Here is a 72,089-nt window from a genome sequence, read left to right as displayed (position 1 = left end):
TTTTTTACAAGAGCTCGGTTTAAGTCATTGTGATAAGAAATCGAATGATTTCTCATTTAGAAATGAAATTATCTAAAAAGATGTTCAAAAGGGTTCAAATCTAGACCGAATACTGATGTTTCGGTAGCTCTAGGACAATTGTATGGTGCCTATCGCTTACAATTATCGACAGTATGTTTAGATTCAACATCCCGGTACAATATGTATGTACCGCACAATTACAATTTTGCTTTAATTTCACCTAAAATTGTTCAGATAATTGAGTTTACACTTAGTTCTATCCAAAAATATGTATCTTTGCTACCTCGGAGCTTTCCATTATAGTTACTATATATTGTCAATTGCAACACTGAGAAAAAAACCATGGTAATGCGAAACATGTATGCATGGTCATCTTAACTATATTGCAATATTGTAGCGCTTACCATGATTATTGTCAACTTGAGAAGTTTCGTGGTTAAAACTACTATGACAACAAGCAAATCGCTGACTATTTCCGTGGTTAAATTGACTTTTCTCTCATACTTCTAATGACAATATTTTTGCAGCTTGATATAACAATATTGAATTGTCAACAGGACCATAAAATTAGTAACTTACTAACTGTAAGAATATCATGGTAGTTTTAACATTTTTATGGGTTATCGAAACAGTATAAGTTTAGTGCTTTTCAACCGACTATGGAAACGCGTTTCTTGATGACAATTTTATGTTTATTTTGCCCTTTTTCTTTCTGTCATTTGAAACCGCACCGCCATTACGAAAAATTTGAGTCACGAGTGATGTGCTTAGTTGTGAGTTTTTTTGTTTTTATTAAAAATTTTTTGATATTATGAACAGTTTGTTAGTGCAAAACAAATAATAAAAAAAAATTTAATCTTTAAGTGACAAATTGTATTAAATTATTTTCTGTGTACGTGAAAACAGGTTGAATTATTTCACTGTGTAGTGTACTAACAAAAACAAACTGCTAAACTGTTATGGTGTAATCGGTGTTATTTATAGCTTGTCTGTTTTATTTTTTTAATTGCGGATGGTGCTGGACTTCCGCTCTAAACAGTTCAATCGGTGGTTTAGACGTGTCCGTGAAGTGTTTTTGGATAAAACGCGAAATGATGTCCGAATATTTCCATTTAACTTGACTGCGGCGAGGGAGCTGCGGGATAGACTGTTGGAAACGTATATTTGGAACTGTAATAAAGGCAATTTATATATCCTATCTGCATGCAGACCATCATCTATAGGTAGTATTCGATATTTTTTGATTGTATGAATTATTGGTATTATCTTTTCTTTAATATTCGTCAGGTATATTTGGATTACTACACATGAGACGCAAACTACTAGGAGCAAATTGTGATAAATAACTTTTTTAGGAAATGTACTGGCTAAGCTATGGCTTTACGATTGCCAATTGCAATCCTTGAGCGTAAAATATACCCTTGTGAATTAGTCAATGACCTGGTGAGTAACGGTTGAAAATTTAATAGTCATAATTTAATTGAAATGTTTTATACAGATCGAGTAATCCTTAAGCGACAAACATGCTCTTGAGTTAGGCCTTAGAGAGATCGCAATATGTGGAGGCGCGAGTGGAAAAGCACTATCGCAAGCGATTGAGCAGAGAATCATTACTGAACATAGATTGCAAATTGCATCAAAAGTTGCGAAACACAAGAATCTTGCAGACAGGTATGCATTTAATGTTTTTATTGTATTAGCTATTAATATGCTTTGATTTCAAATTCTCTTTTATAAAAATTACTCAATCTAAGCAATTACTTTAGATACATTAATTTCTCTTCCATGAGTAGGTGGTTTGTTGAGTCCTTCAGCAACCGCCAGTTTTAGTTTCATGTATAGCATGTAACCTAACCCAATAACCCAATAACCAACACTCTCTACTTTTAAAAGCCGCAATTACCGTCACCGAGAAAAATTGGAATAATGCGAACGATTGCCATGTCCCCATTATACTATATCTGCTCGATTTTTCGTACTTCTGAGCGATAACACTGATCTTGAATAACTGTCAAGAATTGCGTTATGAAACTCCCTCTTCTGTTGAGTACTCTTACCACTGCGTCCATTATTTTGAACTATTGTGCTATGCCCCGTTTATTTCTTTTACTGTACGCTTCAAGCTTACCTATCACTTGTTAAGTAAGTAATAGGCTCGTAGCTGGAGCGAGACAGGTACCAATCAGGGATGACTTGGTTTTTGAACGTTGGTACCTTGATCGGCGACGCAAAGCAGATCTCCCTTGGCTCTGGTAGACCATTTTTGGGATACTGCACTCTACGTCCTATTAGTGCTCCACAATTGCAGAGCAAGTGTTCCGAGGTATCACGCTCGGCATTACACAAGCGACAAATGTTATCTTGTACGAAACCGAGATTCCGAAGATGGTATTTACTCGCACAATGTCCTGTCACAAGACCGGTAAGCGTGCTGAGATTTCTTGATGTCAACTTTTGAGTAACCCTAATACACGGCGTTATAATTTTTTTGATTGTTTGAGGGATTGTACGGCCATCCAATTGGCCATGCCTGTTCGGCTCTCCCGTTGTGTCAGCTCACTTTTCAGCACACAGTCAGGGATGCAGCGAAATGGATTTGGAACCGTGAATGGAGGGTTAGATCCACATCTGGCTGGTTCGTCTGAAAGTTCATTCCACTCTATAGCGCAATGACCAGGAACCTAGTACAATTTTACCGAGTTCACTTGGCTTAGTTGCCGTAAGAAGCAATTGCAATCCCAGACAATTTTTGAGGAGCACTTAAAAATTTTAAAGGCTTTTAGTGCCGCTCCCATACCAATGAAACACAAATTTCCTCGTAACTCGTGAACTAATCAAGCAAGTGGAACAAAATATGACATATGAGTGTTTTTGGAGACAAGAATGTTTTCTATGATGAATTGAAACCTTTCCCCGCTTCAGGAGAGGGGGCTCCTATACAAATGAAATACAAATTTCCTTATAACTCGAGAACTAGTTAATCAAATGGAACCATATTTGGCATGTGGGTGTTTTTGGAGGCATGAATTTTTTCTATGATGAAATTGGACCCCTCTCGGTTTTTAGGAGGGGGGGGGGGCTCCCATGCAAATGAAATACAAATTTCCTTATAACTCGAGAAGTAATCAAGCAAATGGAACCAAATTTGGCATGTGGGGGGGGGGGGTTTGGAGCCAGCATTCTTTTAATGATGGTTTGAGACCCCTCACCCCTGTGGTAGGGGGATAAGGACTCTCATACAAATAAAACAGAAATTTTTGCGTAACTCAAAAACTAATCGAATTCGAGCAATTTTAGATTCTTTCATAAAACATTAATCTTGTTATTGATTAACCACCAAAAACTATCAATAGTAACATTAGATAATTCAGCGTGCGACGGCCACACGCCGCGTGTTGCCGGCGACCTGCAGTCGGAAGCGCCGGCCACTGTGAGGGGCAGCCCCCCGTAGAAATTACCTCTATCTAGGTTTATTTATTTTCCTAGATCTACTGACCTCTATTACTTTCCTTCAGTTGGGTCACCCCTGCGAAATGGTACTTTCTACGAAAAGATTTTCCGTGAAATGGTACATCCCGCGTAAGGTTTTTCGCGAAATAGTATTTTGCGAAACTCTATATTCCGCGTTATAGTCAACCGAGAATTGGTGTTCCGCAAAATGGTATTCGGCTAAATGGTTTGCAATGATGGCGAATATCTAAATGCTATCCGCTTTATTTTATCAGGCTAAGCAATGGGGGAAGTTTGTCGGGTCAGCTAGTTTGTTATATACTACAAAGTTTTAAATAAACATTTATTTTGTTCTACCAGCTCAATAGGGGCAAGATGGGTTAGACTGAAAAAGACTTGTGTGGCACTCTATGTTTGTCCATATATCTATATTTTTGAGTTTATTTATTGTTGTTATTAAATAAGTTTTTAGCTGGCCCGGCATATATTTTATCCACAAAACAGTTCTTGCGGCAAAAGGGTAGTTTTCCGACATTTCACTTTTTGTCTTTTTGTGTTTTCACATTTCCGCAGCTGGACCGACAAACAGGTAGAAGATTCAGGATACTCAAGTGACCGGTTTTATCTCCGTCGAGTATTGTCTTCAATCGTTTAAGTGTTAGGACACTTTTCTTAGCCTCTAACTGAACATGTTGGTTCAGGGGTAGTAAGTGGAGGATAGCTTCTAGAACCTTTGAAAGTGTGCTTTTCATTGCTCCAGTTACGGCCATGCATGATAATCGTTGAAGTTTGTTCAAATTTTCAATAGCTGTGGCTTTTATTAGTTTTTGGCCACCATACCTACGAGGCATAAGCTATCTTAGGTCTCACAACGGCGGTATAGACCCACATCACCATTTTTGGTTTGAGGACCCATTTTTTCCTACCAGTCTAGAACATACCCATAAGGCAGTCTGTCTTGCTAATTATTAAATCTAAGTGTGCGTGCCAAGATAGTTTAGCGTATAGGATTACTCCTGAGACGAGACTCTACATTTAATTTCTTCCTTAAGGTGTAGAGATTGTAATTTCAGTTTCTTCTTCCTAATGAAACAACACAAACAATTGTTGTTATAGAGGGATTGATGCCCAGGCCTTCTTTACTACACCAAGGCCCTCTGCATTCTATCCGATATCACGTCGTCGAATTTTCAAAGAACCATGATGACCAAATCATCAGCAAAACCCACAAATTCGAAACCTTTTGCCTCTTAGCTTCTCACAAGATCAGGTCCAAGACTTCCTGCCTCATAGCATTCATGAATGTAGGTTCATTGTTTTTATTAGCAATGTCGATATTGTTTAACGAGAGAAATTCTAAAAGGCACTCATCTCGATTGTTGATGTCGGTGCCAGCGAGGTGGTGTGGCTGTCAAATCACATACATTGTCCATGTCCCACTCATTGGTTTTAATACCTTTGGTGCTGGGACCTACTTAAAGGTTGATTCGTTTTAAAACAACTGAAATTAATTAGAAAGCAGTTAAACGTAGCCTTTTAGTTATAATTTAACTATTATTAGCTGTTATTTTCGATACGCTGGCTGGTTCCAAATTGTCGCCATTCATGGATGTTTAGTCCGCAAAATTTTGACAATTTCACACCCCTGGTCGGTGCTTCCCCACAAAATGCGATAGAGTTGGCATCGCAGCCGATAATACAGTCTTTGTTGACTTCTATGCAGAATTTGACGAACGCCGCAACCTCTTGAGTTGCAACCTTAGGAACGTCTCCAGGAAAATGGGGCGATGCTACGATAATATCGGATTTCCCTTGGCGATTGACACCTCAACTCTGATCGCCACTATGTCTCGTTTGATGAACTCTGTAATGGGCAAACAATTAATGTTTGCGTTGGCCAAGACAGCAGCTCTCGGAGGATCATATTTGTCATCATAGAAGAACTTACATGTTCTTGTTTGAATACCTTGTATTCTTCCTTTGTAGACCCAGGGCTCTTGAATCAGGGGTGGTATTGCGATTTTCGTTTCGAGTGATTTTAGTTCGTTTCGCACATTCATTTAACGTGGTCGAAACGAACCAAAATCACTCGAAACGAGAATCGCAATGTCACCCCAGGGCCAGGTCCACACCGTGTTCGATAAACCTCCTGAAAATTACGCCCGAAACAGCTTTCGCAAGTGGAAGGTTTATCTGCACTGTATTTTTGTGATTTTACCGCTCACTGGCATTTAGGAGAGACGGAATTACCGGAGGTTTGGCCTCATGGAGGCCGTAGTTTTCTTACTACCAGTAGCCGAACACACTTTGGATCGAGGGGGAGCTGGCTTCGTGTGGTCTCGCCTTTCCCACGTATATTACCGGAGTTTCCTAGAGACCACTTTTTTAGTTCCGCTCGAGGTTTCCACTCCTAGCGCCGAGGTTGCGACCCCGTTGACGGCCGAGCGTATCATACTCCACCCGTTTTCGAGGGTCGAAGCATCTAGCTTTAAGCGCACGTGTACTGCTATTAGGTAATTGTCCGAGTCGGTATCCGTACCCCGTAGGGAGTGTACGTTGGTGATATTCGAGAAAAACCGGCCCTCGATGTGAATATGGTCGATTTGGTTCGAAGTTCATTGGTCAGGTGATCTCCAGGTGGCTTTTTGGATTCTTTGTGGGAAAAGAAAGTGCTTCTGATCACCATCGCTGGTGATCATGCATCGCTGGCCGTTGTCGTTCGTATCGGTGTGCAGGCTATGGGACCCGATCACCGGTCTATACATTGCTTCCCTGCCGACCTGGGCGTTCATATCGCCGATGACGATCTTGATGTCCTGTCGTGTGCAGCTGTCGTACGTTGCCTGCAGCTGCACATAGAACGCTTCCTTCTCGTCGTCGGGTCTACCTTCGTATGGACAATGCTCGTTTATGATGGTGTAGTTGAAGAAACGGCCTTTTATCCTCAACACACACATCCTCTCGTTGATCGCTTTCCAGTCCATTACGTGATCCTGCATTTTTCCCAATACTACGAAGCCCGTTCCCAGCTCGTCGATCGCTCCACCGCTCTGGAAAAATTTGACTTTACCGCCACGGATCCTCCACACCTTCTCGCCTTTGCGACAGATCTCTTGCAGTGCCGCGATAAAAATGTGAGCCAAAATATTTCGGGGGATGGGCCAAGGCCGCCAGGCCCCCCTGGCTACGTGGCTGCTCCCACCATTATTATTACGGCAGATAAAATAAAGCTAATAGTATTTAAATATTCACCGTGATTATATAACATTTCGCCGAATTTTCGCGGAAACCAATTCTCAGTTGACCATAATGCGGAATATAGTGTTAGCGGAATACCATTTCGCGAAAACCCTTTTAGCGAAAAGTACTATTTCGCGGGTGCGATCCTCACTTACCCGCCGTCGCTCGTTCGGACCCAACTGAAGGAAAGTAATAGAGGGCAGTAGACCTAGGAAACTGGGGACTGCCCCCCCTCGTAGTGGTCAGCGCTTCCGCCGGCAGTACTCGCGACCTGCGGCCGTCTCGCCCTGAATCATCTAGTGTATATAAGCAGTTTTTAGTGATCTTGATATTGACTAATGTTTATGGAAGAATTTTTCTCGAGTTCAATTAGTTTTTGAGTTTTGCAAAAATATCCGCTTTATTTGTGTGAGTACAACCCCTTCCAGAGAAGGGAAAACCCCACCTCATCCAAAATTTGGTTCAATTTGCTTGATTGGTTCTCGAGATATGTAAAATTTGGGTTTTATTTGTATGGGAGCCACCCTGTGTAGTATAGTAAAATATTTATAAACTCTATTATCCGTTGATCTAGTAAACATAGATTCTTGGATATGCTATTTAATATACATACTGGGAAGTACAAACTTTACAACTGGGCGGCACAGACGTATTTTCATTAGCAGCACTAGCTAGTACAATAAGAACCTTCCCTGGCCCTAAAAACCGCATACAAATTTTCACTCCGATCGGTTTAGTAGTTTCCTAGTCTATAAGGCACATGCAGAACAGACAAAATTCATTTTTCTGTATACCCAACAAACATTTTTGTTTAATAGTATACCTTATTAAAACCATTGTATAGCTAATACCGAGTAGCAAACGCCTGATAAGTTGTTATATAACAAAAATATTTGTTGGGTACAATATTTTCTTTTTCTTTATATTTTCCGCAACATATTTTTAAGAAAATTTGCATCTGTTACTTGCTTCCGAAATATCGAACATAACCGGATTGCAGCTCTTTACAAAAACTAGGAATGAGCCAACACCATCCAGCAATCACAACATTTAGCCTTAGAGTGACTATATACAGAGTGGCGACAAGTCATCCCAAATGTATGCAATGCGGTTTTTCCAAGGGTTTTCTTTCTCTTTCCTGCATACGCATTGGATAGGTCGTCTGCTCGATTGGAATGACACTGACAGATAATTATCATTCCAATTTTGACATTGTCGCCACTCTGTATATAGTCACTCTATTTAGCCTCTATTGTGCGAACGGTATTGTTGCCGGGTCCAAGATCCACGTCATAGATCTTCTTGATTCGTCGTAAATACAATACAATGATCACGGTTTGCTCACCAACAGATGTTTTATATCGGAATCCACAGGCCAGTGAAACTTTTTATTTTATTAGGCCAGTGAAAAAAAAGAATCAATCCAAAGTTTTAATCGCCTCATAACTCCATACCGTACGGACTACAGGAAGCACCATTTGTGCTTTAGGTAAAGAAATAGAAAAATCATCTTTTATTATCTTCAAATACACCATAATAACTCTTTTTAGGACCAGCAATGAACTCGATTAGGACTGTTTCAAACGGTTGAGGCTAATATGTTGTTTTCCAGGTACAGTGTTTTACTGGATATTTCAGCAAAAAACAGAAGTAAATACGTTTCGACAGAGGAAAGCGGCAATATAGTAGACCGACAGGAATCAAAAGTTAGTACATATTTTTCCTGACCGGTAGAGTGGCAGGTGCGGAACAAGCGTAGCATCCAGATGATCAGACAAACCAGTTCGAACATCCTGCCACACGTACAAACAAAAAGCAGGTTCTGGAACTGCCAACGATGGCTGATTCGTGTCGGGAATTGAGGATTACACTTTTGGTACCTTCAGTCGAATAATTCAAAATGACATCCTATGTAACACCAGCTAGACCAGTGATGGCCAAACTGCGGCTCTTGAATTTGGCCTTTGCGGCCCGCGAACTGGTTTGATAGATGGCGGACGGACACTATAGGTTGAATTTATTAATGTCAGAAGTCATTTAGGGCCGCGGATCTATTGGGGAGATCTGATTTAGCCCGCAATATGCTTGTACCGTGGCCACCACTGAGCTAGACCATCGTCAAACTATTTCCGTCAGCAGACACTGGAGCACAATAGACTTCTAAAACCGATCAGAGTCACAATTAGCAACTCCGAGACTTTGAAATATTTCAATCGTAAAATCTACTTCTACCAGCAGTTATGACGTCCTACTTGATCGGAAGATTTCGGCCGGCCTTTAAACTACCCCGAAACTACGGCATATCCAACGAACGAATGAAGTGAGTATTTAATTTTTGTCGTATTTCAATGTTTATTCAATTTTGTTCATTTCAGTCGTCTGTTATTCAAGTTGCTGACACACTACGAACGGACATAACGAAAACATCGCTCACAGTCGATGGTATTTATTATGTGGTTAATCCAGGATTTGTTGAGCAAAAAGTCTTCATCTCAAAAACTAGAATGGAACGTAAAACGCTTCCGATGCTGGTTCCAAAAATTTAGCGTACCGATTTGACCACAATGATATTTCAGCTGGGAATTAACGATTTCCTGCAGTTTGATTTTATGGATGCTCCGCTAGTTGAATTACTGTTGCCTGCTTCAGACCTATTGCACTCTTTATCTGCATTAGACAACGAAAGACAGCCGGCATGATTAGATTGCCGTATGACAGACTTTCCCTTAGAACCGAACATATATAAAATGCTAATTATGTCGGTTGTACCAACCTGTTCTGATGAAATTGATCAGAAACCAATTGTTAAATCACTTGATGGAGATCACCTTTGCTTGCCGTTTATAACAGTTGAAATAACAATATTTTCAATGCATGGTGCACGGTGGAGAATCTTATCCTGTAGTTAATTGGCATCATGGATAGGCTTAAGTTAGACGTGTTGTCTGCAGTCAAGAATACGGCATATGTCCAGAAAACTATTTCCAGGATTATCGATTTTCCCATCCGTACAGGATTCTGCTGCATAATGCCCCCGGGAGATGTTTCCAATTTATTCGAAGTCCCAATAACCGATGATCGTCATTGGATGTGTCATCATGATAAGGATTTTTAGAGTAGTAGCTACACGGGCTCGACAACTTTGAGGTAAATATTGGTATGTGTTAGTTTAGCACACGTCTAAAACCGCTTCTCATCCCAAATAGGATAACGTGAAGTCTATGCCACATTCGATTAATGTTCAGGCAGTTCAAACTAATAGGTAGCCAGTGGTTTCACTTCAGTATATTCCAGCTAAATATGTCAGATCTGACAGGCTCTGCTGCAGGCTGAACATCGCAAATTGTGGTTTTAGCCGCGGATGAATCTATACTCGGAATGCAGGTAACCACAGTCAGCAAACCTACACTGCAGAGCCACACCAAAAACGTACGTAAAATTCCTGTTAAAATTATAGTAATCTACGATATATATGTATAGACATAACCGATTGTTTGTTATTTGGATTGTGAAATAATGAGAAATCCGTCTAATTTATTTATATATTACCGTTCACATTATGCTTACTTCGAAAGAATCATATGAATCTTTTGCAATAATTGAATGTGGTGCATCTGCAAGTATACTTGAAAGTTTCTCTGTAAGTATACCTGCAGGTGCACCACATTCATTTATTGCAAAAGATTCGTTTGATTCATTCGGAGTAAGTATAACGTGAATGATCATAAAAACTATAAAATTTATAGTTGAGATGACTACGTTCATGGTTATTTCAACAATAGTTAATAACGTCATTTTTACCACGAAATTGTCACGACAACCAACTCGTCCCGTTCATTGCGTGTTTAAGATGACTATTTTCTTGTCAGCAATATCATACAAAACCTGGTCATGATAACAAAACCATTGTCATGATGACAATTGTATAGTTTTAAATTATAGTTGTCCCAACCATACATGGTCATTTTTACCATAAAATTGTCACTGCAACCAGCTAGTTCCGTTTATTTTTTTGTCCAAGATGACTATTTTCTTGTCAGTAAAACTATACAAAAAGTGGTTAAGATAACTAAAGCATTGTAATGATGACAATTTTATGGTATACAGATTATAGTTATGCCTACTATGCGTGGTCAACCGTACCATGCGTCCATTGTTCAAGCTTATAGTCGAAATAACCATGAAAATGTTGTCTAGACCAGTTTTCCCAGTCGGTTGAAAACCACCATACTTTTCTGGTCAAGCTTACCCCTAAAATGGTAGAATTTACCATGAAATTTTTCTGTGTGAAGGAAAATTGTACCATCCAAAGTGCGATATCGCTCATAAAAGTGCTATTTTGCATTAAATCGTTTCGGTATCTTCGGCGCACTTTTTCGTTACCTTTCAAGCAATAAGTGCGCCGAAGATACCGAAACGATTTAATGCGAAATAGCACTTTTATGAGCGATATCGCACTTTGGATGGTACAATTTTCCTTGCAATTGACAATATATAGTTCGGCGGATAGAAAACCAGGCGAATTGGCATCCCTGATTTATGAAATTAAATTTGAAATTATGGTGAAATGTGCAGGTTTTTACGAGAAATAATCACTGGCGGGTGTTGAAAATGACTAGTTCTATGAAAATAAAGTGTATTTTTTTAACATTACTCCTGCATTTTGGATTTTGAAAAGCTTTTGGCTCCGCTTTTGACGTTTATTTGGCTCCCGATTTTCTATCCGCCGAACTATATATATATAGTAACTATAGTCATACCTTGTTAAGGTGCATGGAAAGCTTCGAGGCAGCAAAGATATATATTTTTGGATAGAACTAAATGTAAACTCAACTATCTGAACAATTTTAGGTGAAATTGAAGCAAAATTGTAATTGACAAATTTGAGTAAAAACTGCCAGCGTGTCGCTACCTATTGCGATGGTGAGAAAAACGAAAACAAATGTCAGATGCGGTACATTTCATAAAAAATTTTCAGTAAATTTAATTTTTAACTGGTTTTCGATTGAAAACTTTACTAAATTTTTATCAGGTTTTGTAAGAAATTTGCTATTTTACAAGTTATTTTAAAAACACTTTTAAAATAGTGAATTGAAAGAGCATAAATTTGAAGAATACTGTAAAAGTTAGTGTGGCGAGTTAACTAATCGAACACAGAAGTGATCCTAAAGCGGTTTTTGCATATTATTGGAATGTTTTTCTACTTTACAAGATCCTTATGCTTGTTTTGTATTGGTTCAAGTCAAAGTTCTGGAGATTTGAATATCTTTCAGTCTTATCGAACCATATTGCTCCGGCACTACATGAAAATATGAATGTTCTCTTTAATTATCCTGTATCTTGCTTGCAATAGCCTGGTTTATATTAATTTCACAAAAAACAAGTTTTTTACCACTCAAGCACGTGGATTTTTATAATTTAGCGTGATATGTAACCTGTTTGTTGTCGCATAAATATACAAAAACATTATTTTCTCATATATACTGTAAACAAACCACTGACAAAGTATATACCAAAAATAAAGGACTCAATTTTCTTACATTTTGCAATACTAATTTTACTTGTACATTGTTCGACTACATTAAGAAAATTAAAAAAGTAAACTTTTTTCCGATTCTTCAAGCAAACTGTCAACTTTCTCACCGTTCTGCTAGTTCCAAAGATCACCACCGTCATCGCATAAGTTTCTGTCGAACAGGTCAATTGTGTGGTACATACATATTGTACTGGGATGTTGAATCTAAACATACTGTCGATAATTGTGAGCGGTAGGCACCATACAATTGTCCTAGCGCTATCGAAACATCAGCATTCAGTCTAGAGTTGAACCCTTTTGAACATCTTTTTAGATAATTTCATTTCTAAATGAGAAATCATTCGATTTCTTATCACAATGACTTAAACCGAGCTCTTGTAAAAAAATGGTCACCTCTCATAGGAGTCACAACGACAACTTGTTAAGCGTAGCTACCTATTACCCCCCTTCCTTTCCACTCTTCCCCTCATTCCTTCTTCATTTACTTTCCCTTACCGTCCCTTCATCAATTGTAGAACCATCGTTTCAAAAAAAAATATTATAAACATGTATATTGTTCTACCAGCTCAAGAGGGGCAAGATGGGTCACATTGAAAAAAGCTTGTGTGGCACCCTATGTTTGTCCATATATTTGTATTTGAGTTTCTTTATTGTTGTAAATGACTATTTTTAGCTGGCCCGGCGTATATTTTATCCACACAACAGTTAATCCGGGAAAAGGTTAGTTTTTCAACATTTCACTTTTTTTCTGATATAATTTTTATTTTGTTTCTATTTGTTCATTTTTGTCGCCAATTTTGAAATATAGAAGTCGTTTTTCTGCAGCACCAATAAATAATTTTGGTTTCTGTAAAGAATTCATAAAGGTTTTCGATAAAAAAAATTCGCTTTTTGTTAGACCTATTTTGCCCCGCATTTTGATCCACTTTTGAGAGCTTAAAATAACATATCTTTTCAATGTATTCACAAAAAATATATGATCCTCGAAAAATCGGACTTGTTGATTTTTTAGGAAGAGATTATTAGTGACTCCATCTAAATAAATGATTAGTGGGTTAAAATTGAATGCGTAGAAAAACGCATCGGGTACTTTCATTAGGTGACCCGTCTTGCCCCACCTGACCCTACGTATTAAAACGTAGTCGAACGAGCGAAAGTTGACTGTACATTAAAGTTGCATATTCCGACATTTCAGATAGTGGATAAAAACTTCAGTTATGCTAAGTGTCGATTTTACATGTGTAAATCAGTTCCTTAACCAAAACAACCAATCTTAAATTAACTGTTGTTTTTTCTCTCGATAGTTCAACATGTTATTGCAAAGCAAAGCCCAGGTGCTACTTGAGCTATTTTTATTCAACTTCGCAGTCAACTAATGCTATGCTCCTATTGACTGTAAGAGCCTCTATAAGCTGTAATTCCAACATATGACGACTGGCATGTTAGACCAGCGTCGTATCTCGAAGGCCACTTGGAAGGCTCATTCAGCATGTTACCTATACAAAACAAAAAAAATGCTTTCAAAACTAACATGAGAATTAATTCACCTTAAATTTTAAGCAAATCCAAACCCCTTCTTCGGTTATAGCATTCGACTTGATATTGTAATATAACACTATTTGTCTTCTCGTCATAGATAATCCTATTGCCTGTTTTTGACTTATCCAATAATTCGGAATGTCGGTCCCAGAAACTATCTCCTATCATATCCTCGAAAAAAGGTGCGATGCAAGAAATGCACTTCCCACTAGGAAACTCTATTTGCTTCCTCATTAAAATCGTTCCTTTTCTAAACATTGCTGGCTCATTATTATAGTTGATATTAAACTCTTGAAAAAGTATTTCATTTTTATCGCTGGAAAGTGTTCCGCGTAGACGTGTTTCGGCCTGGAAAGAATACAAAAGTTATGAAAAACTTACATTAAAATGTCTGTTTTACCTCTGCGTTAGTCAATCCCGAATCAACTAAATTCCAAAAAGTAGTATTATAAAGATTGTTAATATGAACATCCGCTTGCCTCCAACTGAGGTAATCACGAAGGTTTTGATCCGTGGGATATAATACTGCCCGAGCATCAAACGTCGGTGGATATTTCGGGGTCAATGCATTCTTAAATATATAAGACCAATTGCAGACATAGGCTGACGTAAATAAACTTCCCACGTAGCTTATCAGTTTGTCGCGTCGTCTGCCATAGATAGAGGTGTCTCTCCGAAATATAAATGAATATTCATCACTTTGTCCATAAGCAAGAGTTATTTCGTTAAACTCCTGCATGACCGCAACCGCGGCCAAATTCATGAGATTCAATGCGTTTTCATCGTTTGGCTTAGTAAACTTGTGAGCTTCACAAAACTTATGAAAACCTTTACCGTCGACGCGTACTACAATCCAGCAATTTTTTTGTAGTATGTCATGCATTTCATAACTCTTCACATATTCATACCGACTATTTGCCATGCTTCTTGAATGAAAATTTCTAAATCGATTCAACCAGCAACGAACGGAAAGACACTTCATAAACGTTAACATGTGACGAGATGAACCAACCATGGTCTTAGCCACCTACCTAAACCACAAAACAAAAAAAAACATGTTTTGTTTTCGAAATTCAGAGATATGCCTCTCTCTTAAAATCCTCGCAATGACCGTCACAGTCACAGGGGGGCACTATCGCTGTCAAATTCCTTACATGTGTGCACTGTGTGCATTACATATAGAAATACTCACAGTAAGAGATACGCGGAAACTAAAGCCAACGATTTGGCATCAGTGTGCAAAAACTGCCAGCACTGCTGTAGCAGAGTGATTGTTGATTGTTTTCAACTTGATCCGCTTGTGTTTTATTGTTAACATCAATTTTGCACAATAGAGCGATATATCTTTCAACTTAATCAGTGTAAAATGTATTGAAAAGTTTTATACACACTTTGTCCGAGTATAATATTCAAGGTGCGCGACAATAGGCGAATTCGAGCAAAACTATAAGAGCAACCGTTCGCTACCTGGTTGTGATTATTGGAACTACAAAAAAAGTGCCAAATTCCCAAAATGCTTGCTGGCACCTATATGAATCTCGACTTTATATGTAATATTTTACTGAATTAATAACAGTGGGAATGATGAAAATGGATAATAAAGGTAAGAAAAAGCATTACCTTTCATTTGATATATATTGTTACTGCTTCGGGAGATTCTTAGAGCTTCGCAAGTGTTTTTATGTTTACGAACTGATAGGTTATATGTTTGCTTCTTGGCGCAGATGATGCTAATCAAGAAAATAAATCCGTTAGCATTTGAAAACACATTGGAAAACGCTGAAGACTGTAAATAATCGGTGATTCTCTATAGGCGAATTCGAGCAAAACTAAGAGCAACCGTTCGCTACCTGGTTGTGATTATTGGAACTACAAAAAAAGTGCAATTCCCAAAATGCTTGCTGGCACCTATATGGAACTCGACTTTAAATGTAACATTTTATTGAATTATCAACAGTGGGAATGATGAAAATGGATAATAAAGGTAAGAAAAAGCATTACCTTTCATTTGATAAATATTGTTTCTGTTTCGGGAGATTATTAGAGCTTTGCAAGTGTATTTATGTTTACGAACTGATAGGTTATATGTTTGGTTCTTGGCGCAGATGATGCTAATCACGAAAATAAATCCGTTAGCATTTGAAAACACATTGGAAAACAGTGAAGACTGAAAATAATCGGTGATTCTCTATCCAGGATATGTAAACTTTACAGCTGACTCTATGTACTTTTGTTTCATGCGGTACAAAATCAAACATTAACATTTTTCTGCCATAAAGTTAATTAATTCGAATATTTTTACTTACCTTAACGTAGATAAACAAATTTCTTCCAATATTTCGCTACCTAAAATCCTGACAATTGAAAGGGTTAATCAAAAACTGCATTTTATTTCAGCTTTTTTCAAAAATGTATGGAGTTTGACAGCGATTTTACTTTTCATCACTTTTTTTATGCAGCGCCTCTAAGCGGGCGATAGCTTGTCAAAAACGCCTATCCAGGATATGTAAACTTTACAGCTGACTAAATGTACTTTTGTTTCATGCGGTACAAAATTAAACATTAATATTTTTCTGCCATAAAGTTAATTATTTCGAATATTTTCACTTACCTTAACGTAGATAAACAAATTTTTTCCAATATTTCGCTATCTAAACGCCTGACAATTGAAAGGGTTAATCAAAAACTGCATTTTATTTCAGTTTTTTTCAAAAATGTATGGAGTTTGACAGCGATTTTACTTATCATCACTTTTTTTATGCAGCGCCTCTAAAGCGGGGTACGCTGCTGAAAAGTAATGGGTAAAAAGATAGGACAAGAAATGCTCAAGAAATCGATTTCGTTTACGATTTCTTAAGCAGTACGCACTTCATAAGAAATATTATTTCACGTTCAGATGGCGCAGTTTTACATGCAGGTGAATTAAAACGTCACTTTTCCGTACGGAATAATATCCGGCGCAATTATTACCACAAGAAAAAATGACAGGTGGTTGCTTGCATTGGAGTTGTCAAAATTTCTTCGGTAAATAGGCGTTTTTGACAAGCTATCGCCCGCTTGAAGGCGCTGCATAAAAAAAGTGATGAAAAGTAAAATCGCTGTCAAGCTCCATACATTTTTGAAAAAAGCTGAAATAAAATGCAGTTTTTGAATAACCCTTTCAATTGTCAGGATTTTAGATAGCGAATTATTGGAAGAAATTTGTTTATCTACGTTAAGGTAAGTGAAAATATTCGAATTAATTAACTTTATGGCAGAAAAATGTTAATGTTTGATTTTGTACCGCATGAAACAAAAGTACATAGAGTCAGCTGTAAAGTTTACATATCCTGGATAGAGAATCACCAATTATTTTCAGTCTTCAGTGCATTCCAATGTGTTTTCAAATGCTAACGGATTTATTTTCGTGATTAGCATCACCTGCGCCAAGAACCAAACATATAACCTATCAGTTCGTAAACATAAATACACTTGCGAAGCTCTAATAATCTCCCGAATCAGAAACAATATATATCAAATGAAAGGAAATGCATTTTCTTACTTTTATTATCCATTTTCATCATTCCCACTGTTGTTAATTCAGTAAAATATTACTTTTAAAGTTGAGCTCCATATAGGTGCCAGCAAGCATTTTGGGAATAGGCGTTTTTGACAAGCTATCGCCCGCTTAGAGGCGCTGCATAAAAAAAGTGATGAAAAGTAAAATCGCTGTCAAACTCCATACATTTTTGAAAAAAACTGAAATAAAATGCAGTTTTTGATTAACCCTTTCAATTGTCAGGATTTTAGATAGCGAAATATTGGAAGAAATTTGTTTATCTACGTTAAGGTAAGTGAAAATATTCGAATTAATTAACTTTATGGCAGAAAAATGTTAATGTTTGATTTTGTACCGCATGAAACAAAAGTACATAGAGTCAGCTGTAAAGTTTACATATCCTGGATAGAGAATCACCAATTATTTTCAGTCTTCAGCGTTTTCCAATGTGTTTTCAAATGCTAACGGATTTATTTTCGTGATTAGCATCATCTGCGCCAAGAACCAAACATATAACCTAACAGTTCGTAACCATAAATACACTTGCGAAGCTCGAATAATCTCCCGAAGCAGAAACAATATATATCAAATGAAAGGTAATGCTTTTTCTTACCTTTATTATCCATTTTCACCATTCCCACTGTTGGTAATTCAATAAAATATTACATTTAAAGTCGAGTTCCATATAGGTGCCAGCAAGCATTTTGGGAATTGCACTTTTTTTGTAGTTCCAATAATCACAACCAGGTAGCGAACGGTTGCTCTTAGTTTTGCTCGAATTCGCCTATTGCACTTTTTTTGTAGTTCCAATAATCACAACCAGGTAGCGAACGTTGTTATTAGTTTTACTCGAATTCGCCTATAGAAAGATTTTTTCTTGAGCTGTTTTCTTTTCAGCAGCGTACCCCGCTTAAGCGGGCGATAGCTTGTCAAAAACGCCTATATAGCTTAAGAAGATTTCATAACTGTTTCAATACTTGTTAATCAAACATTTAAGCAAACAGTATGCATGTTCGATTGGCTCCCTTTTGACAATTCTCGCTGCTCGATTTTGGGAGCCAATCTTGGCTGCTTCCGCGTATCTCTTACCTCTGAAGGCCCAGACACAATAAGGTTTTGCAAGGTGACGTCACGAATGAACCGGAATGAACGCAATTCACCCATCTGACATCCACTCGTGGTTTGTTTACTATTTGTTAGGCAAAAGCGTTATGCATAAATTGGAGTTAAACGTTTTAAAAGCGTATTATCCAGCAGTGTCGCCCTTCAAACTACTCGGAATGGCAGTTTTTGTGCTTTTCTGGCTGCCGTTAAGGCCTTTAAGCAATATTCAGTTTCAACATGTTAACCCATGTTCTAAGTCCATGTAAACAAACCACTGATAGACGTCAAAGAAGTGAGGTTATGCTCGCCCGTGCAAAACCTTATGCATGCGGATTTTACTACGTTGCGGATATTTGACAGAAAACCCATGGAAAAACTGTCAAATTGCCGCAACTTAGTGAAATCCGTATGAATTGTGTCTGGGCCTTGAGTATTTCTATGCGCTACCACTTTCCTAGAGTGACATACAGAGTGGGGAAATGTCATCCCAAAAGTATGCAATGCGTATTTTCTTTCTCTTTCCTGCATACGCGTTGGCTTGGTCGTCTGCTCGATTGGAATGACACTGACAGATAATTATCATTCCAATTTTGACATTGTCACCACTCTTAGTCACTCTACACTTTACCGACTTTACCACCTTTACCACACAGCAAAAAAGTCGATGACAATATGACAATGGATCATTGAAGATAGTGACAACGACTTTCTTTTGGCGCTAGTATATTAAAACGGTTTAATGTACACTAGCGCCAGAAACAAGTAGTTGTCACTCCAAAACTAGCTACATTCATTTAGAGTGACTATTGTAAGTTTCCCACCTTATCGAACGCGATGAATTAAACCATCGCGAACCGAAATCGTCGCCAGATCTCGTCGCGAGTGCAAAGTTGGTTAATTTTGTCGATTAAATCAACAGCTTATGTCCTAGTCAAACGAAATACATACGTTTAGCTCACTCACAGCCACACTTTTTTTTTCTGCGACGAAGTCAAGCTGCCAAAAAATTGTGCAGCGCGTTTTGTTAGCAATGAAACTGACCTGAAACTGAAACTGATATATACATATGTATAGAGCTTTCTGACAGCTGAAGCACCCACACTAGCGAACACGAAATACGCGTGTATATACATGATGTTTACCTCATTTTGGGGAACAGCTGATACTGGAGGAACAAACTGAAAAATAGCGATTACAGGGTGTCGACTCAAATCAAAAAATAAAATTCCCTGACTTTCCCTGATTTTCCCTGATGTTTCAAATATTTTTCCCTGACCCTCAAAACTCGAATCAAGCTTATTTGGGCGATTTTTGGCTTAAGTTTTTAACCCTTTAGCATGGCTTATGCGAGCTACTGAAACTACTAACTAAAGCTAGATTTCTTCATGATTTAAGAACATGTATCAAAGATTCTTAACCTATTTCTTACCAGCGTTTCGAAAACGCCCTTTTCTATCGAGTCTAGGGACAGTTATGGTATCAACTTGAATCCAAAGAAACAAAGATTGAGAAATAATCTAATCGACCTGTTTTTGCACAAAGCTTAGATGTTACATACAACAAAATTACAGCCGTGTAAACATAACAAATCTTGCTAATTTTCAGTCAGCTCAAACTAGTAACTTTGCCGCTGGAAGGTGGACACATGTCTGCGAGTTTTCAGTTAAACTAAAACAAAATTTTCCTGGAAGTTTCAGCTTGTTATCTTTGCTGCAAAAAGTATGGGGTTAAAGAGATGATTCCTCAAAGATTGGTACAAAAATGTACGTTTTGCTGGCTTCGAGGTACGGCAAAACTTTAGCTAGATATATTGTTAGAAAATGTCCAAATGGCAAATATTTTAACCCTCAATGGTGGACAGTATACGAAGTTAAGACTAAAGCTGTGTGTCATGATTTCGGATTGCAACTATCGAGACTTGAGAGCAACATTGACTCGAAGGTAGTTCGGTGGCCGGCCGTTCGGTCCGATGACCGTATATGGGTGTTGAGAATTAAGGCAAATTCTTCAACTACAGCTTAATCAACGTATAGTCACCAACAAATCATAAATTCGATGATACTAGGGACGAATTGAACCGCCCAGTTAACTTCGAGGTACAATAGGCGAATTCGAGCAAAACTAAGAGCAACCGTTCGCTACCTGGTTGTGATTATTGGAACTACAAAAAAAGTGCAATTCCCAAAATGCTTGCTGGCACCTATATGGAACTCGACTTTAAATGTAATATTTTATTGAATTACCAACAGTGGGAATGGTGAAAATGGATAATAAAGGTAAGAAAAAGCATTACCTTTTATTTGATATATATTGTTTCTGCTTCGGGAGATTATTAGAGCTTCGCAAGTGTATTTATGGTTACGAACTGTTAGGTTATCTGTTTGGTTCTTGGCGCAGATGATGCTAATCAAGAAAATAAATCCGTTAGCATTTGAAAACACATTGGAAAACGCTGAAGACTGAAAATAATTGGTGATTCTCTATCCAGGATATGTAAACTTTACAGCTGACTCTATGTACTTTTGTTTCATGCGGTACAAAATCAAACATTAACATTTTTCTGCCATAAAGTTAATTAATTCGAATATTTTCACTTGCCTTAACGTAAATAAACAAATTTCTTCCAATATTTCGCTATCTAAAATCCTGACAATTGAAAGGGTTAATCAAAAACTGCATTTTATTTCAGCTTTTTTCAAAAATGTATGGAGTTTGACAGCGATTTTACTTTTCATCACTTTTTTTATGCAGCGCCTCTAAGCGGGCGATAGCTTGTCAAAAACGCCTATACTGATCTAACAGCCAGTCTCGGCTAGCCGGTTTTTGTTAGATAGAATCAGTAGGATGGTTGCACTGACCCCGTAATTTTCCTGTACTCTAACAGCCGGCTGCGAAGTCTATCGATAAAGAAGGATAATGTCTAGTGACGGTTAATGCTCAAGACTTTGCTTTGCTTTGCTAGGGACGAATTCTATGACAGGTTCGAAAGGATTTATGGGGTGTGCACGACTTGAAAATTCAAGACTCTAGCTCCCAGATTGATCCTGTTTAACGGTCAATACTTTTTGGAAGTCACAATATACAGTCTTTTCTTAGCGACTTTGACCACTATCTCGTCGTAAAATCCACGCAAGGTTATCGAAATCGGCGAAGGCTCGCACTGAGAGGATGTTGCATTTCAACATCTAGCGGTTTACGGCATATGACGTTGCAGTAGAGTAGACCAGAAAGCTTGATCAACGAATCGCAGAACAGTATGACGAAAAGGAATAAGACGTAAGTAGGCTATGGAGGATCCGCTATGGCGCCAACAACTACGAGGGAAGTGATAGGCACGACGTGGGGAAGACAATCATCCTTATTCTGCGAGTCACGTGACTCAATACGTGTAACAGCTTGTTTGATGTCGAATGCCAGAAAACGACAGATGAGAAGAACCAGGCCAAGAGTCGCATGCTCACTGCGGATCACGTCAGAACAGCGAAACATGTAAGCTTTCTGCGTATTACTTAACCAGCTGAACCAGTCCCGAAGGTTGCCAACTCGCATAAACGCAAATTCTATAGAACGTTAATGTTCCGGTAACCCTTAACGGACATGAATCATGAACACTGAAGGAAGATGATCAATGCTTGGGGCTTCTGAGTGTAAAATTCTGCAATTGGTGAAAACGCTGTAGATCGCGTGTAAATAACAGTCTGTATCCCGCTTTGTGCTCTTGATGTCTGCACCGTGAAGTGCGTGAGGCCTGCCGATTTCGAGCACTACAGCGAGTAAAGTCTGACAATTTTACGGCGCAAAACAAATAAAAAATTTACGGCAAACTGAAAGATAATCGAATCGCCACTAGACATGTAACAAGTTTTAATTCAACCGATCAATCTGCGTATATTTTACACGAAAATTGATTTGATTCCAAAGTTGATCAACAATATTGCCGGGTAAACAAAATTTCCCTGATTGAATTTCGAAATTCCCTGATTTCCCTGATCCAAAAATGAATTCCCTGATATTCCCTGATTTTCCAGGTTTTTCCAGAAAATCGACACCCTGGAAAAGCTTTTGGCTCCGCTTTTGACATTTATTTGGCTCCCGATTTTTCTATCCGCCGAACTATATATATAGTAACTATAGTAGAAAGGCTAGCCCAAGTAACCATAAGCATTAATCTAAAACCGTATAGATCATTACACGGGAGCTCCTAACCACACTTTTTTGACAGCACTTGGTGGTTTGTTTACATGGTGTTAAAGTTTGAATTGAGTTTTCTATCTTTGTCCGGCAGATAATGATCAAAAATTATAGTTTTTATTTAAGAGAAAGCGCCTTACATGCATTTTAAAGCAACTGATGCAGTAATCCTTCACGAAATTTAAAATCGAAACTGCTGGACGTGACAAAACACATGTAAACAAACCACCAAGTGGTGTCATTTGACGGCAAAATGACGTCATCGCAAAATGATCTATATTGGAAATAATTCTGCATCCCAAGTGCCAAACTTTTGTATATTAACAATCTTAATGCTTATAAAACGTATATTAACATTGTTGATGCATAGAAGCATTAACGTAAATCAGCATTAAAGAAAGCAATATATGCGCATATAACGTAACAATATAATGCATTTAGTCAATTGCATTAAAACGAGCCGTAAGTGTTGATGAACGGCTTGTACTTGACTTCTTATTTTGCTATTCTGCGGCCACTATTTGTGCCCTCTTCCATCTATTGGTTGCCGTCTTTTTCTACCCTATTGGTAATGCAGGACAAGTAGCTATGATATGAGAGGGAATATCACCAAGATTTAAATACGACTAATTTCACCTCACTCAATCACATCGGCTATGGTTTAGATAGCAAAGGTGCACCCCGCTGTCACAAATGTCATTCCCATACATTTTTCGTGTAGCCAACATCTCATCTAGCCCACAACAAACTTTGCCTCGGACAAAATGTATTTGTGAGTAGCCCGCTCTAACTTCAGCCTCGGATGAATCTGTATTGGTAAGCTCCCGAACAAAGTTACTTTTTTGCTTTTTTTCTTTTTGTGTCGGACGTGTAGGAAGCGTAAAAAGATGTTAGCTACTTCTTTACCCTTCAGTTTCATACGCCTGCAAAGGTGCAAGGAAACGAATGAGGTTGCATGACTAACTATGACAATCTATGTTTTTATTTGCCATATCAAGCAAACGATATGCCATCGATACTTTTTCGATACGTCGATAATGTAGACAAAATGACGTTTCGTTTAAGCCTCAAACAAACACTGATAATGCTTATTGGATGCTTGTGGCGTAGCATTTTAACAACCCGCTATTTCGCCTTTTTAGCATTATGTGAGTTCTACAGAAGTATATAAAGAAAAATATGCTTTTAATCATAGTTCTGTATGCTTATACAATGTTGTCCAAGGACTAGTGTTTAGTGCTTACTGGTTACTTGGGTACCCAAGCAACAACGGTAGCTGAATTGCAAGAGCAATGGCTGTTTACGGGTTGGTTTAAGGCGATCAAAGCTGCATAAAGTAAGCACTTAAATGGTGTTTAAATAAGCGATGTTTAAGCTACTTTAAGTTTTTCAAACCAGTTCTCTCCCAAAAGTTGATAAACAAGCTTAAAAGCTCACAGCTTTCAAACTACTGTAAGGTTGCTTAAGGGTGTTAAAGTGGCTTTACAAACTTCTTCTAAGTTTTCTTTCGACTCACAGCACACATACTGTCAGAGCGTAGAATTTCGCAATTCGGCTGACAGCAAAAGTTTGGCAGTTATCGGCATTATCGACTGCTTCACGCTAGGCGGGCTAGGCTTCAGGTGTAAAGCTATTCTTACTGTCTGTTCTGCAGATGCAAATGGGGCGGATCATACGGTGAGTGCTTATGGATCAAAAGACGGCGGGTTCAATTCCCGGAAAAAGACATGCATTTTTAATTAGCTAGCTCCTTAATTATACGAATTAAAGTTATTCGAAATTAAAAATATCGCGTTCGAAACATGTTTACAGCAAAAAAAGGCCGCGTTCCATTTTTTTAAATTTAAAAATTTTTTTTAAATTTAAGATTTTTTTTTGGCTGCATAAAGGTTGGCGAAGCGTTGATTAAGCGACTGGCAAAGCAGATTGCAAAACTATTCTCGTTCTAAAAATAGAATTGACGGCATTGCGCAAATTGGCTATTTAAAAGCGCAAAACAGTTTCTATTAAGTTTCATTGCAGCTTCGAAAGCAGCCATCAATTAGCCTGAAGCTTGATAAAATCACCAGATTTAGATGTTTAAGAGCTGAAAAAAGGTTTTTATTTCTAAACCTAAACCATAGATCAGCCACAGGTTGAATAAAATCAGCTATAAAAGCGTTTGATCAGCCTGAAATTGTTACTTGGGTAGGTCACGCCGCTAGGTGGATTAATTCGGGTTTTTCAAAATTCGAATTGTGGGACTAATGTTAATAAACACACTTTATTTTCATAGAACTAGTCATTTTCAACACCAACTAGCCATTATTTTCCGTAAAAACCTGCACATTTCTCCATAATTTCAAATTTAATTTCAAAAATCAGAGTTGCCAATTCGCCTGGTTTTGTATCCGCCGAGTAACTATCTGAGAGAGATTCGCGAAGAGGAAAAATTCTAACGTCAAATGCAGCCAGTACGATCTGTCAAATGCAGCCAGTCGTTATCGTTGTCCCAAAATGGAAAAGTATTGTTAATTCTCATAAGTTTTCTGCCGGTGTTTTTGTGAAAAACACATTCGGAATTGAATTAGTCTTGTTTGTCTCAATTGTAAATTAACATTTTTGCAAAAACTGAAATGCCCGTGTGACAATTAGCACCAAAATATGTTATTATAAAATGCACACTTCACACGTCCAATGAGATGTTCACGCACAAGTTTCATTTATTTGCCCGAAAATGAAAGCAAACATAATAGGAAGAAGAAGAACAGCCAAAGCATAAGAAAAAGAAGACCGTCTCCGCGACTCTCTCTCAGGTAACTATAGATCATTACACGGGAGCTCCTAACCACACTTTTTTGACAGCACTTGGTGGTTTGTTTACATAATGATAAAAAATTATAGTTTTTATTTAAGAGAAAGCACCTTATATGCATTTTAAAGCAACTCATGCAGTAATCCTTCACGAAATTTTAAATCGAAACTGCTGGATGTGACAAAAAACATGTAAACAAACCACCAAGTGGTGTCATTTGACGGCAAAATGATGTCATCGCAAAATGATCTATAGTGCGCAGGGGGCTGTCAAATTCCATACATGTGTGCGTTACCGCAGATGGTGTTTGGTCCATGACGTTTGTACTGTCATGAACCAAACGGCGTGTGATTGATTTCGAGCCAAGGGACTCGTAACTCTATTTTTGTCTGCTGCAGTTGACAGAAACTCAAACCCTAACACGCAGCACAATTGTCGTTTGTATTGTTTTGATCCCGATAATGGATTTATCTGCTTTTTAGTACAGACGGTAGATAATCTACAGACGCGCAAAGAGAAAAATTACCAATTCGGCAACACTTTTTTTTGTTTATATTATTTAAACAGTTTTGGCAACCAGTCAGAATTGGATCAATCTTCCTATAATCAGCAGTAAGGTGCGTGAATTACCTGGTATGTTCCATGGAACTTCGTGAATTACGACGCATATTTTGCAAAGTGAACAAGCCAATTGAATTTTTTAAAGCATTATATGATATATCGAAGGTAACTAATCCATGTTTTTAGTAAATCAATAGTTAAAGTTTTAACATCTCTGGTAGATTACAAAACTTAGCCTTCCCTGCTTATACGAAATACAAGTTTGTTTACTTTGCTCATTTGGTGTCTCGATTTGACGGTTCGATTGGTGTTTTATGCCACGCTCTTTGCGCGTCTGTAGATTATCTACCGTCTGTACTTTTTAGCGTAAATAAAACAAACTAAGGGACGATTCAAATATGACATCCGCCAAATTTCTGCTTTTTTAGACCCCCCTCCCCCCTCTGTCAGATTGTGTCACAAAATTCAACCTCCCCCCCCCCCCCTTTGGACGTCACACAAACTCAAAATAAAAATGAAAAGCATGTTAAAAGTAAAAAGTGGTTTATAAAAATAGCTTAACCTTTTAAGAGTTAGTGTAAGATTAAAAAATATATAGAAAATAACAATTAATAAAAAATAATAACTGCGAACAAGGGCTGTAACAACATTCAATTGCAAATTGTTACAAATCAACGAAGAAATGAAGCTTTGGTTTCAATTGAAGTAGCACGGCTCCGCTTCAAAACAAGCTTCAATCTGCGTCGACGAAGCAGGTTTCACTACATCGTGACGATAGCTTTTAGAGTTCATTGTACTTTTCTATCCAATATTTAGTAAAATGCTAGAAACTTTGATTGCAAATGATCTGAAATTGATGTGTAAATTGATCCTTCAATGCGTGGTCTATCTAGTTAACATTGACAAATTGTGCCTGACTTTCAAGTGCCATCAGCTGGAACAATAAGTTCGAAAATCGAAATAAATCAATGAGTGATGAATGACTGAGAAACATATTTTTGCTGCCCTTTGATGAAAATGCAATTTTTTTCGACGGATGTCACATTTGCCTAGACCCCCTCCCCCCCTTTGTCACAAACTGTCACAAAATTGACACCCCCCTCTCCCCCATAAGCAATGGACGTCATTATTGAATGATCCCTAATAAACTTTTCAGAAGCTACATATACAGGTATAAGAGCAGCAAATCGGTAAGAAAAAAAGTAGCAAGAGCGGCATTGAAAATTATGGTCACTTGCCTGCCCCTTCACATGTGAGTTTCACAATAGACCAAATCATCATACCGTCAATTGACAGATAGTGGCGCCCTTGTTTACATTTTGGAAAACTTTCCTTTCCGTTTATAGGAAATGTAGCGTGTATTTTAACATTTTACAGGCATAATGGCTTTTAAATTTAGTCTCAATGCTGTTTAAACTCGACTTAAACAACAAACTTGCCGTTTAAACAGCTGAAACTTTTTTGGATTCTACGGTCTGTTTGTAAACAAGGGCGCCAGTATCTGCCAGATGACGTCACCTTGATTTGGTCTATTCCTTACCGATAGATCCCCCCTGTATGCCACGCTCTTTGCGCGTCTGTAGATTATCTACCGTCTGTAGTCTGTACCTAATGATGGCAGGTCAAGTAAATTTGAGCAGTTTAATGCAATTTATTGAATATTTTTGCGGTTTTGTAATGTATTATAGATTGTATAATATTTTTCTGTTGAATAAATGAAAATACAGCAATGTAAATAACAGTTTCGGTGAAAGCAGAATGAAAATAGATGTTCGTTACGCTGAAATCCTAGCGTGCCATCCCGTTGGTTGCCAGCGTTGCCATTGATGTTTCCTGACGGCTAATGTGAATTCAGCTTTACTCTTTGATGGGTGGAGTAGGAGCTGGAGACAAACATTAGTCATTTTGCGTTTTCATATAGATGTTTTTATCAAATTCATTCAGGTCTTCAATAATTTTTGTTTAATTGAAGTGCTTTCAGTGACGACCTTTTCGTGTTGTGTAAAATTTGCTTTAACTACCTTCTGTGAAAGTAAATCTAACGCAAATATTTCAATGGATAGCAAAGGCAGAAATGTTATTGTGTGCGATAATGGTACTGGGGTAAGTGATGTACTGATAGATAAAATCAAATATCTGAATCATATGTCGATACCTAATTATGTTTTAAAAAGTCGAGTGTTATTTATATTTTGATCGGTAAAATAACGATTTAACTTATTTTTAGTTTGTAAAGTGCGGATATGCCGGTAGTAATTTTCCTGCTCATATATTCCCTTCCATGGTGGGACGGCCAATTATCCGGGCGGTCAACAAGATCGGCGATATCGAAGTAAAGGTAAATCACTTTTTGCCGTTAAGCTCTAAAATTGACCGATTTCATATATTTTATTCACATCAGAAAGTATCTATATTTGTTTTTATGTATGTAATGCAGCTGAATTTGAATTCGTATATTAAGAGCAAGCCAGAAGTCACAATATTATATTATTACTGTTTTACAGGATTTACATGTTGATGTAAGTCGTTATGGTATGCCTTTTGTTGTAAACAATTCAAGTAGGAGAAATTTTATATTAACTAAATATTTTCTCTCCGTTTGTGGTTTTTTGTTGTTTGTTGTATAATTTGCTACTAACTCCCAGTTTACCGAAAAATATGTTAAAAATAATCTTTCTTGAAGCTTTGATATAATTATGCGCAATGCTGCTCCAAGTTTGAGAGTTTTTATAAATCATTTGACTTTTGCAATGTTTGTCATTCTGTTTATATTTTTGCTGTTCATTTTCTCTGTCGATTAATTTGTTTGAAAGATTAAATTCTATCATCGCTCATTGCTCAGTCACATATTTCGAAATAATTCCTCTGTAATATTCTGCGGTTCACCTTGTGTTGTGGTCGGTACCATAAACTGTTAGGAAGTCGAAGCCACTACTACATTGCCTGTAAGTATACCTCCAATGTTACCCCAAAAAATATTCTCCTTCTTTTTCCCTAATCTTTGAAGTTTTTCCAAGTAACATGTAACAAACTTGTGAATTGACCGAAATCATTATTTTTTGTGTACAAAAATGTATAAAATCCGAATTAAGTTAGCCGTTTAAGCTTGAATACAGGGTACCACACAGCTTACTACTTGACATATTATTTGTGCATTGATACACTACATTTCATCCAAATATCTGCGCTTGACAATTAATAATCATTTTAATTTCACTTACTACTACATTTTCGGGCATTCGGATCATTAACGTAGAATCCATTTGTTAGTCTGTTGGTTTCGACTCTTAGGACAACGACTGTTTTCACTGATTACGTTATGTTTGTTGAAGAATACGGTAATGGAGTATGGTACTGATTTCAAGAAACTAAACGATTTCGTCATTGTTGGCAGAGACAATTACCGTCTTTCAATTGTAGTGTTGCGTAATATACATTCGGTGTAATTGTACGACTACTATACAGTACCTACTCGATTTTACGATCAACTGAACGAAAAACAAGTAGTTAAAAGTGTGTGGGTCCTATGGCACCGAAGGGCTTTTCCCCGATGGGGGAAGTGATAGTACGCAGTATACGCTGCCGGACTGGATGAATCAAACTGGAGATAGAATAGCCAATCAAACTATTTTGGTGTGAGCGGTAAATGATTCCTTCCAATGCTTGCGATACACTTCCTACCCCTACCCATCCTGAAACCAAAGTTCCCAGCAACCCCTTTCTAATTAATAAATCGGTCGAAAAAGCCCTAGGACGCGCTACCCAAGGACTGGTTACAGCTGTCAAAGAAGCCCGTGGAACCAGATACGTTATTCGCACTTTATCCAAGTATGCATTCGACAAACTTCTGCAAATGAATGAATTAATCGACGGCACCCCAATTGAAATTATACCACACCCATCAATGAACTTTTCGAAAGGTGTAGTATACGATGTTGATACCGTTGAAATGAAGGAAAACTTGATACAAGACAACCTGTCTAATCAAAACGTAACAGACGTTCGTCGAATTACGAAAAGAAATGGAACGGATACTGTGAACACCCCGTTAGTCGTATTGACTTTTAATGGACAATGCCCACCAGCCTATGTTTACTACGGACTCATAAGATTGCCAGTTCGAAGATCGATCGCCGTTACAATGCTACGGATGCGCCAAATTTGGCCATTCTCGTAATCAAATTTCAAAAACGTCGAAAGAGTACTACGTATGCCAAATCAGTTAGCTAGCGGCCGCCCAGTGTGCGGTGGTGATAAAGATCGACAAATAATAGCTTTGAAGGAGGAGATCGTGAAAAAGAACCGACAAATCGAGGAAACACAATCATTGAAAATAGAAATCGAACTACTAAAACAGCAAATTAAAAACGAGAAACAAGACCAACAGGAGGAAGATATGGAGAAAATTAAAAAAGAACTTCGGAAATATTGGGAAGCCTACAAAACTACAGCCAAAGAATTAGCCATCATAAAGGCTAAAATGGCAGAAGCCACCGATCGAAAAATTCCAGTGCCAACGAAAGCTTTTAGTCAACCTCAACCGCAAATAAAAAAGCCCAAGATGAACTATCCGAAAAGGAGTGATGATAGCTACGACGAAATGCAGCATATAACCCGCAAGACCAACCCAAAATCAAATAATCGAAACCAACTTGTAGAAGCAGGCTTCATTTTCGGTTTTTTGCTCAGTAGATGCTCATCAGATGCGCCTCAACGAAACAGAATTGGAAAGAGTAATGTAAGTGGCAATTGTAGAGTTTATTATTATATACAATATTGTTGAAGAATGTATAGCTTTATCTTTTGTATTTACGGCGCTATGGAGCTGCTACCTCGTTGGTAGCAAAAAGAGCGCTCATTTGGCTACCAACGGGGTAACAGCTTCATAACGTCGTAATTACAAAAGATAAAGTTATACTTTCTTCAACAATATTGTAGATAATAATAAACTGTACAATTGCCCCTTACATTACTTTTTCGAATTCTGTTTCGTTGAGGCGCTGTAGTCTGATGAGCATCTACTGAGCAAAAAACCGAAAATGAAGCCTGTGTAGAAGCAAACTATTTTACCGCCATTTCAGCACGTATGAACAAACACGATAACACTCACTTAACCATAACGACTAGAAGTCAGAACAGCAGTCGAGAGAAGAACAAATCAACGCAAAACTATACGGATATTGACGTCGATGTCTCAACTTCAGACTAAAACATACCCTCCCAAACTGCACGCTCAATAAGCTAAAAACTCTACAACAAACGAAAATAATAAGCTAAAAACTCTACAACAAACGAAAATATTCAACGTATCTCGTAAACAATCCTCTCCAACCCCTCAGGCCTCCTTCCGGGGGATCAACTTCAGCCACAGCGACGGTGGATGCTTGCCACGGACTTTGTTAGAACGAAAACCACATTGAAAGAAACACAATTGATACAGTTCCCCCACAATTATGGACCATTTAAGCAGAAGTATGATTTTAAAACAATCAATTGTAGCGCATATTATTATTTAAAAGCAGTTTATAAATGTTTTTAGTTACAGAAATATGTAATCTTTCAGTTGATTCAGTTATTAAAACCCATTTAGTGCAAGTTTTCCACGGAAATTAAGCTTATATTATGACTGATCAAATACACAATTATGGATCACTTTTGGAAACGGTCACAATTATGAAACAATTTTCACCATATTATGGATCAAAATAAAAATACACTTTTTGCAGCGAATTCTCTCAATGAACTTTATTCAAATCATGTAATAACATAAAAATAACATGTTTCAAATCGTATGAAAGACCTTGTGTGGCTTTTGGTCTGTCTTTAGATGCCTGCCGTCCTTCTTCGAAGACACCTACCGATCAGCCGTTGGGAATGCTTTTCGCGATTTCACGACTGATTTTTTGTCCTGGGAAAAAAGTCTTAGGCTCACCAGCTGCGTTGGCTCCGAAAAGACTAGTACAGGATGAAGTTTTCTTTTTTCCGAATTGTTATTAACGATGTACACATTTAAAAAACTCAGCAAAATTTGCCGAAATTTGGACAGCCGAGCGTTCGGTAAAAATTTCAGTTTTGCAAATCGACGTTTACGGATCCTTACTAACCTTTGGCATCATAAAAAATTTTACCGAACGCTCGGCTGTCCAAATCTCGGCAAAATTTTGCTGACTTTGGCACTTTTTTTTAAGTGTGTAGGTACAGTGGATCTCGGAAAAGTTAATCGATGCAACAGTTTAATTTCATAGCTGCTATGTTGCGATGTATGAAACAGTGGAAAGGCGACAATAAACCGAAAAAATGAAATATAAACATAGAAGGAAATTTTTGACCGAAAGCTCGAAGAACCAGTAAATTCAAACTCTTAAAAAGTTAAGGAAAAAATTAACGTTTTAGATTGTTGCATGAGAGCTAACATTCGCTTAACTTTTGCGATGAACCGTTGCATATGTACCATCATAGCGTTTTACTGCCTTACGTAGCTTCCTGTCCTGCGTAATTCAGAAACAGCATTTTCCAAAAACTCAGCTCAGTGCAACTTTCGATTCTGCTTTAAAAATGTTTGTAATAGGTGCTAAACTGTTTGAATTTGTGAAAATTACATTGGAATCAAAGTGATCCATAATTGTGAAAAATTACCTTGTTTTGGTCACTATTATGGATCACTTTGAAAATTACTTATTTTTACAGGAAAATCATTGGCAAACAACCAATATTTCGCTGAATCGTAAAGAACTTAGCTTGATCTTTATGTACGAGTCATTTTTTGCTCGAAAATTGGTGATTATGCCACATAGCAACCTTATGAATGAGGAACGTACTGCTTATGCTGATTGAAAAAACGACAGACATTTTGATAGATTCTCGATAACAACTTTGTACGCGCATTGAAAAAGCATCAATGTCGGGATTTAAAGGATGTTTTATGTGTTAAAAGCTAGTTAATAGGGTATATTTTGTTGCAAAAATGCTTCATTCCTTCAAACAGTTTGTTTAACTGAGTTATTTAACTTGAAACACAAAAGTGATCCATAATTGTGGGTGATCCATAATTGTGGAGGGAGTGTAACACTTTTGTAGACAGTGAACTATACAACCTTATATGAATTGTAACTATTTGTATACTTACCAAAGAGTGGTGAATGACCTGACGGTTAAACCGCTCTCTAAATAAAGCAATATCTAATCTAATCTAATCTAATCTATGTACTGATTTCGAATTTTTCGCATAATTGATCAAAATTATCTTTACGACCTGTATTTGGTAGTTTTACTTAAGATCCAGATGACGGATGGAAGTGGCAGATGAAGAGAGTAAAATTTTTTTTTTGCTCAATTCATTGCGAACAATAACCTATATTTATTTATTTATAAATTCTCCTATCCTCCTATTTCCACTCGTATCCTTTTGTGTTTTGTATGTATACTGGGTTTCGCCGGCCGATTCTATATTTGATCACATGGTAATTTTTACCCTCCAATTCATTTTCGATGTTAGCGAAGGATTGCCAACGATCCAGATCACTGCACTCAATCACGATTTTTTGGGAAAGGCTTTCACGTTGTCCTTATTCCCCGGAGTTAGACCTTCGGATCCTTACGCAGCTTAAGAACATCTCTTTTTTGTTCTATTTGATGTATTGAGTAAATCAACCTTTTAAGCTTCACGAAGTCACGTTTAACAAGTAAATCTAATCTCGCTGCGAATTTTTAAATTTGTACGACGCTATGATACAGTAGACTCTGGTTTTGTATACTCCTGCTTAAAGTATACCATCTTTGAACCAAATGAGCGGCTTATTTTTTATTATTTTTCAACCATATTTGCTTTTTACTAATAAAATCAGCCAGCTATCAAACATTATCATCAGAATATCAAAAATATTTTGTCACTAAAACCAATAATATTCTAAAAAATACCTTCGCCTATCACTAATAGAAGAAATAAATAGAAAAGTATGGTACAGCACAATATGGTAATCAGGAATATGTATACCCTTGTGATTCTCGGGGCTCTATGTGTAACGAAGTTGGGCGGTTAGATGCACGGAAGTGATGTCGGATCGATTCCTGAACAAGTCAAGGAATGCTCCGGACTAGAAATATTCCCGACTAGCACTGAGACTCGACTTATTGTTGTACTCATCCCATAACATGCAATATATTCCAAACAAACGTGCGTTGCGTAAACTAAATTCTCCCAGCTAAAATCATTAAATGATCGAGACCGTATAGAGAGAGTCCCGACGTAAAACGCGCGGCATTTGTTTGTTCGGACCGTACCTGCTTTAGGAATCCAAAAATACTGCATACTCATATCATGTGTAAATGCACTCATTCAAAGTTTTAAAATGTGTATTTAGTTTAGCCAAAGCATTTCGGGTCTGTACTAAGGAAATACACTATGGCTTTGCGTAGGAATGAATAACGGAAACTTCGTTGAAGCTTTGTATAGTGAATTAGGACCTTTGATCGTATTGATCGACTATTGCTTTCCTTTAGATTGCAAAAACGGGTATACATTGAGAACTTCTAAGATGGACTAAATCTTAAATATTCAAACGACCGCCAACAAACAACCAAATTCAAAGGAAAGACTTAAAATACTATCGAAGTTATTTCCGGAGTCCCTCAAGGCTCCCATCAGGAACTGGTATTATTTATTTTATTCCTTAACGTCATTTCTGTATTCTCAAGAATATTAAAAACATTATGTATGCCAATAATTTCCTCTAACTAAACTAAGAAATGCAGCCTGATTTTTTTATATTTTTGTGGAAACTTCTTGTTAGCGATGCTTCCTTAAGGAAGTGTGTTGAGTTAGTAACATTGGATTTTTATAAATAACTGTACTGCCGATGGAAGCATAACTGTCCCATGTTACATTTTATCATTTTCGATAATTTGTTGTCTAACGTTATAATTCGGTATGTATTTTTAAAATATAAATTGAATACATGGTGTTTAAACTATAAAAAATCGAAAAAAATTTGAAGAAAATTTGTTCCACTGAAAAAATGGACGCACATTTATCTCACTGCCTATACGTTTTCATATTAAATATTTTCAAGTTATAGGGTAGTTGATCCAATAGTTGTGATAGTATCAATAGTTGCGCTACTATTCATTAATAATGCATATTTTCGTCACCGTAGCATTTTAAATAAAACAATTATGTTCATTATATGAAACAAGTTCTTAAGAGTATTGGTAGTTAGACTACACCATTTAAAATTAAAGCATTATTTGCTAAAATGCCAATTTTCTAGAATCAAACACAACTATAGGCGCAGTTAAAGCGCACAACTATAGGGTTCATTTCTATAGTTGCGCTACAATGTTTTTTAACCTAGCTTGCTAGGTTGCTAGGTATACGGAATAACACAATTAAAGGAACACTAAACTTAATTAAGGGAACATTAGCGCAACTATTGGTACAATATAATTGAATCGGAAAATTCATTATTTTCTTTATAAAGCTTCTCGTACAACGAATGGAATTGTCTTGCCTTGTGACAAATACCTTGTGTTTGATAAACTTATATCCCACAAGCATTAATTGAAGCATATACCTCAATAAACAAGAAAAAAGATGATTCTACAATTGATGAACATGAACAATTGATTTCCCTTCATTCCCGGAAAAAAATCCGTCTTCATTACTTTCCCTTACCGTCCCTTCATCAATTGTAGAATCATCGTTTCAAAAAAAAAAATATTAATATATATACCTGACCGCATTTCAAGGTCATGACTAAAGTCACGAGTTTGGTCAAGAAAAAAGAAATTACTTTGTGCTTAGCTATGCGACTAATGGAGCGTCTACCCTATACAAAATTGATGATAGTTTTCCAACATTTTCTCAAAGGCACAAATAATGACATCAAAACTAAATAATTTTAGAAAAATCAATTTTTGACGTAGGACTACGTCTTACGGCAAGTTTTGAGATAGGGTGTCATTCCAAAAAATCGAAAAATGCGAGCGTCACGAAAAATGATAGGTTTTGAGCGCTAACAGCTCAGCGGTTTTCCGATCGATTTTCAATATTCTTACACCAATCGATCGAAAAATCTTCAAAGAATTTACTCAAACGAAGAAGTATGGATTCTTGATGTTGAACTATTGAAAAATTGAAAATAATGAACCTATGTTTTACCAGAATTCTCGCTTCGTGATTGGTTGTTGGAAATGACGTTATCAAAGTAGAAACGCGTTTTCACGCTTCGACTTATAATTCAGTCAATTTTCAATAGATTTCCAAGATATTTACATCAATTGATCGGAAAATCGATTGAAAATACAGAAAACTATTGAGTTTCAATGCGCGTCATTTCAATTGAATTATTTTCATATTTTCGCCTTCCCTCGTCAGTGCTTGCCTAGCACGGATGACAGAAATATATACGATATAAGCTATGGGTTAAGCTTCCTTATGATTGTAGAGCTTCAGCTATTGCTGCTTCCCACCGATAAGGCAACGAAGACATGCAAATTCACCAAGCGAGGTGTTGGAGCTGCAGCACTCGTTTCGCTGCCGTGAAGGAATATCTGGCTGTTGAAGTTCTGGAAATGGCAGGAAATATGCTGCTCGCGACAACGATCAGAATTATCGTCACTTGCAGCTGGCCATCCGCAACAACGAAGAGTTTAACAAATTGCTGTCCGGTATCACCACTGCTCAGAGAAGTGTCTTTCCGAACATCCAAGCTGCTTTGTTGCCCAAGAAGATGGAAAAGAAGGCTTCAATTTTCAACATATCACGTCGACAAAATGTTCTTTTAAGGACAAAACATAATGTTCACGAAGATTTGAGGAATTTTCGCTCACTGATTTTAATTCTATTTAATTTAGATTGATTCTAATTGTTCGCTTCTTATCAAATAATTTTAACCGATCACCTCTCGCACTTCTGTTCGCTTGTTGATGCTGGTTGAGTTGGCCGTCTCGGAAGGTAAAAATCAGCTAACAACTATACCAGCTCCAAGTAAATCTGTTCGGTCAAGCGTCAAAATGAATGAAACCATGGGTTTAATAAAATGAAAGAGTTTTAGTAACATCTTTTGCATCTTCATATAAGAATTTGTTCGTTCTTCAAAGAACGGTTTTCGGTAATTGATGAAACCTAGGAAACTTGGAACTTAGGGCTTTTCACTCGGTGTTCTTTAGCAACACAAATTTATCCATCACCAATGCTACAGTAATAATACAGTACTACAGTAATAGCGTAATTTTTCTTTGGCAGCAAAAGGCGAACGGCTCACTGGTAACTTTGCTTTTTTGTTCAGACTGAAATGGAAATGCTCTATTTCATTTTACGCACATGATAGAATGAAGGACCATGAAAAATAGGTGTGGCCGATTCTTGTCGCTTGCTCTGGTACATAACACGAGGTAAGCCAGCGAACAGAAACGGTAGCTGAGCTACTGCCAACATCGTTTGCCAGAGCAAACGAAAGTCACGCTCGACTCGTGCACGTTTGCAGTGTGTGTGCAGTGCAGTGTGTTGGAGCTGGAGCACTCGTTTCGCTGCCGTGATGAAATATCTGGCTGCTGAAGTTCTGGAATTGGCAGGAAATATGCTGCACGCGACAACAAATCGACCAGAAGCATCCCACGTCACTTGCAGCTGGCCACTTGGAGTGGTATTTCATCGTAATTCAGGACCATACACGAACGGCTTCGTTGATCGCATAGCTGCTGAAGCTTTCCAGCTGGTCCGTTGCAACAAGCGGTGCCTGGTTTGCGGTTATCGGTACTCCAATTTACCGAACAGAGAATTACGTTAAGTGCGTTAGTGCAAGTTTATTGCAAGCTGGAGTTATGATAATCAAACAATCGGTCCTTTCAAGGGCCACACAACGATTGAAGAGTGTATTATATTTTCTTGCCCAGCTAATACCATTATAACACAGGCAACGAGGGAAAAGTTGAATTTTTCGCCATCGCGGACGACCAACAAATGACGGAAACAAGTTTTCTGGTCACGGGCGACATTTTCTGCGACTTCCAAAACGTCTGCACTGCAGACTTTGCAGGTTGTAAATGCTTTATCAGTGTTATTTTGTAAGCCGCACAAAAGTTGCGAAAAAATTTCAACTTTTTGAAAACTCGCGCGTACTGTCTACCGATTACAAGAGGAAAAGCACTATTCAACGTAGAAACAGATCATAAAAATTTATTTACTGTTTGGTTTAGTTACTGACTTGGTTTCGTTTTAATAAAATAGATTCAATCAATTCATGTATACAATGTTTCTACTTCGATAAACGTTACGTATGTAGCTTGTATACATGAAGAATCGTATTATTACATACATGGATACATCCTACTATCGCTACAAAGAGACTTACGTGGTCCTACGTCACCATGCGGTCGTGTCTTGTGCACAACCTCTCTGATTTTTAACTTTGAATGCGATTTTCTCATTTTCGTGTTTTGTATCATGGGACAGATATGCTTCCAGCGGCAGCTGTACCATGCATCCAATTGATAGCATATTAAATGTAGCGTGTTGGTTGGCTTTGTCTACATTACTGTCATAGAAACAAAAAAAAAACAGCATCTGAAACTAACTTTAATGCGTATTGCATTTGAAGTATTGTTATAGTTTTTGGGTATATGCATACAATTATTGTTTATTGTTTCAGTTAACCCATTAAGCCCCACACTTTTTCCAGCAAGGATAGAAAGTTGAAACTTTCAGGAAAATTCTCTTTTGGGTCAACTAAGAAAAAGCCGCTGACATGTACCTATTTTTAATTTTAACCCTGTGTCCCGCAACGGTATGTTGCGAAAACGCAACGCTGGGTATCCTTAACGCAACGCTGGGTACCGTTTTTGAATACCTTCATTATTGTGCATATAAATACTTCATACTTTTTTACCATTAAATCAAACCTGGGATATTTTTTTGGGATGTTGAGTATTACTAAAGATTAAATGAACGAATAAGAGTATTACTTCGTATTGCCACAAATTAAACTGTGTTGTTTATGTACATCGTGAATCTCGGATGATCTTTTTCACAGTCTCGAGTTTTGCAAGTTTCTGAGGAGTTCATGGGTGTTTTAATATACAAATTTTCTTCACAGTAAAATAGAAAACAACTCCCCCCATTGCTTATCCTGATAAAATCAAGTGGATAGCATTTAAATATTCTGATCTCAAGTTAGATTTAAACTTTTCGCTCGATGGTAATCTACAATAGACGTAGGAAGAGGCACAATTTGTGTCTATAACCCAACCATATGCGTCGCTATCTTGATGAGTGGGTTTTGCACTCTTTTTGTCCAGCGCCTCTATGGTTCAAAGGTACAAGTACCAGCGAACCATATGCGCTGGCGGGTGTTGTAGGTTCGAATCCGGTTATAATCTCAGATTATAGCTTGGTTCGACTCATGCACCTTCCAGCATTGGACAAAAGGTAGGAGTCAAAACGACTACTTGTTAAGCATAGCTATCAATATCCCCCCCCCTCGCCTCACCTTTCCACTCTTCCCCCTCCTTCACCAAAAATTTCATTTCTTTCCCCTACCGTCCCTTCATCGATTGTAGAACCATCGTTTCAAAAAACATTTAAATATTCGCCATCATTACAAACCATTGCGCCGAATACCATTTTGCGGAACACCAATTCTCGGTTGACCATAACACGGAATATAGAGTTTCGCAGAATACCATTTCGCGAAAAACCTTACGCGGGATGTATCATTTCACGGAAAATCTTTTCGTAGAAAGTACCATTTCGCAGGGGTGACCCAACTGAAGGAAAGTAATAGAGGTCAGTAGATCTAGGAAAATAAATAAACCTAGATAGAGGTGATCTCTACGGGGGGCTGCCCCCCATAGTGGCCGGCGCTTCCGACGGCAGGTCGCCGGCAACACTCGCGGCCTGTGTCCGTCTCGCCCTGAATCATGTAATGTTACTGTTGATAGTTTCTGGTGGTCTTGTTATTGACTAATGTTTTATGAAAGAGTATAAAATTTCTCGAGTTCGATTACTTTTTGAGTTACGCAAAAATTTCTGTTTTATTTGTATGAGAGTCCTTATCACAGGGGTGAAGGGTCTCAAACCATCGTAAAAAAATTCCTGCCTCCAAAACTCCCCACATGCCAAATTTGATTCCATTTGCTTGATTAGTTCTCTAGTTATGAAGAAATGTGTATTTCATTTGTATGAGAGCCCCTCCTCCTAAAAAGGTAAGGGATCCTAATTCATCATAGAAAAAATTCTTGCGTTCAAAGACACCCACATGCCAAATGTCGTTCCAATTGATTGATTAGTTGTCGAATTATGAGGAAATTTGTATTTCATTTGTATAGGAGCCCCCCTCCCTAAGTAGGGAGGGGTCCTAATTCACCATAGAAAAAGTTCTTGCCTCCAAAAACCTTCACATGCCAAATTTGGTTCCATTTGCTTGGCTAGTTCTCGAGTTATGGGGAAATTTGTGTTTCATTTGTATGGGAGCCCCCCCCCCCTTTTAGTGGGGGGAGGGGTCTCTAACCATCATAAGAACCTTCCCTGGCTCCAAAAACCTCTACATGCGAATTTTCACGCCGATCGGTTCAGTAGTTTTCGATTCTATAAGGAACTTCCCGACAGACAGACACAAAACCATTTTTATAGGTATAGATATCGAAACATTTGGGTTGGAGACCAACTTTGCACTAGCCGCATAGTATGCAGTTTGAGTGCTAAATGCACGGCATCGCAGATGATTAAATCCCTACCAACACGTTCCGAAAAGAATTTATGTTGAAACATAAATTTGGGTCCATGATACTGTCGGATGATATTTCGAAGAAGGCAAAGTTACTATAACGTTTTATTACGCTCTTATCACAACGGCTTCTTCAGCTGCCATCAGTGTTTGAAGTAGCGAATTCTGTGTTATGTAAGCTTTTATAATGTATCTGGAACAAGCGAAAGTTAAAATTTACATTCATTCGTTTACTAAAAACAACGACATCAAATAAAACACCACGGCGAACGAACGGATACAAACGTTCCCGTTGCAAACAGAGATGGCATAAACCGCAGCGCAGACCAAAAGACACACATTCTTAAACAACACAACACTCGCCATGCGGTGTGTGTTCGCCCAAAAATTCCCTTCAGTGTCTCTTTTGCTAAACACGCTCTTTCGTGTTTTACGCGCACCAAGAAAGGCAGTCGCAAACGCAGTGTGATAAATTTGCTGCGTGCTTTACCACACCAAGAGCCGCACTCTGCGCAGATGGGTTGTACACTCTGCGCTGGGTCAGTTGAAGCGATGTGATTGAAAAAAACATTTTTACTGTTGCGTCGCATGATCCGTACTAACTTAACATAGACCATATTAGTTGTTCAGTGCAGCGTGTATTTTCTCTTTTAAAAGGGCAGAAAATTTGTAAATACAAAACAATTTTTTTGCGTTAATTCCGCACGGAGTGTGGCAAACGGCAGCACCAAGTGCTGTTTGGATGATCACTCACTGGGCGATTTTTACCGAGTGCTGTCGTTCGCTCCCACTCCGGTTTCGCTCATACGCTGTGTGCATATTAGCTGTAGAGGTGTGTTGCCGAATCGCTCTGTACGACAAGGCATAATATTGGAACATTGGGCGCATAGTGTGAGCGAATGACAGCCCTGGTTGCAAATATTGAATATCGTTTCTTCCTAGCGTTGCGTTTTCGCAACGCAAAGCTTAACGCAACGCAACGCAAAGCTATCCTAAAATTACAAAAATAATCAAAATTATGAAACAAAGTGTTTTTTTTTTGGCTAGTAACCGATTCTTACTAACACTGATTAATAGATCAGGCGTTATTAGAGATAGAATAGAGTTTTATGAGCATTTTTCCTCAACTGTCTGAAAAATAGCTAAACCTGTTGTTTTGTCACAGCTGCAATTATGCTACACGTAACATCTAACTTTTGAGCAAAAACTGGTCGATTAGATTTTTTTCTAATCTTTCTTTGTTTCTCAGAGTCCAAGGTGATATCTTAAACGGGGCCTTCTCTAGAAACAATTGAAAGTGCGTTGCGTTTTCGCAACGCTTGGAGGAAATGGGTTAAATATCCGATAGCAGAAAAAAATATATCCTTTCGATCCTGAAATGAACGTTTCATAACTATTTATTTACTAGAATAATGTTTCACATAGTACAATAGACATAGTAATGCCTTTCTGTACCTATTTTCTGGATTGAGCTTGACAGCAATTTAAACATAAAATATATTTCACTAAACCATTTCAAGACATTTCATAACTATTTATTTACTAGAATAATGTTTCACATAGTACAATAGACATAGTAATGCCTTTCTGTACCTATTTTCTGGATTGAGCTTGACAGCAATTCAAACATAAAATATATTTCACTAAACCATTTCAAGACAAGACGTTACGAAAACAAATTTAATTTGATTAGCACATTACACTGTTTCACAAAAAGCCAAATTTTATTTGAAAAGCTCGGTGAAAATTTCGAATAATAAAATTTGTTCGAATATTTGGTTGGGTCAGTACACGGGTATTCAAATTTATTTGATGAAATAGATCAAAAATTGGATGATTCAGCAAACATTGTACTTAAGCATCAATAAATATTTATGGATTTTCTTTGCATTATACTAGCTCGTCAAACAATTGAAAAGTGAGGGTGAGAGTTATTTTTTTGCGGAAAAGCATAGGAAAACGAACTCGGTTTGTTTACGTTTGATTAATTGGCCCCTTTCAAGTGTCGATCGGCAAAAGATAATATAAGAAAAGTACTATTTAAAAAAAAAATCATCTTCCTGTCATGTTTTGAAATGACCAAAGAAATCAGCTGGTCACACAAAGTAAGAACATGAAATTTCGAGTTGAGATTCCAATACTTAAAACTCACATGCATAGATTTTTGTAACAATTACTTTTTGTCCTTGATAGACGAAAACAAATCTTGTATATGACTAAATGTTGTCCTATAGGATGAGCTGGAGCTGCAACTAAAAAATTTGTTTCACTAAAAATGTTAGTTTGGACATATTTTATCCGTTGAAAAGGGTGTTCATAGACATGAAGTGTAAAAGTAATCTTGTTCCAAAAAACTCGGTATTCGAAAACCGTGAAGATCTTAGTTTTAATAATGGTAAGCTGCAGAATACGTTTCGCAGATTGTTATTGTCTATATCGGCAACAAGCCATTGAATATACCTTCAATGTATTGTAGAATCTCGTCACAGACGCTCTGAGAGTCAGTCCGTACGGTCTGACTGTCTACACTAGAATAATCCGCTGTTGATGTCGAACCCGATACCTACAGCTTCGAGTCATGTACAAGTAGTTGTTATCTCTTTTCATCTAACTACAGAGTGGTCAGTTCAGCTCATTAGGCTTACCTATAACAAAATAACACATCGTTACATGTATACATTTAGTTTTGTTAATCAAATTTTCAATTATTCTTTAGTTCTATTAATGTTGATTTCGTTTTGTTAAAATTCTGGTGGCTCAATACATATAATTGTACTAGCTGATTACTCAATCTTACTTGGGACCCCTTTGTCTCTCAGTGCAGATATACAAGTATCTGTTATTGTAACGAAAATTCTTATAATGCAAGAAACATAGCTTTTTTTCTACTTTGAATACTTTTGAATGTGTCTACTCTCTTTGTCAGTGTCCCTCCTGTTGTCTCCCAGCTACTTGTAAATCTGTCTTCTTTTCGGTAAGCCCCATAAATCAAGACCAAGCCTTTTTTTACGTTTTTGAGTTTTCCCCTGGTTAATGGCCACCCTATTCCCCCTTTCAGAAATCCAACCACTTGTACAACTGCTATCGTTCCAAATGCAAAAGAAACGCATCTCTTTACCTATTTGAACCTTCCTATCCCGCTTGTAAGAGACCTTCTCCCTCTTTTGTGAACCCCCTTGCGCTGATTCTTTTATCTCAAAAATATGCGTTTGACAAACGGCGTTTAATGAAGAACCGCCCAGACGTTCCGGTGTTATGGTGAAACATCATACATTCATACTCATGCTCCTCGCCATCTCCCTCTGTCGGCTTCTTCCCAGTCAGCACCCCCTTCTGTCACGTAGCTAATTATGCATCGATTTGCTCTATGAAAATCCTCATCCACTTTTCTCACAGTCATTTTTCATAACTGCAATCGGTCTAAATGCAAGAGACACGCAAATCTCTTCAACAAAAATTTTTGTTTAAATGTAGGTTATTCAACCATTGTATAACTAAAACCCGTGGAACAAGTGCGTGATAAACTATTATGCAACCAAAATGATCCTTGGGTTTTTACTTATTTGGACCTCCCCTGCTTGTTAAAGGACCACCTTCCTTTTGCAACTTTCCTGCGCTCTTTTGCGTTAAGGAGAATGTATGCCAAGTTTGACGAAGAACCGTCCAGGCGTTCTGGAGTTAGGGCAGAACATACAAACTGACGGTCACTTTGATTATGCATATAGGGTAAGGTGGGGCAAGACGGGTCACGGGGCAAGATAGGTCAGTTGCATTAACATGAAAGTTTCTGCTTAATCCAAGCCAACGATTTTTTCATATAGTACATAAAGTACCGCTCTTTCATAATCATCATAATTCGTAACTTATCTTTTATCCGCTTTCGATAGAAAAATTTGAATGTAAAATCGCTACATTTCTTACGCGATACATGAAACGATACAAAACGAAGCAGATCCAATGATTCGTCGGCATAAAAAATAGCAATATGTTTTCTGTCATTTCTAAAACCACATAGGATAACAAAATTTGTTATATACCACAAAAGTTTTAAATAAACATGTATATTGTTCTGCCAGCTCAACAGGGGCAAGATGGGTCACATTGAAAAAAGCTTGTGTGGCACCCTATGTTTGTCCATATATCTGTATTTTTGAGTTTCTTTATTGTTGTAAATGACTATTTTTAACTGGCCCGGCGTATATTTTATCCACAAAACAGTTAGTCCGGAAAAAGGTTAGTTTTTCAACATTTCATTTTTCGTCTGATATAATTTTTATTTTGTGTCGTTTTGTTTATTTTTGTCGCCAATTTTGAAATATAAGTCATTTTTCTGCAGCACCAAAGAATAATTTTTGTTTCTGTAAAGAATTCATAAAGGTTTTCGATAAAAAAAATTCGCTTTTTGTTATATTTTTTTTGTTAGATTATAGTCACTTTAACAGCTTATGTCATTCGTGACTTCTGCGGGGCTGGGATTTAACCCGGGTCCTCGGCGTGAGAGCATAGATGCCATTTTCACAGATTTTTTCACACGCATAAATTTGGGACCCTATCATTTCCTCCGCTATATTTAATTTTTCTAGTGTATTTCTTTTTGTAATATACATAGTTTATGAAGTACTTTAATTATCGGACACATTGGTAGAATCAGAACTCACAGGAACTGACATAATTGGTGGGTCCCAAATTTATGCGTGTGAAAAAATCTGTGATTCTGGCATCTATGCGTGAGAGGCGTGAATGCTAACCACTACGCAGGGACTGGCCCCTGCTTCTTGTTTTATGTGGCCTATTTTGCCCCGCCTTTTAACCCATCTTGCCCCGTACTTTTTGAGAGCCTAAAATGACATACCTTTTAAATGTATTCACAAAAAAAATATGATCCTTGAAAAATCGGACTTGTTGATTTTTTCGGAAGAGATTATTAGTGACTCCATCTAAATAAATGATAAGTGGGTTAAAATTGAATGCGAAGAAAAACGCATCGGGTACTTTCCTTAGGTGACCCGTCTTGCCCCACCTGACCCTATTTATGCTTGAAATACAGTAGGATGTTATCCCATTGAAACTGAAACGTTAATTCGTGGGCCGTAAAACAGGCACTTCAATGTTATCTTGTCTTGATCTACCTGGGTAGGAACCCAGTGATCCTGGGCGAAAATCCACTTTTCTGGCATTCCAATCAGAGTGAATGAAGTCAAGAACACAAAATTTGCGATCGAAATGGTTACGCTTTGGCGTATGGGCTTCATTCATCAATATTAAGGGACTTATGGAAAACTCTTCGAAAATGATCAAGTGTCCAACAAGATCGTCATCGACATTGTAATTTTATGATTTCTTAAAACGAAATTGAAAACCCGATTTAATCCACCTAGTGGTGAAAGGAACCTTTGTTATACGGTCTTACTTGCTATTTCAGATAGAAATCGACACGTCTTCGGAACATAATTCATCTATTAGTTATCGTTGCGTAGTGCGTTGGTTTATATAAAATTTTTGAAAATTGAATAAGTTTACAAAATTTTAACAAAATAGGAACACTTTTAAATTCTGATAGATCCTTTTTTTCATGAAATTGCTGAGTACGGATAAGTAAGTTGTTATTAATCTGAGTAAGTGCAAATAAAAGTAAGTTGTAAGAGGAAATCTTATTCTTTAACATATAAATTATCTAGTAAAGGTCTAGTTGATAGGTTTTTGAACTAAGCATAGTTTCCTGTAATGCCATTCTATTTGAATCACATCAATAGAGTTTCTTGAATTATTTTCATCAATTTTTATTAACCGTCGGTTACTCACGCTGTTGCATTTTGTACAACACGTGTAGGTTTTTCAACGTCATATTGTTATTAAGTTACAAATCGTTGTTTAACTAACGTATATTCTTCAACTAACTTATTGTGAGCAAAATGTCACAATTATTCAATGCATTAATAATTTAAATTGTTGGGAAAATATATTCAGCAAAACTATCAGCCAATGTAAAATATTTAAAATGTATCTGTCTGCTGGTCGAGTAATTAGGGTATTTTTTAAAATCAAAGTTCCACAGATCCTAAACAAGCAAACAAAGAGGTATACTATTTTCAGCAAAGTTGTGTATTTTTACTATTTATACAATTTTGTAGTACATGAAAAAGTCATACAACAATTACAAAAAGAGCAAAAATAGGAAAACTGATTTTACAAATTCATATACAATAAATACGATTTTTCTATTTTCGTTGCAGAGATAGAATGTTATTGTCTTTAGCAAAATTTCTTGTAATAATATGCTCTATAACTTTGCAGAACACATCAATGTGTTATATTGACACTGAAGAAAAATATTTTTTTATTTCACTTTTAGGGGGATTAATCAAAATTTAAATTCTACCGGACGATAGAGCTTTCAATTTCAAGAAACTCTTCCAAAGGTTCGATAAACCTAAACCCAAGTTTTCCCAGTCAAAACTCTAAAGCACACGTTTTCTTTGGTTTGGGGCTATTGTGCGCGCGAGTAACTGTGTTACAAAAGTTGGCGCGAGTGTTCGAGGGTTAATATCTTTTGGTCGGTAAAACCAATTCTTATGAAATTTTGCACATATATTCGTAGTGTCAAAACCTCTCGTTTGATATTAAAATAATTGTAATTAGGTAAATTATCCTGGTTAAAATCATTATAAATTATTGTTAATTTTGGTGTGGTGTATACGGTTGCTCATAACTTTCAAATTAAATATCCAATCAAAAAATCATTCAATAGTGATCTATTAGGATATATTATCTTTCAAATGAGACTAATAGCGCATAAATCGGTCTGGCCATCTCTAAGAAACAGGCGATAATTATTACCTTGTCCCTGTTTTGACAATTAAGCATTACTTTTAAATTACTTGTTTGTTTTCAATTAAAAATTCCTGAGCAATTTAGCTTTAATAAGAGCTTTCATTTGATATTAAGATCGTTGAAATCGGTCATGTAGTTCCGGAGAAACCCGTGTCACGTATTTTTCACAGTTTTGCTTATAACTTTCAAACGAAATGTCATATCACAAAACAACTCAATAGTGATCTACTAGACAATAATACCTTTCAAACAAAAGTAATAGCGAACGATTCGGTTCAGCCATCTTTGAGAAACAGGCGATAGAAAAAATCATTACATACATACACACACACACACAGACATTGCTCAAATCGTCGAACCCTATCGATTGGTATATGTGACTTGGCCGTCCGGGCCTCAGATCAATTTCGTGTTTTTCGACCAATTTTTAAACATTTGTTATAGTATAACAAAGGTAAAAATATTGTAGTATTATACAAATCTTTACTGCATATGGTATAAAAATTCATTCCTCCCGAATTTTCTTAGTACAGATCCTATATGCTTCTAACCTCATTTCTGGTTGCATCAATTCCACCGTGAAGGAAAAAGAAAGATGCTCTCAGAAAATAATTGTGATTAGCTTATAATTTTTGTTAAACTATTTGCAAGGTAAACAAAAGTGCACTAATGTGTTAATTTTTTTTTGTATATTCGAATGATTTTGTGAACTATATTGTTTTTAATGTATTTTATGTTTGAATAATTTGGTTTTAAATACTAAACTTTATATCTAATTTCGCAGGATTTAATGGTTGGTGATGAAGCCTCTCAACTACGGTCTCTGCTTGAGGTGTCTTACCCGATGGAAAATGGTGTAGTACGTAATTGGGAAGATATGTGCCATGTGTGGGATTATACTTTTGGACCGAAGAAAATGAACATTGATCCTACCAACACTAAAATTTTATTGACGGAACCTCCTATGAATCCTACAAAAAATCGGGAAAAAATGATTGAAGTAATGTTTGAAAAATACGGCTTCGATTCCACATATATTGCTATTCAAGCCGTATTGACTTTATACGCTCAAGGTTTGATCAGTGGCGTTGTCATTGATTCTGGAGATGGTGTTACACATATTTGTCCAGTTTATGAGGAGTTTGCATTACCTCATCTTACTCGTCGGCTAGATATTGCTGGGCGTGACATCACTCGGTATCTGATAAAACTTTTACTGCTTCGAGGATACGCCTTTAATCATTCGGCTGATTTCGAAACTGTACGTATGATGAAGGAAAAGCTCTGCTACATCGGCTATGATATCGAAATGGAGCAACGACTTGCTTTGGAAACTACAGTTCTTGTAGAGTCGTATACTGTAAGTAAGATTCATAACTTGGTTAATTTCATAATAATTATGATTGTTATTCTGTTTAGCTACCAGATGGACGTGTTATCAAGGTTGGGGGTGAACGATTCGAGGCTCCAGAAGCGCTCTTTCAACCCCATCTTATTAACGTTGAAGGTCAAGGTATTGCTGAGCTGGTATTCTCCACAATACAAGCAGCAGATATTGACATGCGTTCAGAGTTATATAAACATATTGTTCTATCTGGTGGTTCAACTATGTACCCAGGCCTTCCTAGCCGCTTGGAACGTGAAATTAAGCAGCTTTACCTAGAACGTGTGCTAAAAAATGATAGTGAAAAATTGTCCAAATTTAAAATTCGCATTGAGGACCCACCTAGAAGGAAGGATATGGTTTTTATTGGTATGTATTTTGATTGTTTTTCATGGTAGTTCTTGAGCCTTTTTTCTTTTTTAACAGGTGGTGCAGTTTTGGCAGAAGTAACTAAAGATCGGGACGCATTTTGGATGTCCAAATTGGAGTACCAAGAACAAGGATTGAATGTCTTAAAAAAGCTCAGTTCTAGAACAAGTAACTAGGTTATTGGTTAATAGCTGAGACGTCAATAGACATTTAAATTCGTCGCGTAATTCAGATAAACTTGTATTAAAAGTGTAAACAAAACATTGTTATCGAGTTGCATTTGCCACAAGCTATGGACGTATGATTTTCGTATACTAATTGCTTTAATAAAACAAAAATTATGACAAGTAGTTTTTTGTATCAAACGCATTTATATTCATTAGAATCGAGCTTTATAGACAAAAAAGCAGAAGATTGAAGTATCTGTACTTTAGTTGAATTTAAATCTATAAAATACATTGTCATACGAACATAGGTCAATGTTAATTGTAACTTATAAACTTCGATTAAATACCACAATTTTTGTTCAGTTAAATTTTGAAAAGTATCATTTATTGTTCCTCTCCACCGAAACAATATTTTAACGGGAAACTAGCAGTCATTAACTTTTCGTCGGAAAGCCTAATTTCGAAAGAAGCAGTTATTCGGTCCAAAGGCGGGATTCTGTTTATAAAAATGTAAATACTGCATTCTTCTTGCCAATCTGAACACAGCGAATATATTTTCATAAACAGATTTTTTGTTTCAAACAAAAAAACTGCTTTTGAAATTGGCAGAATCGATGACGACTAATTTCACCTTAAACTATTTATATTATCGCTTTTCATTGTCAGTTTTTGGACTATTAGTCATAGGGTGAATGATTTTCGCCTTTTTATTTCCGGGTATTAACAATGAAATTTTTACCTTTTGTAGAGGAGAACCAGTCCTAGGCTGAAAGCCTCTATAATAAAGAATTCAATCCAATTTTTTCGTTTTATTTCTAACTACCTACCTATATATTCTACTAGCTGACCCGACAAACTTCGTATTGCCACAAATTAACCTGTGTTGTACATACAGCATGAATCTCGGATGATCTTTGACCCGACGGCGGGTCACCGGCAACACTCGCGAGTGGCTCGTCCTGAATGATCTAGTGTTACTATAGATAGTTTTTGTGGTCTTGTTATTGATTAATGTTTTATGGAAGAGTCTTGAATTTCTCGAGTTGGATTAGTTTTTGAGTTTCGCAAAAATTTCTGATTTATTTGCATGAGAGTCCATATCCCCCTACCACAGGGGTGAGAGGTCTCTAACTATCATAAAATAAATTCAAGACTCAAAAATCTCCTACATGCTAAATTTGGTTCCATTTGCTTGATTAGTAGTCAAATTATAAGGAAATTTGTATTTCATTTGTATGGGAGCCCACCCTCTTAAAAGGGGAAGGGGTCGTAATACACCACAGAAAAAAATTCTGGCATCTAAAACTCCCACATGCCAAATTTGGTTCCATTTGCTTGATTAGTTCTAAAGTTATGAGGAAATTTGAATTTCGTTTGTATGGGAGCCCCCCCCCCCTCCTAAAAAGGTGAGAAGTCCTAATTCATCATGGAAAAAATGGTTGCCTCCAAAAACACCCACATGCCAAATATGGTTCCATTTGCTTGATTAGTTCTCGAATTATGAGGAAATTTGTATTTCATTTGTGTAGAAGCTCCCCCTCTTGAAATGTGGAGGGATCCTAATTCACCATAGAAAATATTTTTGCCTCCAAAAACCTCCACATGCCAAATTTGGTTCTATTTGCTTGATTAGTTCTCGAGTTATGGGGAAATTTGTATTTCATTTGTATAGGAGCCCCCCCTCCTAATGTGGGAAGAGGTCCTAATTCATCACAGAAAAAATTCTTGCCTCCAAAAACACCTACATGCCAAAGTTTGTTCCATTTGCTTGATTAGTTCTCGAGTTATGAGGAAATTTGTATTTCATTTGTATAGGAGCCCCCCCTACTAAAGTGAGGAGAGGTCCTAATTCATCATAGAAAAAAATCTTGCCTCCAAAAACACCTACATGCCAAAGTTTGTTCCATTTGCTTGATTAGTTCTCGAGTTATGAGGAAATTTATATTTCGCTTGTATAGGAGCTTCCCCCTCCTAAAGTGGGGAGGTGTCCCAATTCATCATAAAAAAATTTTGGTCTCCAAAAACACACATGCCAAATTTGGTTCCATTTGCTTGATTAGTTCTCGAGTTATGAGGAAATTTGTATTTCGCTTGTATAGGAACCCCCCCTCCTAAAGTAGGGAGGGGTCCCAATTCGTCATAGAAAAAATTTTGGTCTCCAAAAACACACACATGCCAAATATGGTTCCATTTGCTTGATTAGTTCTCGAGTTATGAGAAAATTTGTATTTCATTTGTACAGGAGCCCCCCTCTTCAAGTGGGGAGGGGTCCTAATTCATCATAAAAGATATTCTTGCCTTCGAAAACCTTCACATGCCAAATTTGGTTCCATTTGCTTGATTAGTTCTCGAGTTATGAGGAAATTTGTATTTCGCTTGTATATGAGCCCCCCCTCCTAAAGTGGGGAGGGGTCCTAATTCATCATAGAAAATATTCTTGCCTTCGAAAACCTTCACATGCCAAATTTGGTTCCATTTGCTTGATTAGTTCTCAAGTTATGAGGAAATTTGTATTTCGCTTGTATATGAGCCCCCCCCTCCTAAAGTGGGGAGGGGTCCCAATTCATCATAGAAAATATTCTTGCCTTCGAAAACCTTCACATGCCAAATTTGGTTCCATTTGCTTGATTAGTTCTCGAGTTATGAGGAAATTTGTATTTCGCTTGTATATGAGCCCCCCCTCCTAAAGTGGGGAGGGGTCCTAATTCATCATAGAAAATATTCTTGCCTTCGAAAACCTTCACATGCCAAATTTGGTTCCATTTGCTTGATTAGTTCTCGAGTTATGAGGAAATTTGTATTTCGCTTGTATATGAGCCCCCCCTTCTAAAGTGGGGAGGGGTCCTAATTCATCATAGAAAATATTCTTGCCTTTGAAAACCTTCACATGCCAAATTTGGTTCCATTTGCTTGATTAGTTCTCGAGTTATGAGGAAATTTGTATTTCGCTTGTATATGAGCCCCCCTCCTAAAGTGGGGAGGGGTCCCAATTCATCATAGAAAATATTCTTGCCCTCGAAAACCTTCACATGCCAAATTTGGTTCCATTTGCTTGATTAGTTCTCGAGTTATGAGGAAATTTGTATTTCGCTTGTATAGGAGCCCCCCCTCCTAAAGTGAGGAGGGGTCCCAATTCATCATAGAAAAAATTTTGGTCTCCAAAAACACACACATGCCAAATTTGGTTCCATTTGCTTGATTAGTTCTCGAGTTATGAGGAAATTTGTATGGAAGCCCCCCCTCTTAAAGGGGAGAGGAGTTATAATTCCCCTTATAAAGAGGGGAGGGGTCTCAAATTACCCTAGAATAAATTCTTGTTACCGAAAACACCCACATGCCAAATTTGGTTCTATTTACTTGATTAGTTCTCGAGTTTTGCAGAAATTTGTGTTTCATTTGTATGGGAGCCCCCCCTCTTAGTGGGGGGAGGGGTCTCTAACCATCACTAAAACCTTCCCTGGTCCCAAAAACCTCTACATGCAAATTTTCACGCCGATTGGTTCAGTAGTTTTCGATTCTATAAGGAACATGGGACAGACAGACAGACAGACAGACAGACAGACAGACAGACAGAAATCCTTCTTTATAGGTATAGATTCCGACAGATATACATTTCGCCTATACGACTTGTTTAGGCTTCATCAATGTGTGTTTCAATCTGTTACTTTCGAACTCCGACAGAGATCGAAATGAATATTAATGACATCTGCACAACTGCGAAGTCGTAGACGAAACTAAACGGAACTAAATTACAAAAAAAAAGTGTGCCTAAAAGGGTTAGAACAAATATATGAGTGTCATCGGTGATATAAATAGTCAAATAGTACGAGAGCGAAAGTGTAGTGCCAAATAGTACGAATCCTGGTTTGACAGTCGTTTGTGTTCTCGGTAGACGTTAAACGATCATTTGCTACTGCGTAAAACATCGGTAATTTTTCAAGGGTGGCATCTTTGTAGAAGTTTATTAATAAAATATAGCTAGAGATCCGTTAATCGTTCGTTTAGTTCAGCTAATATTAAAAAAAGTATCCGATAATTTTTAATCGAATACAGCTAGCACGAGCACATGAATTAATCGAATACCGTCCAAGCACCATATTCAAAACAGTACCTAATTCCGAACAGTTGCAAATTTTTCATAAATATTGACAAAATTCTAGCTATTTAAACAATTTAATCACTACATCTGATGATTTCAGGTTATTAAAATGGTTTAAATAGCAACAGTATATGAAATGGAGAGAGTTATCTGGAAGGAGCGTCAAACATAGCTCTGGCTCTCTCAAGCTCCCACCTGGCGCCTCCACGCAGATCTAAGTCAAATGATGACGGTCGATGGCCTTACCCGGAAATGCTTCATGTACTTACTGAAGCTGCTAAGCTAGGAGGTGCGAACTAGAACGCCTGTTCTCCAGGTGAGGGGCGGCTCACACAGCGTCTGTCTCGTAACGGGCGGCTGAATATGAAATGCTGTATCCCGCAAGCTATACCTAAGATGGCAGACCCATCAGCGGGGTGTAGGTATCGCGACCCCGGTGAGGTAGTATACCGAAAATTCAATTACCACGAACAACGAACAAAGAAATTCAGGACGGAACAATCGGTATAGGACACGGCAAGGGACAAGGAAACGATTAAGGGATAACGATTGGAATATGGTACCTGGAATGTCCGAACTCTCCATGAACCGGCACGGCCTAGCTTGCTTGCTCGAGAGCTGCATCAACTTGGAGTGGTGATCGCTGCTATTTAGGAAGTTCGGTGGCCAAATTCCGGAGAAAGGGAGTTCCGTACAGTAGACCCTATTGCATGCACTTCTTTCAAGTACCACATCTACTACAGTGTCGGTAAGAAAGCAGAACATGGAGTCGGTTTCGTATTGTTGGGAAAACAAAAGCAACGAGTTATCCGGTGGAGGCTCGTAGATGACCGTATATGCGTGTTGAGGATTTAGGCGAAATTCTTCAACTATAGCCTAATCAACTTATACGCACCGGCAAATGATAAATTCGATGATGCTAAAGACGAGTTTTACGACAGGTCTGAGAGGACCTATGGAGAGTGCCCAAAACACGACGTGAAAATCATCATCGGAGATGCAAACCCGCAGATCGGGAGGAATTCTTCCGTCCAGTTATTGGAAGACATAGCCTGCATCTGTCGACCAATAATAACGGTCTGAGGCTCGTAAACCAGAGGGACGGCCGCGGCCAGAGGGATGGCCTTCTGTAGCACCTGCTTTCTTCGTTTGAATATTCGGAAACACCTTTTTTTTCCAAATCCAAATGGAGACTCTAGTTCTCAGATCGATCATGTCATCGATTGATTGACGGCCGACACTTTTCGGTTGTTATCGATGTACGGTCTTTTCGTGGACCAAATATCGACTCTGACCACTATCTCGTAGGGAGTAAGATTCGCGTAAGGCTGTCGAACACGGCGAAAGCTCGCACTGAGAGGACGCTGCGTTTCAACATCCAGCGGTTGACGGCAGCCCTACTAGCACAGTTGTCATAAACTAGTTGTAGTAACCGATTAACGACCTATTTCAGTCATAAATAGGTTGCAGCAACCAGAAATGACAAAAGTGTGCTACTTGGGAGACGGCGTAGCAGTGGAGTACGCCAGGAAGCTTGACCAGCGAATCGCAGAATAGCAGGTAGAAGGAGAAGATATAAATAGGCTGTGGAGGAACATTCATGGTGCCATCCAAACAGCAGCGAGAGAGGTGGTAGGCACGACGCGTGGAAAAGAGCGTAACAGCTGGTTTGATGCTGAATGCCAGAGAGTGACAGATGAAAAGAACCAGTCCAGTAGTCGCATGCTCACTGCGGCAACGCGTCAAAACAGAGAGAGATACAGAGAGACTAGAGCTGCGGAAAAAAGAATCCATCGTCTAAAGAAACGCGAGTACGAGGAGCACGTGCTCGCAGGCGCAGAGGAGCGATACGCCAGCAACGACACACGGAGTTTCTATAACACGATGAGATGCAGGAATTTTGCCATGCCTGTGATGTGCAATGATAGTGCTGGAAACCTGCTTACCGACAAAACGGAGGTAGCTGCCAGGTGGAAGGAGCACTTTCAGACACTATTGAATGGAGAGGTAAATGCGGAGATCAGCAGGGACAGGATAAAAATTGTAAGCGATGGTCAAGCTGTGGAGCCACCAACACAGGAGGAGGTTAAGAAGGCAATCAGTGAGTTGAAAAACGGTAAGGCTGCTGGGAAGGACGGTATCCCGGCTGAACTTCTAAAAGCGGGGAGCGAGCGGCTGTACGAAGCAATCCACCGTATCATTGTCAGGATCTGGGTGGAAGAACAAATGGAGGAGTGGTTGGATGGCCTCATTTGCCCAATTTTCGCAAAGGGACATCGAATGGAGTATAAAAACTATCGAGGAATTACATTGCTCAATTCTGCCTACAAGGTGCTTTCCCGTATCCTGTTCTGCAGACTGAGACCGTTAGAGGAGTCCTTCGTCGGCAGGTACTAAGCTGGTTTTCGTGACGGTCGCTCCACGACGGATCAGATGTTTACCCTGCGTCAGTTGCTAGACAAGTTCCGGGAGTACAACTTGCAGACACTCCATCTGTTTGTGGACTTTAAAGCGGCGTACGATTCAGTTAAACGAAATGAACTGTGGCAGATAATGCTAGAGCATGGTTTTCCGACGAAACCAGTGTGGTTTGTGTGACGCTGGACGGATCCAAATCATGCGTTAGAATAGCGGGTGAGACCTCAGCTGCTTTCGTGACGTTGGATGGACTGACGCAAGGGGGACGCACTCTCTAACCTGCTATTCAACATTGCCTTGGAAGGTGCATTACGAAGGGCAAACGTGGAAAGGAATGGAACTATCATCACGAAATCTCACATGCTTCTTGGTTTTGCGGATGACGTCGATATCATCGGAATAAACCGTGGAGCAGTGGAAGAGGCCTTCAGGCCCTTCAAAAGGGAAGCTGCGAGATTGGGACTTACCATTAATTGTTTTATTGTTTTATTGTTTTACAACCCATCTGACTTAAAGTCTAAATTCAGTGCGGCCAAATTCAGTGCGGTGAAATCTGTTAGTCAGCAGTGACGTCGGTCTCAGAGTCCTTTTAGATGCTCGAAAGTTTAGGAGCGACAGCAACTTTGGACAATCAATCTCGCCATTCAGCAGTTTGGCCACGAACAACGCCTGTTGCACCTTACGCCGACACTCAAGTGTATCGAGACCAAGCAAACGACAGCGGTCAGGATATGGGGGTAAGTTATCTGGATCACGCCAAGGCAGATTCCGTAGAGCCAATCGTATAAACCTTCTTTGCACTCGTTCAATACGAAGGTTCCAATAGAGCTGGTGCGGTGTCCAAATCAGACAAGCGTTTTCAAGAATCGGATGGACTAACGCGCAATAGAGTGCTTTGAAACAATGTGGATCATTGAAATCTCGTCCAATTTTGGCGATAAATCCCAGCTGACGGGTAGCTTTTGAAATAATCATCGCACTATGCCGATCAAACGCCATTTTCGGGTCTAATGTGACACCAAGATCGTTAACGCATTCAACCCTTTTTAATATTTGATCATCAATTCTATAATCGAATACTATCGGCGATTTGATACGATGAAATGTCATTACCTCACATTTAGCAGTACTGATAGTCAAGTAGTTTGATTTACACCAGTTCACAAATGTATCCAAAAGTGTCTGAAGACGACGACAATCCTCGATGCAACGAATCGTCAAGTAAATTTTAAGATCATCAGCATATACCAGTCTGCACCCAGTTCCTAGAGCCGAGGCAGCGTCGTTGAAGAATATGATAAACAAGAGTGGACCCAAGTTACTGCCTTGAGGTACACCAGATTTATTTGTAAACGGCGACGATAACTTAGACTCAAGTTTCACTTGCAGGACTCTATTGCACAAATATGAGCGTAGCCAGGTGACAAATTGTTGCGTAGCACCCAGACGTAAGACTTTGTCAAGCAGTATTCGATGATTGATGCGGTCGAAGGCAGCTTTTAAGTCAGTATAGATCACATCCACTTGTGTCTTGCGTTCCATTTCGATAATACAATTAGAAGTGAAATCTAGAAGATTTGTAGTCACGGAGCGGCCAGCAATGAAACCGTGTTGGTCCGAGGAAATGTAGTGTCTGGTACGTTGAATTAATGCGGCACTCACAATTATTTCGAACAATTTCGAGGCAGCAGGCAAATTTGTAATACCCCGGTAGTTTCTGACACTTCGGCGATCCCCATTCTTAAAGACCGGAAACATATAAGAATGCTTCCAAATCTCAGGAAATTTGCCTTGCGCAAAAGATTTGTTGAAAATACAACAAAGCAATACAGCTAAGATTTCGGCGCAACGGCAAAAGACAACGGCAGGAATTCCATCAGGACCAGCACAGTGCGATGTTTTCAATTTCTTGGCGGCAGCGGTTATCATATCCGGAGAAATTTCAAAGATATCGAAATCGATGTAATCGGCTGGGACCTGCAACGTGGCATAATCAGCAGCACTTGATGGTCCAGGATCGCAAGCAAAAACAGACGAGAAAAACGTAGCAAATAGTTCACATGAATCAGATGCAGTGGATGATTCGGTGTCGTCGAAATAAACTTCGGAAGGGACCGAGGAACATTTTCGCTTCGAGTTTACAAACGTCCAAAACTTTTTCGGGTTTCTACGTAGGTCTGTTTGAACACCTAAGACGTACGATTTGTAAAGGTTAGCATTTAGCCGCCTATACTCTTCACTGGCCCGTTTAAAGTCGTGTTTTGTTTGAATAGTACGCCACCGACGATGCTTACGCTGGCATTTATCACGCATACGCTTCAAACGACGTAACAACTGTGTGCTCCAAGCAGGAGAGGAAGCGGGTCTCACAAACGGCAAATTGTCATTTAGCCATAAGCAAACGGTATCACAAAAGCGCACGGCGATGGTATCAACAGAGTCAGTTTCTAATAATTCGGACCAATCAATATTGCAAAGATATGCAGAAAAGGCGTCGAAATTGATTTTGCGATAATTTAACTCGCGTCTTACAGGAACAACACATTCTTGAACGGCGTCTTGGCATACAGTTGCTGGGAGCGAAACGAGCAGGGGAGGGTGGTGCAAGTCCGGATGTGTTAATGGTACAACGGACCTTTCGATGAGCAGATTGGTATCACTTGTAAACACCAAATCCAGCAGACGACCAAGATGATTACGCTGTGCATTGACCTGATATAAGTTCAAATAATCCATGCCGTCGATCAGTGCTGCATTGGCGGCCGAAAGTTGCGCAGAATTATGACACTGTGTCACACCGTTTTGTATAGACCAAGCAATACGTGGCTGATTATAGTCGCCACAAACAATAACAGTGCTATTATCAGAACTATTCCCCAATAGTTCACGCACCGAGGCTGTATGGCATTTTATAATTGCCACATCGTTTGATTTATCCGGTGGTAGATAAAAGGCGCAAAGCAAAATTCTTAAACCATAAATGGTCGCCTTAACACAAACCTGTTTCAAATGTTTCCCTTGTACAGGCTCAAATAATGCAGACGGATGTCGTTTTGCCACAGCAATCAGAACACCACCAAATGAGCTTTTAGTACTATTCAAGTGACTCCTATCGCACCGAAACACGTTGAATGAATTACCGAATAATTGAACAGAATGAATGCGATCGTCTAAGCCCGTTTCGGTAAGAATTATAGCGTCATACAAACAGTCAGTTGTGCCTAGGAAGATTTCGTCGATTTTTGTTCGTAGCCCGCGCACGTTCTGGTAGCTGATCCAAATTTTGTTTGCGTCGTTAACAGGTTGCTCTAAGACAAAGCCGCGGGACGATGTACTGGAACAGCGAAAATAATCAGGTACCGAAAGATCATCATTACAATTATACATGCCTGAGATTGCAGGCTGGAAGACCCCATCCCGCACTCCGACAACAGGACCGGGACGATGTCGACAGCAGGTAACAGCAGAGAGCACGACTGTGTCAGAGGGGGTTGGGGCTTCCATAATGCCTGTTAAAGTGTGTCCCGGGTCCAGATGGCTGTTGGCATCATAGCTGCATTGGTACGTTGTCAAGTTATCGTCGCTTCTCGTTCGCACTCCGTTCACTCCATTCTCTCTGGCGGGGGAGGGATGGTCAGACGATTTAAGTTTTTTGGACGATCAAAAAATTCACGAAACAGCATTCCTACTGGCCACGAGGAAGGGTCGAGTGCCTGAGACTTCATATCAGGATCCAATCCAATTTTGTAGGATATAAAGGACATGTTGGCAACGTCTTTCCCCTTAGGGACAAACCGCACTGCATCAACCGGATCGGTAATGTTCAAACAACGAGAAATAATTTTCTGTACATCACTATCGGTCAAAACTGGATTTAAGCGTGAAAGATACAGCCAAAATTTGTTTGCTTTTGGCGCAATAGAGGGAACCGGGAGATCACTCAGATCAACAATGTTCGTTCCAACATCAGCAGGGGCATCAACGATGGCATTTTCATCAGTATGCCGCCGTTTAGCCGAACGGTTGGTCCAAGCAGGCGTTTTAGGAGTAGGCACAGGCCAATCGAGTTGCAGTTGATTTGTTGATGTTAAATTATCTATTTTTTTACTCAGCGCTTCTACGATGTCAGAAAGTTGTTGAACTTTGACTGGCAGTTCAGTCGAGACAGGCACGTTTGGCATATTTGGTGACCCATGTTGAATGTCTGCAATATATACACGAATGCTGCGACCATTCAATTCGTTTTTGCAAGCAGTACATAACAGCATAAGTTTCCCCTGTGCGAATGGTTCCTTTAATCCGCGCGAGTTAATGCCGCAGCAGGTTTGACTAATATGCATATAGCCATCACAAAATCCGCAGCGCAGCGGTTCGATATCGTTGATATCATTCTTGCATTCCAAGCATTGTTTTTTCTCCATTGCGCTTCACACTTGATTTCGCGCACACGGATGACGAATACAGGCAAGGCAGATAACTTAACGAAGATGATGATGATGGAGGAATGCTTATTGTTCGAAGCAGCCGGCACTAGACAATGATCGCGAGGCAAAATGTACAAATAATAATCAAATAATGCTCGACACTCGTTTAGTTCACTTCAAATAGCTTAATAAACGATTGGGAAAAGCGGATCACCAACTTTTGGTTTGAAACAAACGCTTTTGCAACGCTAATTTCGCCACGATATAGGAGCAATAAAAACAGTGTATACACGATCCGATTTAACGAAAAACTCTATTAATACCTCTATTAATAGTAATACCGCCTAAACGAAGTACATGGTTGCTGGTAGGGAACGTGGGAGCCCAAGTGGTGTTGGTGTCGAGGAGGAGTTAGATGGGGAACGATATGAAGTAGTGGAGGAATTTATATATCTTGGTACACTCGTGACATGTGATAACGATGTAAGCCGCGAAGTGAAACGACGAGTTGCAGCCGCGAATCGGACTTTCTACGGATTACGTAGCCAGCTGAAGTCCCGTAGTTTGCAAATTCGCACAAAACTGGCGCTCTACAGAGCACTAATCCTCTCGGTGGCCCTTTACGGACACGAATCATGGACTCTAAAGGAAGCTACTCGCCGATCAGCTTGGGGTTTTTGAGCGTAAAATTCTGCGATCTGTACTTGGTGGCAAAATGGAAAATGGAGTGTGGCACAGACGCATGAATCACGAGCTGTACCAAGTATACAAATATGCTGTTATAGCGAAGGTAGTGCAATGTGGCAGGCTGCGGTGGGCTGGACACGTGGCCAGAATGCCAAAACTATTTTCAGTAGAGAAACAGGAAGAGGCCGTAGACTCCGAGGCAGACCCCGCACCCGGTGGGTGTGTGCTGTCGAAGACGATGCACGTTCAGCTGGTGTTCAAGGGGATTGGAGAACTGCAGCCCACGACCGACGGTACTGGAGGACCATAATTCGTTCGGCGCAGGATCGGTAACGGACCGTTGCCACTAAAGTAAAATAAGTAAGCTTGCACGGTAGTTCAATTCTAAATTCAGTATTCGACTAGTCGAATACTAGTAGCCATCCCAAATAACAATTTGGGTCTTATTACACTCTTATGATGGCATTTAAAAATATGGCCATATGAATAAATAAAGCTCATATTCTCGAGTACTTTTTCATTTCGATGTATCTGCAAATGAGAGATTCTCTTCGTATCTCCTCTCTTCCGTTGTTTACGGCGATACTAATGCATTTTCACACATCAGCTTTGCATGAATCGGTTGCCGGAGTCACTAGCTAGCCAAATGTTTTGGAAATTTTCTTTTCAATGGATTAGTATCGCCGTAAAAAGCGGAAGAGAGGAGACACGAAGAGAATCTCTCATTTGCAGATACGTCGAAATGAAAAAGTACCCCAGTATTGTTGTATGGGTTGGCGGAACTAGCGCTCATTTCTAGGAGTGCCAAAGCCCCCAGCATATTTTTCGACCATTTCATTTCGTCAGCATATTAAAATTAAATGCACATTAATTAATAACCTTGAGGATTACTTGACTGCAACCAGGTCCCAGGGCTGGTCTGTATCTTTACATAGATAAAAGATGCACACTAGTGATGCCAAATATGATGAAGGTAGTGAATACCAAAATAAACCAAAAGTCTTTGAATCAATTTTGCAGAACGTTAACATAGTAAAACGTCTGTGGTTGCGGGTTACGAATTCCGATTTCTAAAATTTTTAATACCCTTGCACATATTTAACTATCCTGGGCAGCCGTCAAAGGGTTTTTTTTGTCTTTTTTTAAATCCTCTATTGTATAAAAATGAACCTGTTTCGAAGAAGCAATATAATGACATCGATCTTACTCCAAAATTTGCTTAACCCGTAACCGGTACCGGGGCGCCAAAGTAGCCAGCTCAGCTGCACTGGAACTAAGACGTAAAAGACAGACTGGAAGGAAGTTTATCCGGAACAGGTACAAAAAACAAAAAAAAACTTCAAACTGAGGTTGGCAGCGAAGATCACTAGAAGTACCCTCTATAGCAGGTATGTAGGTACAAGGTAGGTCCCCAACATTATTTTGATTAGAGAACTACACAGCATTTGCATCATCTATACACTGCAATCTCATTCTGTTTTTATACTCATCACTATTCTTAGCCTGGGGACACCTAGGTGACAACCGTGTCACCTAGGTAACAAACCCCTGTCACCTAAGTGACAAACCGTGTCTCTAGGTGACAAAGCAAGTCACCTACACTCAAAATATTCTGCACATAACTAATAGTAAATTTCCATATGAAATTCCATATGATTATCATGAGCCGCATATAAACATAATCCTCCCAGAAATTAGCATTAGCATACGTGGTTGCACACATCGTAGGTGGCTATATAATTACATTATATACCTGGAAGTGTGTAGGAATGTTAGTGTAACATCTACTTTAGAAAGTGCAGGGAACCCATACTACTTTCATAGATGTTACAGGAAAATGAAGGATATCGTGTTAGTAGGGCAGGTAAACAGTAAGGATCTTATGTATTTGGTGATAAATTATATTAGAAAATATTATAAAATATTCATATATTCACATTTACTCCACATCTCGCACAGGTGAAGTCGAATTAAAATCGACACTACCGACCGATCAAATACCGACCGAACAGCCATGGTCAATAATAAAGTTAGTAGGAAAATAACAGCTCGAACTCTTAGCCATTGCAATAGAGCTTTCTGACAGCTCAAGCACCCACACTAGCGAACACGAAATACGCGTGTATATACATGATGTTTACCTCATTTCGGGGAACAGCTGATGTTGGAAGAACAAACCGAAAAATAGCGATTACTAGTTGTGTTTCTTCGTTTGCCACACTGCAGAGACCATATTTCGATAAAATTTTCCATTCTGTTCCAAATTCAAGCACATATTTTGAAAATTTGCTGGTATTTAAGCCAGCGGAAGACGAAATTCATTCTGTACCTTGGTGACAAAGGAATGCATCTCTTTTGTTTACTGTTGTTGTTTGCCTCATTTTCAAGCACCAATACACACATAACTGGATAGACGGTCCTGAGTAGGTGCTCCCGTAATCAATTTGAATGTAAACGAGTTTTGAACGAGATGTAGTGTAAATGTGACTAAAGTTGCAACGATACCTGCTCGTCATTGTGTTGGCGAGAGCGAAACGAGGACAAGCGTGTGACAATGAACAACTACACATTAAACATTCGGGTTTTGTGACTTTCCCCCTTCCTCGTATTTCTCTCGCCATAACGAATCTGTGTAGAATCTTCTACCTTCCAATCGTTGATCATCGACTATCGATGCGCTCTTCCTCTCCAAAATCCCAAATCCAGCACACGACACACACTCCTACGTTTAGCGTTGGCCAATATATAGAACACTCGCGCAATATAGAACACACGCGCAATATATATAGAACACTGGTCTGCAGTGCAAACCGCTTTGAGAAAGCGAATCGTTGCGACAAAATGATTTTATCCTTGCTAAACACACACACACACTGGGTATGAAACAAAACGCTACGAGAAATGAAAGCCAGAAGCTAATTCCAAATTTTTTCTCTTCGAATTAAACACTTCACAAATAATATTCACTAAAGAGGACACCATCTCATAATCTCCGACATTTGCACAACCGATAAAACCAATTTAAACGATTTCAGACTTCAAGATTTCGCAATAATTCACAATACTACACTCCTACAACAAAAGCGCGACCGCCCGACCCGACTCCTTCAACAGTTCTCTCATAAACATAATCCTCCCAGAAATACACACGCGCATGAATAGTATGTGCAATTATACACATAAAAATTATACGCATATGAATAGTATGTGCTACCCAGGTAACCAATAAACATTTCCAATGCAATTTAAATGCAAGCCAATAAGCATTTAATGCTACTTAAGGGGGGACCCTACTCTGGAAAGTCGAAAAACAACAGATTTTCGTGAATTTTTGACGTAGGACTGCGTCTTACGGCAAGTTTTGAGATAGGGTGTCATTCCAAAAAATCGAAAAATGCGAGCGTCACGAGAAATGAAAGATTTTGAGCGCTGATAGCTCAGCGGTTTTCCGATCGATTTTCAATATTCTTACACCAATCGATTGGAAAATCTTTTAAGAATTGACCCAAGTAAAGAAAAGTGTGGATTCTTGATGTTGAACTATTGAAAAATTGAAAATAATAAACCTATGTTTTACCAGAATTCTCGCTTCGTGATTGGTTGGAAGATTCTTTACGATGATCTAAACCTATACCAATTTGATATCTGTGCTTGGGAAGTAAGCCAAAACAAGTGACAAAGTTTCCTCATTTCAACAAGATTTCTTAACACCGCGGTTCAACCTAGACCATTTTGATGTCCTTGCTTGTGAAGTACGCCAGAGAGAGTGACAAAGCCCCCTCGTGCCAACAGATTTCTTACGAATGCGATTGAACCTAGTCCAATTTGATGTCTGTGTTAGGGAAGTGTGTCAGAAAAATGACACAAGTTCGTTGTCCCAACAGATCACAAATTCTTTACTGCGAGACGATTAAACCTCGGCGAACTTGATATCTGTGTTGGAAAAATGTGCTACAGCTGTAGTGTTCGGTTATAATACGACTCTGTATGAATACGCATGCTTGCCGTTTCGTTAGAAGTGTAGTGAAAAGATGTTGATAAAATGGGATTGAATTGGTAAAATCCCTTAAACGTGGGAAACCATGGATAATAAAAACAATATTTAATTCAGTAAGGTAGCAGCAATAGTTTGTGTTCTCGATTTTGTTGAATTGTTTGCAAATGCACAATCTTTTGAGAATTGGACGTATGCAATGTTACTACTTTGATAAATGGTACATACAACGCATGTAGCATGTATATATGTTGCATATAGCATGTATACATGAAGAATCGAATGATTACAAGCATGAATACATACTACTATCACTACAAAGAGACTTACGTAGTCCTGCGTCACCTATATATGCGGTCGTGTTTTGTACACAACCCCTCTGATTTTTTCGCACGTTGGAATTATAGTTAAGTTCTGGGGTATTTTGGTTATAGGTTGAGGAGTATTCGAACATGTATTTTCTGTTTTTGAATGCCAAAATAGTGATTATTATGCTGGTGGCAGCTGGGCGCGTGGATGCTTTCTAGAAAATAGTTGCTTGCTGGCGGTACGTGTCGGGAACCAAAGGAGTATGGGAAAACGAATTTCAAGGATGCTTTTGAAGCTTTAGGTCAATACCTAAATTGTTACGAAGCGGTTTTTAAAAATTCGAAAAATTACCAAAACGGCGGCATATTTTCCAAAATAAAGGTGTTTTTTCATCAAAAATCGCTAATTGCGAGCTCATAAAAAATTGAAAAATTGAGATATCAAAAAACGGCTACGTAACAATTTAGATAATTCATGTGTACATGCTGAAAACAAATTTCAGCCAAATCGGACCACTGGATTCTGAGATACACTTACCGCCAGCTGAATAAACAAGGTTTCGAGAAAAACGCGTTCAAAGTTTCGTACAGCGATGCACTTTCCTTGAGGTGACCCCACAGTTTTCGCCGTAACTTTTCGACAAGATTAGATATCAAAAAATCCTTTTGGCGTGACATTTCTGAAGGTATAAGCCTCTCGAAAATGCAAAAAAATAAAATTCTATTTTTCCGAATTTCCAGAGTAGGGTTCCCCCTTAAATGCTATTTTGACAAAATATGCGGCTACTTTTCTGCTAGCCCTCTTATAGTGCTGACAATGCTTATTTGCAGCTAGTTACCAACAAGAAGAATTTAAATAGAATTGTGGATGCCAATTTACAACAGTTATGCAGTCAAAAGGTTGATAAACAGCAACCTGCAGTATAAAACGCCAGGGATGCTAATTAACGATTGATTTACTGCTTGTATTAAGGCTTATTGGTTACCTGGGTAATTTATTGCTTGCACATAAATGATAACTGTTTGGCACATGAAGATCATTTACTGGGCACATTGCAAAAATCTATATGTGGGACACATAGAAACTATACGAAAAGTTTTCTCAGTGTAGGTGGCAATTTTCACCTCATTCGCAGTTGTAGAGTTACGATCTGTGCTTCATGCCCCAGTATACCTTATCATGACGAGAGACAATCGATCGGAAACAAAGAGAAGAGAGTAACCAGCGACGAACGAACAAGCGGACGCGGGCAGCTGGTGTAATGCACTGGAGATGGCACCGAGATCAATATAGTTCGAACCTTTGTAACGGACGGTCAAATAAAACTAAGTGCGATACAAATATAAAAGTCTTCATTTTTAATAACTAGTAACAAAAGGGTGAACATTTCCCTTCATTCCCAGTCCCTACCAGATTCTACAATTGACGTAGTCGGTGCAGAATAAGGTGAGTAAAGTGGAAAAGAGTTCATATATTTCATTGCCTCGTCTTGGACATTAGTGAAAAGATGAAAGTGTTGCTCCCGTTAGTTATTTTTGACGTAGGACTACGTCTTTGTTTACTATACTGGGACTGGGTAGCACTTTGTAAAAACGAAAAATAGAAGTGTAACGTTTGAATGAAATATTTCAAACGCTAATAGCTACTATACTACTGAACGAAACATAACAGTTAATATGTCGTTGGATAGATAAAATGTCCAGCAATTTTATAGTAACATATTAATAATAATTTTTTATACGCTAAATAGTGAAAATGTGTGTAAAGTTTTAAGGCCGAATTTTCCCATACATTTCCCTTGTGATTGCCTAGCTTCACAGGCACGGACGACAATTAGATACACCAAAGGATTTGGATCCAAATGATAACCTTTGAGACCACTTTGTAAGCCACACCCCTTTTCCAATCCAATTGGCAACATCGATGGCTATTGACGGCAACACCGACCCCGAAGACAAGCGGAATCAGCGTGCAATGGCCAACGTGAATCCTACACGATGCACTTTACGCTACATTTTGCATTATCCCCATCGCAGACATGCGAAATTGTTCGATAGCTTGCTCAATCAGTGTCGGACAATCATTTAAGCAGCAGCAGCCGATATGGTTTCCTCCACCACCTACACTAGCTTACAAGTAGCAGCGGCAGTGCCAGTGACTATAAAATGGTACACTTGGTTCACCGCCTGCTCATTTATCGCACTATCGCACTGACGGACGGTCAGTATTTTATTTATCATCGACGGCTATCGGACACTGAAGGCAAATGGAAACGGATCGACTGACGGGCAGCAAATTCAGCAGCAGGCCGTTGTGGTCGTAAACAGTTCTTATAAGAACTATAGTAATTGAAGAATGGAAAGATTTTTCTACATTTTCTAAAATGGTTTACGTTCCATTTTGCGTTATACCATGGTAACATGGGAAATGCTTGCTCAATCAGCGTCGAATAATCATTCGAGCAGCAGCAGCAGTTGATCTGGTTTCCCCCACCACTCACCCGCCTGCTCATTTATCGCACTATCGCACTGACGGACGGTCAGTATTTTATTTATCAACGACGGCTATCGAACACTGAAGGCAAATGGAAACTGTAAGCTCGCCCGTCGATCAGTCAACCCCTCGTTTCACCGCTACGACGTAGCAAGTGAACAACGCCCACTGTCATCGCTGATTTAGATCGCATCATCATTGTCATCTGTAGCAAGTCTTAAACTGTCATCGTAAATGATAAGCGAAACCACGTTACGTGCAGCTAAAAATTATTCGTTGAGCTTATTTCCTAAAATTTAATATTACCCACAGCTAAAAGTGCTTAAAACTATCGCTTAAAACCTTTACTTAATCTAGTGCTATAGGGTATGTAAGTTGACAATGACACAAATTGATGATTTCAAGTGAATTTCATAGTTTATTCTTACCAGCTCTATAAGTCACATGCTCTCTCGTAAAATTACATGCAAGGAACTACGAAGCAACACAATTAATCTAATTATTGAAAATTATCTATCAAAACGGTAAAACTAAATGCAAATCAATTACTATTAGTATATTTAATTTTGCTCGTTCTGTGCAGGTACGCGAGAACGTAAAGTGTACGGAACGTGTCATCAAAAGTAGGGTTAGAAGAGAAGTGAATTGCTAAAAGTATGGTTACAATTATATTGTTACATTCGCAAGCTAATTTTACTATTCCCAACAGGAATTTGTAACTCATATTGATGAAATATAGTTCATAGATTCGTAAATTCTGGCGAACTTCGCAGCTTCTCTCCCAACATTTTACAAATTCTTTTATTTGATCTAAGAGATGCCGTCATCGAAGCATTCCAGGTTGCAGATGAGCAAGGTGGTTCAAGTGAACAGGTAGTCAATGACGATGTCATGCAAATCCCGCCCGGTCGAGAGAAAACTTCCGGTGCTATTTCGAACACCCAGGTAATTGTAGAGAATACCAATAAAACGAATTGCCCCGTAACGGGAACAATGCCAAAAGGGCATGCTGTTGGAGATGGTGTAAAAAATAAACCGGGTAGCGCTACGAGTGTCAGACGTAATCCGCCGCGGAACGGTCGCGCGAATCGGGTGTCAAGTTGTCAGTTGTGTGATGAGCTAGATAACGAAGATATGGTTCAGTGCGATAGCTGCGATATGTGGTACCATTTTGCATGCGTGAATGTGACGGCGGAAGTTCAATACGTTGACTGGAATTGTTTCAAGTGTGCTGCAGCAAGTAACAAGCAAGTGGCTCCCCCTGTAGAAAATCCAAGCAAAGGATCTTTATGTCAGCCAGGTCCACCCCCATCCCTGCGAAGTAAAGGTGGTGCACGGAGTGGGAAAAGTGAGGCGAGGAGAAGGTTGAAATTGGAGTTGTTGAAGATAGAGGAAAAAAAGAAGCTCGAGCAGAAGTATTTGGATAAGAAGTTTGAAGCGCTTCGTGAGTTCGGAAGTGATACTGCTTCCGTCATAAGCTATTGCGGAGCGAGTAAAGAGTCGAAGATCGTACAGTGGGTAGCGGATACCGAACGTTGTGGGGAAGTGGATTCCGGTTTAGAGCCTGAAGAGAGGGAAAGGTTTGTACCAAGCAACTTGTTGGAACCTGCAGAGCATACTGCTCCAAATCTCAGAGGGAATCCTGATGTTACCGGGTGCAATCGTACTGTTCCTCGTGTCGTGGATAATAATCCGACGTTAAGTGATCCGCGTATGTCTGCCCCTGCTCCAGTTCTCAGAGGGAATCCTGATGTTACCGGATGCAATCGTACGGTTTCTCGTGTCGTGGATAATAATCCGACGTTGAGCGGTCCACGTATGGTTACCCCCGCTCCAAAGCTCAGAGCGAATCCTGATGTTACCGAATGCAATTGTACTGTTCCTCGTGCCGTGGGTAATCATCCGACGTTGAGTGATCCGCGTATGTTTGCCCCAGGACAAAAGTCAACACCAATGCGCTTGAGCCAACGAGCCCCAATGCTTCCGCCCGCGCCACCAGTTGCTGATGAAACGGTATGCATCCTAAACAGGAGTCAGCTTGCTGCAAGACAGGCAGTGTCTAAAGATCTTCCCGACTTCAGCGGTAATCCTGAAGATTGGCCGCTCTTCTTTTCTGTTTTTAGTAACTCCACTCATATGTGCGGGTTTACGAATGAAGAAAACATGCTGCGACTCCGAAAGTGCCTGAAGGGAAGGGCCCTGGAAGCTGTCAAATGCCGTCTGCTCCACCCGTCCAACGTCGGAGGTGTTATGTCTACATTAAGAATGCTGTATGGGAGACCGGAAGCAATCGTGCAAGCAATCGTCAAGAAGGTTCGGGCTTTACCGTCACCAAACATCGATAGGCTAGAGACTGTCGTCAATTTCGCGCTCACAGTAGAGAACTTGGTCGCAACAATCCTAGCTTGTGAAGTACACGACTTCGTGTACAACGCCTCGTTACGATACGAATTAGTAGAACGACTACCTTCGACACTGAAATTAGACTGGGCTAAGTACTCCAGGGACAAACCCAATCCTAATCTGCTCGACTTCAGCTCGTGGTTATACTCAACGGCAGAAGATGCTAGTGCGGTAATGCCCTCGGCAACCGATTATTCAAAGTCACGCTTCAGTAAGAAGGATGGATTCCTGAACGCTCACTCAGAAATCGAGGTAGCTAGCTCCAAGTCGTACACGGTTCCGCCAACAACGAAGTCTGCTAGTGTCAGTGAATCCGAGAAACAATGTCCCGTGTGCAAAGGTGCTTGCCCGAACATTTCGAAATGTAAGCGCTTCGCGGAATTAAGCTACGACGCGAGGTGGGCAGCGGTAAGAGAATGCAAACGGTGCCGAAAGTGTTTGAGGAAACATAACGGATCATGTAGGCAACAAAGACCATGTGGTACAAACGGCTGCACATTCCTGCACCATCCCCTTCTTCACAGCGATGAGCGACAGCAAGCCCGTGGCTTCGCAACGGACACGATTGCTGATAGAGCGAACGGCAAGACCTCTTATCAAAATTGTAATACCCATCAGGGTAATTCAAAACTCCTATTTCGGATACTCCCGGTCATTCTCTATGGTCCGTCGAAATCTGTTAATGTATACGCATTTATTGACGACGGATCCGATATCTCGTTGATGGAACAGAAGCTGGCAGAAGAGTTGGGAGTAACCGGTTCATCGAAGTCGTTGTGTCTCGGTTGGACAGGAGGTGCGCACCGAATGGAGACTTCATCAGAGTGTATGAATTTACAAATCTCCAGCTGCAGAAATCGGAAGCTGTACAAACTGACATCCGTACATACCGTAGAAAGTCTTAAAATACGTCCGCAGTCACTTCAGTATTCCGAGATGCAAGTTAGGTACCCATACCTTGCTGGCCTACCAGTTGAGTCGTACAAGAACGTCTGCCCTCAGATCCTGATAGGCGTCGATAACCTTAGTGTCGGAAACATACAGAACGCTCGAGAAGGACGAGCTGACGAACCAGTTGCCGTTAAGATGCGAATAGGATGGACAGTATTCGGAAGATGTGGGTCCGGAAGCGAAATGGTACAGTCCATTAACCACCATTCCGTTAAGGTCTGTCAGTGCAACAAAGACTCCGATGAAGACCTTCACCAAACCGTAAAAGGTTTTTTCTCGCTGGACAGTCTCGGAATCAGTAAACCAGAAAAAATGCTCCAGTCACAAGAAGATCGTCGTGCAGAGATGCTGCTTGAAACGCTAACGAAAGCGAAAGATGGGAGGTATGAATCTGGACTTCTCTGGAAGTACGACAATGTCTGCCTTCCGGACAGTAAAGGAATGGCTCTGAAGAGATGGCAGTGCCTAGACCGACGAATGAAACAGGATACGGTGCTGGCAAAGGCAGTGAGAGAAAAGATAGAAGATCACGTACAAAAGGGATACATTCGAAAGCTGACTGAAGAGGAGATCCAGGCCGAACAACATCGTGTGTGGTATTTACCCATATTCCCGGAAGTAAACCCAAACAAACCTGGGAAGACAAGGCTCGTATGGGATGCAGCCGCAGCCGTCCATGGTGTTTCACTTAATTCTGTACTGCTAAAAGGTCCAGACCTACTCACGTCTCTGCTGTCGGTCTTGATCCAGTTTCGCAAGTATCGTACTGCCGTTTGCGGTGACATTCGGGAAATGTATCACCAAGTTCAGATACGAGAGGAAGATCAGCACTGCCAGCGCTTTTTCTGGAAGGACAAGGAGTCCGA

At 38.9% G+C, this 72,089-nt stretch overlaps 3 protein-coding genes across 3 annotated transcripts in view; 2 read left to right on the top strand and 1 right to left on the bottom strand.

Moving 5' to 3' along the window:
* Nucleotides 1-11,546: 11,546 nt before the first annotated feature.
* On the bottom strand, nucleotides 11,547-14,871 carry LOC128737899 (probable tRNA(His) guanylyltransferase). Its single transcript, XM_053832664.1, has 2 exons — nucleotides 14,187-14,871; nucleotides 11,547-14,134 (listed from the first exon to the last, which is right to left on the bottom strand). The coding sequence occupies exons 1-2, from the start codon at nucleotides 14,799-14,801 to the stop codon at nucleotides 13,796-13,798; spliced, it is 954 nt and encodes a 317-aa protein (XP_053688639.1). The 5' UTR covers nucleotides 14,802-14,871; the 3' UTR covers nucleotides 11,547-13,795.
* Nucleotides 14,872-27,841: 12,970 nt separating this feature from the next.
* LOC128745248 (actin-related protein 2) lies at nucleotides 27,842-50,228 on the top strand. Its single transcript, XM_053842279.1, has 5 exons — nucleotides 27,842-28,077; nucleotides 28,202-28,312; nucleotides 48,310-48,885; nucleotides 48,945-49,278; nucleotides 49,336-50,228. The coding sequence occupies exons 1-5, from the start codon at nucleotides 28,030-28,032 to the stop codon at nucleotides 49,452-49,454; spliced, it is 1,188 nt and encodes a 395-aa protein (XP_053698254.1). The 5' UTR covers nucleotides 27,842-28,029; the 3' UTR covers nucleotides 49,455-50,228.
* Nucleotides 50,229-68,525: 18,297 nt separating this feature from the next.
* The window catches only part of LOC128745985 (uncharacterized), a 6,391-nt gene continuing 2,827 nt past the window's right edge, over nucleotides 68,526-72,089 (top strand). Inside the window, exons 1-2 of the mRNA XM_053843040.1 lie at nucleotides 68,526-68,584; nucleotides 68,643-72,089. The exon at nucleotides 68,643-72,089 is cut by the window's right edge and continues 347 nt beyond it. Of these exons, the coding sequence (XP_053699015.1) occupies nucleotides 68,526-68,584; nucleotides 68,643-72,089 (3,506 nt within the window). The remainder of the gene's footprint in view (nucleotides 68,585-68,642) is intronic.

Source organism: Sabethes cyaneus, chromosome 1, assembly GCF_943734655.1.
Source record: "Sabethes cyaneus chromosome 1, idSabCyanKW18_F2, whole genome shotgun sequence".
Taxonomy (NCBI): Eukaryota; Metazoa; Arthropoda; class Insecta; order Diptera; family Culicidae; genus Sabethes; species Sabethes cyaneus.
Note: the sequence above shows the minus strand (reverse complement) of the source record. Positions and strands in the feature narration are given on the sequence as shown.

Bases quoted from the DNA above. Each gene is read 5' to 3' on its own strand.
- LOC128737899 (XM_053832664.1), bottom strand. From the start codon at position 14,801: ATGGTTGGTTCATCTCGTCACATGTTAACGTTTATGAAGTGTCTTTCC. The intron at 14,135-14,186 runs GTAAAACAGACA...TATTCTTTCCAG, and splicing joins CGGGATTGACTAACGCAGAG to GCCGAAACACGTCTACGCGG.
- LOC128745248 (XM_053842279.1), top strand. From the start codon at position 28,030: ATGGATAGCAAAGGCAGAAATGTTATTGTGTGCGATAATGGTACTGGG. The intron at 28,078-28,201 runs GTAAGTGATGTA...ACTTATTTTTAG, and splicing joins TGTGCGATAATGGTACTGGG to TTTGTAAAGTGCGGATATGC. The intron at 48,886-48,944 runs GTAAGTAAGATT...TATTCTGTTTAG, and splicing joins TTCTTGTAGAGTCGTATACT to CTACCAGATGGACGTGTTAT.